Raw genomic sequence first — 72,089 nt, forward strand, 5'->3', positions numbered from 1 at the left:
ACTCACAAACCTTGGTCTCTTGACCTTCTTCCACGAAACCGTATGGTTGAGCCATGTAAATGCGCTCGTCAAGATTGCCATTCAGGAAGGCTGTCTTGAAATCCATGTGCCAGATCTCATAGTCGAGAGCTGCAACTATGGATAGGAGTATGCGGATGGATTTAAGCATCGCGACTGGCGAGAAGGTTTCTTCATAGTCAATCCCTTCTTGTTGGGCATAACCCTTTGCCACAAGTCGTGCTTTGAACGTCTCGACGTTCCCATCCGGACCCCTTTTCTTCTTGTATATCCAATTACACCCTACGAGTTTAATCCCTTCAGGAAGGTCTACAAATTTCAAGACTTTGTTGACATACATTGAGTGCATCTCAACTTTCATGGCGTCAAGCCAAAGGTTTGATTCAGAACAAGCCATCGCTTGGCTATAGGAAACAGGGTCATCCATGTCAGAGACAACTACGAGAGAGTCTCCATAGGACATGTACCTGTCAGGCTTTTGAGTAGCCCTCCCACTACGTCGAAGTACTATTTAACGAGATTATGATGAGTGAGGTTGTGTTTCAGTTGGGGTAAGAACAGTTCTTAAAGATGAGGTAGAAGCTTCCTCACCCAACTTTTCTTCAAGCACAATTTTGCTTCTAGGTTTTGCATCCTTCATAAAGTCCTCCTCAAGGAAACGAGCATTCGTGCTAACGAAAGTCTTATTGTCCTCGGGACTATAGAATGTGAAACCTTGGGTTTCCTTTGGATATCCAACGAACAGACACAATTTTGACCTACTAGCCAACTTGCTAGTCTTTTGCCTTAGCACGTGTGCGGGGCAACCCCAAATTTTGATGCGGCCAAGATTCACTTTACGGCCAGTCCATCGTTCATAAGGAGTACTAGGAACCGTTTTGGATGGAAGTTGGTTCAGAATGTAAGCGGCTGTTTCGAAGGCATATCCCAAAAGGAAAGAGGGAGTGATGAGTAATTCATCATTGATCTAACCATCTCCATAAGAGTTCGATTTCTTCTCTCTGACATTCCGTTTTGTTGAGGTGTGCCAGGTGCGGTAAGCTGAGAAGCAATACCTTCTTCTTTAAGAAAGTCATCGAACTCTCCAGACATATACTGACCACCTCGATCGGATCGAAGGGTTTTGATCTGTTTTCTAGTTTGCTTTTCCACTAAAGCCCTAAAGACCTTAAATACGTTAAAGGTCTCGGATTTGTGTTTGAGCAAATAGACAAAACCGTATCTTGAGTAATCGTCGGTGAATGTGACGAAGTATTCGCATCCACCCCGTGCCTGTTGACTGAGCGGACCACATACATAAGAATGTACTAGTTCTAGCAGCTCAGTGGCTCTTCGACCTTTATCGGAGAAAGTTCGCTTAGTCATTTTTCCTTCAATGCAAGATTAACAAGTAGGTAGTGAACCTATTGCAGAGGCTTGGAGCGGACCGTCCCTCACAAGTCTCTTAATCCTGTCTAGACTGATATGACCAAGTCGTATGTGACAGAGATACGTTGACTTTGTTAGATCAGAGGAATCAGAAAGTTTGATCTTCTTTGGCTCCCTAATTAGATCATTATCTATTTCGGTGTCTAAAAGAGAAGGTTGAGTGGGATAGATGTAGAAAAGAGCATTCTTCGTAAATGCATCAGTGACAAAAGAATTATCAGGAAACGAAATAAGAATTCCATTCATAATGAACTTTAAATAATAATCTTGCTCAACAAGACGCGCAACGGATATTAAGTTCTTCCCAAAGGTAGGAACAAAATAAACATTATTCAAGTTTTAAAGTGCGGTCTTCAAAAGACAGGGTCACAGATCCCACAGCCTTCGCAGACACCAGGCTCCCATCACCCCATTTGAAACATAACTCATCTTCCTCTAAGCTTTTGGTTTTCTTGAAACCATTCAAGGAACAACAAATATGGTTAGTAGCAGCGGAGTCAAGAATCCACATTCATACATTATCAGCTACTAAGCATGCTTCGGTAACTAGTACAATATTATGTTCTTTTGCTTTGAGATAGGCAGGACAGTTCTTTTTATTGGCCTTGTGAGGTCTCCTCTCAGTTCTAGAGGAGGAGGCTTTTTGCTTAGTAGCATGTGCCTCTCCTTGATTCCTCTTTCTCTTAGTGAGACCTACAGCAGTGTGAAGTTCCTTCAGAAGCTTAGTAACAGTGTACTCTAGCTTGTTTATGGAGTAGTTCATCTTGGAGGTATCAAGAGATGCGGGGAGAGTTTCTAAGATCATATCTATGATATTCTTCCCATCAATCTCAGACCCTAGGATTTCCATTTTATTAAGAAAACTAATGATCAGTATCATAAAGTCTCCAACAGGAGTCCTAGCCTTCATATGATAGTTCATAAACTGTCGGACTGCTTATTCCCTTGCTTGACGCCTTTGCCCTCCAAACATCTCATGAAGATTGTTGAGCATATCGGCGGCAGTCTCGATGTCACGATGTTGTTGTTACACCACATTGTTAATTGATGCTAACATATAGCATCTCGCAATCTCATCGGATCGAAGCCAGGCCGCTAAGGCGTCTTTGCCCTCTTGAGTCGAATCATCTTTCGTCAGAGGAGGACACGCGGTGGTGAGTACCCATTTGTGGTTGTTAATGGTAAGGATGATATCAAGGTTATGTTTCGAATCTACGTAGTGTTCGTTTTCGAGTTTGTTCGAGGAAAGGATGAAAAAGAGATAGTTGGGAGACGTATTGCCTATTAAAGTTGAAACAAGTTTATGATTAGTCTTTGGTTTAGGATTTAAGTTTCTTTAAGACTTGATAAAATCCAAAGGTGTTATAAACCAAACAATAATTTACTCCCTCAAGAGAAGGCCGCAAAAAATCTCCATTTATAAGTAAATGACACATCCTTTCGCAGAGCCTCAAGGGAGGATTACTAGGGATTGAGCCTAAGTGTGTAACCAACCACTTAGTCCAAAAGGTCAACTTTGAGAAACAATCCCCCAAGGGGAGGCCTTACCTTCATCGTCTCAGTCTCGAACGTAGCTCATCGCCTTAGAGTACTCCCATTTAAGAGAGGGTCGCAAGAGCGGCTCTTAATCTCACGTTAATTGCTTCTCTCATTAGTGTTGGGGATCGTGGGTTACAAACAACAAGTATAACCCTCCCACTTAGTTTTTGGAGTTGGAAACGGATTTCCTAGTTACAGAGCGACAGAGCGGACAAGTAGAAAAGAATCCTAGATTTTTCGTGTTCAGAGCAGTGTTAGTGCATAAAGGCACAAGGGATATACTTGAATCTTTTCCTATTTTCTATTCGGGGAAAGTGCATGAGGGAAGTGTGAACTTCAACTCACTCGAACACTTGGAAGTTTGATATTACACATCTTTTTATTTTTCGGCTTGTCTACAAGGAGACCTCCCACTCAAATTTTCAAGAGCATATAGATTTTGAACATATGTGATATAGACATAGTTTTGAAAACATTTTGAAAACTTATTTGATTTGGATGACAAAATATTTTCAAGTTTGAAAGTGAAAACGATTTTTCAAAATTCAAACTAGTTTTGTAAAAAACCACTTTCAATAAAACTTTCAAAAATAAAAACATTTTAATCTTTCACATCATGTTTATAATCTTATGAAAAACATTTTTGCTCAAGAAAATTTTCTGATTAGAGTTCTATAACTCATAGTAGTGGGGCTGAAAATCCGGATTTCTAAAAAACTGGACTTTCGGAACAGCCGCGCACCTCGGAGTAAAATCGCCATAACTGGCGGGTCCGATGTCCTTTTGACCTGAAACCAGTGGCATTGGAAAGAGGACAGACAGAGGTTTAATTTGATTCAAGAATCGTTAATTTGACAAGACAGAGTGTTATGCCACTTTTACTGCGGGTTTTACTCCAGCTCGAAGAAAAAGAAATAATAAAAGTTCGGTCTTTTTAGGTGCGAAAAAGAATCGAGTGTAACAAAACGTTTTAGGAAGTTGTGTAAAGGTTTTATTTGTGTTTTATTAGCAAGTTAATAACATGATGTAAAAGAAATAACAACAAGCATAAAACGATTCAAGTAAATAAAAGAAACTAATAAGACAAGAAAACTTGTCACAAAATTTACTCGAAATTTTCTCAAACTTTTAAAACACGTTTTTCAATATAAAAAATTAAAAACTTTTAGAACTGATTCTAATGTATTTTAAAAACATCCCAAACTCATAGAAAAACAACATGATATTTAATTTAAAGGCAAGAACAATAAATTAAAAAAATCTAAGATAACAATTCTAACTTGTCACAAAATTAGTAAACTTTCGAAAACGATTTTTAAGGTCATAATTTTAAATACATGTACATGCATATCTTTGACCATTGCTCTGATACCATTTGTTGGAATTGATCTACGGTTTAAGAAAAAGTTTAACGCTTCGATAAGCGGCGGAATTTTAAAAAATTTCTTTTAACTAGTAAAACGTTTTTACTAACCTAGACAAAGAGCAAGCATATGTAAATAAAACTAATATGAGCATTAAATATTACTAACCTTTTTAGAAGCTTGAACGTGTAGATGCTTTTGGAAAAGGTTGCAACGTTTGTCTCCCCTCGCAGCACGTCTCTCTTCCTTCCTCGACAACTCGAGCAACCACGAAAGTTTCTATCACTAAATCACTAGAGAGAAAAAGGAATTAGTGTGTGGGCACTTTTAAACACTACGACTTAAGAACGAGTCTTGAAGTCGAAGAGCTAAAGACTAGGTCAAATGAGGACCTAGGTGCCAAAACAAAAAACGAAATTGACTAGAGAAAGAGAGACAGGATTCGACAAAGTCTAGAGAGAGAGTCTCTCAAATCTCTAAAACTTGGATGATTGAAATGTGTGGAATGAGGCTCCTATGTATAGGAGAGGTCTCACCTTCAATAACATAGTTTCCTCTTCTATAGAATATCACATATTCATGAGCCAATTTCCCTTTTCCTTCATAGAGTCACACGGCCAAGACTTGCCAAGGAAGTTCTTCGATTTGTTTCCTCTTTTATTTTGCTTCTCCCTTGACCCTTATGGCCGAATTTCCCTTATGCCATGCATAGGAAATTTGTTTCCTCTTTTTCTTTTGGCAAATATCTTGATACATTTATGCACAAAATATTCTCTCTTTTCCCTTGGGTGGTAGGCGCCCATATTCACTCTAGAAGGGGCTTCCAGAAGCTCCTTCATTTGTTCATGACAACATGGAAAAAGGTCATTAAGAATTTTCAATAAAATTCTTATGAAATGAAATTAATCCACAAGTCCCAATGATCAAGTCATGGCCGAGTGTTATTGAGTCATCAAATGACCTTGTCAAAAAATTTATTTACATTCATTTCATCCTACGTCTCAAAAGACAAAAATACCATTTTGACAATTTTCGCAAAAGTTGTCTCGTTTTTGTTTTGACTTAGCTTCTAGTTTAACTATTCCTACTCGATGTGATTCGTGATAGTGACCTGATGGATCCAAATGAACAAAGCTTGAGCTAAACACTTGGACTCAAAAGTTCACAAACCTTTTCCAAGTTTAGCTTAATGTCAACTGACTCCACTAAAGAGTTAACACTGAAAATCTCTCGGTTCAAATGAATTTATTTTCTACCCAAGAATTCAACCAAATTATGATGAGCGGATCCACTGAATATTATCTATGTTTACACTTAATGAATATCATCAGGTAGTCCGGATTTACAAAATTACCATTTTACCCTTCTAGCTGTTATTTCCTCAACTCATGTGTCGCTTGTGAATAAGTTAGAAACAACGTATTGACGAGGAGCTAATAAGTCACATTGTTTCATCCAAAAAAAGTCAAGACTCAATTTGGACACTGGCCAGTTCATTTATTCACACTCCAAGGAACAAAGCATGAGGTGATATACATTGCATTTCAGCAATCTTGTACATGAATTCCATATCTATGAGAACATCACAAAGTTACTCATGACATTCTCACAACTTAGTATTTCACCAATAGGCCTTGTTCGGAATCACATAGTGAGTCCGAACTCAGACTTTCTCAAATGAGAATACGTAAGGTGTGAAATGGCATGTCTCATTTCAGGATTAAGGTAAGCACGATGCAATTCATACGTAGTGACTTCGAGACATAAGAGGTTAAATGGTTTGTTCTTATCTTGTCTCTAGAAGTACATTGGTCAATTCAGTACCTTCGAAAGATACCTAGAAGAACTATAGAGTCTCCAACTCTCAATGCCTCATAACCAGACATCATAGATTCTTCTAACAATCATACTGAGGTCAATAGTCCTTTGACCCTTAGATTGCAAATGTATCGTTTTAAGCAAACTACGAAGAGTTTGTTCATGCAAATCTACATTTGTCTCTTCGTAAGTTGTTAGGTTTGTTTATGGATTAAAGACTAATGTTTTATCATAAAGCTTCAAACAGACAAGGAGGAATGAATGAACGTTTCAACTTTTTATTAATGAATAAGCAATTACAAGCAAGAGTCTTCATGAGACTTTATTACATCAAATGTACAAAATAAAGGCTACAACTATTCTTGTGGGCACCATTGACAACAAACTCCCACTTGACTCAAAGAATATGTGTGTAGTCCTTCATGCCTAATCCCTCTCGATGTTGGTCGAAGACCTTGTTCGCTAGGGCCTTGGTGAATGGATCTGCCAGGTTCTCCACCGTTGAGATCTTCTTCACTTCCACATCTCCGTGCTGCACGATCTCTCGAATCAAATGGTATTTCTTCTCAATATGTTTAGAGCGCTTATGGCTTCGAGGTTCCTTTGAGTAAGTGACAGCCCCACTATTATCACAATAAAGGGTCATGGGCTCGTCGAGGTTTGGAACAACTTCCAAATACTTAAGGAATTTTCGAAGCCATACAGCCTCGTTGGATGCTTCAAAAGCAGCCACATATTCTGCTTCCATTGTGGAGTCAGCAATTCAAGATTGATTAATACTTCTCCACACGATAGCTTCAGACAAGGAAGAATGAATGAACGTTTCAACTTTTATTGATAAATAAGAAATTACAAGCAATAGTCTTCGTGAGACTATATTACATCAAATGTATATAAAAAGACACCACTACTCTTCTTGTGGGCACAATTGACAACACTAGCTAGTGATCTGCATATGGAAGAGGAGCATGGTCAAAATCCAAGTCACAACATCGAGAATGCGAGAAAAGAAAACATATCAACACATGATCATAACTCAAAACGAGATTTCACAAATATTATTCATATCTACATCAAGTCAAAAAGATATACACAACCTGCATTCATGCATCTACTATTTACATATCACATGGCAGCTATCGCTATATACACAAATCTACAGACTCCCAAAAAGAGACTAGCCTTCTCCGAGGCTTAGTCGGATGAGTTTCAAAAAGAAAAACATCACTCGTCAGAACAAAACAAAAATGGTACTCCTACTTTACTGCATGACTAACTACTCGCGTCATGTACGCTCATGCAGCCGGAGCGATCGGAGGCAGGTCCTCCTCCGGGTCGTCCTCCTCGAGATCCTCATCTGGATCCTCCTCTGGATCCTCATCAACATCGCCATTGCCCTCGTCTTTGTTAACCTCCTCATACTGCGGATTGACTCAAAATTGAGCAGACAAAACTAATGAGCCGCCTCCTCCCAGTGATCTCAATGTCTCTGATGCTCAAACGCCCTTCCAAGCACCACCTGGAACATCTGCCAATCACGACAGATGCTTAGAGTCGAAGCATACTGCGTCCAGCGGCTCAACGCAGGACCTCGAAGTAAGGTCACGGCTACACTCGTCCGGAACATATTTCCCATCACAACGACGTCCATCCACTCTATCGTGAGACCGATCCATCGGGTCCAAGTCAACGTACCTCTAAAACCGCTGTAAGTCGAAGCGGACGGAGGAATGTTCAACAGTGCCTCCTGATACGTGTAGATCCGTACCTATCAAAAGACAGATCAACGATTAGCACTAGCATGACACCACAATCCATACCGGAAACATATATCACAAGTCCACATAAAAGGCTAAACACGGGCAAAACCTATCACAACCCGTGACCTCTCATCGGCTTACAAGCCGCGACAGTGAGCAACGTCACAAATCATATAATCATCATATCAATATATTATATTAAACAGATAACGAAATAAATAAACATAGAATCATAACACTTATATTAAACATAATTTAAGTACAATAATATATAAGTATCAAAAGTGGTTGTGGTTATATGAAAAACGCGGGAAAATTTTTCGCTTTTCTCAATTCTAACTTTTAGTCTCCTAACAACTCTTTATATATACATATGAGCTCCTAGGTTTGCGTATATTTACATGAGATAGTTTTAGGAGTGTAGATTACGGAAGGGGTTCAACAAAAGATTATTATACAAAGAAGTTGATCCCGGGTGAGTTCCCATTAGCCCATAGGTCAAGAGATACACGTCCGGTCATCGTCTTCAGTTTCGTCATTCACATCGCCGCCTTGCCCTTCTCTACATTACCAAGATTCATAAAACTATAAGTAAATTGACTCAGTACGTGGGAGTCTAACTTGGAAAGTAAAGCGACTAATGCCATGTGATACCGTGTGACTTGCAAGCAAGCATATAAGAAAGCATGATGCAAATCTAACTAGTTCTAGAGCATGACTAATGTGTGCACACTCTAACTAGTACTTGTCGTCCGTAAGGTTATACACATCCCCCGCTATAACCTTCGGAATGACAAGAAACATGCCTTAGACTTTGAACAGCAGTCGTCCGGTGGCCTAAGAGTTTTATAGTTTGTCTGGGATCCACAAGTGCTACCATCTTCATCACGACGTCAGCGCGGTCGAGATTTTTCAGCAATGAGCTATCAATTCACGATTACCATCTTACTACAGCTCGGCGCACTTTGTGGGCCTCCGTTTGAGTCTCCAATCTACAATGCGCTCGCGTTTTGCGAAGTAGTCCCAAGGCACGCGGGGCACTCAGTGAGCCTCCGTCAGGGTCTCTAACCGACAGTAAGCACGCGTTTTGAGAAACATCCTCATTAGGTACGTGGCAATCAATGGGCCTTCGTTTGAGTACTCAACGCCATCCAAACCGATATGGTCCTTGTTGATGTCGATTTCAACAACCTCAAATTATAATATAGCCACTACCAGAAATATGGGATACAACTACAGTTTTTTTTTAACTTCAGTTTAGCCTTTTAATGTAGTCTTTTAAGATAGACTACGGTCACCTTTTTTTTTTGCCTATATTAGACTCTAGTCGAATATAAAACTATAGTTAATGGTCTTTTTTTATCTACAGTCAATATAAAGAAGTAGTGGTAATACCCAAAAAATTAAAAATTATCAAAATTTCACTACTTTAAAATGGAGGGAAGTTTCCCACTAAAATTTAACACCTTTCACTACAGCTAAATCTAAAGAAGTGGTGGTAGCACTAAAAAAATAAAAAAAATTCTAACATTTCACTATTTTGTTGATGTTGGAGGGAAATTTCCCACAATTTTTTTTGTTTTAAGCGGTACATCAAAATTCTAAAACTGACTAAGTAAAAAAAATAAATCATCTCTCTCATCTTCGTATATCACTCTCTCTCTCTCTCTCTCTCTCTTCGTAACCTTCAGATGCTCTCTCATCTCGTATCTTTCCAGAGTCACCCTTTCTCTAATATTTTTCTCGGATTTGTTAGTGAGCAATTTCTAGGGTTTGACGTCGGAGTGAGTTCAAGAGGCCAAAATTCTTATCTCCGTCGATAGGCTTCGTGTCTTCTTAGGTCGAAAAGCTCGACGGAGATTCGATAGACTTGGGACTTCGAGCTTGAGAGGTAAATCATTGCTTGCTGAAAGTATTGCAGAGGTAAATCATCACTCGTGTTTGTATTCTATTCTTTTTTTTCATCGGTAGAAATTAGGGGTTCCTTCCCCTCTGAGGGAGCCTAGGTCAGATTTGGGGCTTTAGCTTAGTGTTTTTTGATTGACGAATATTGAATATTGTTGCAATCCTCTGATTATTTTGGTCGAATCCTGGTTTTTCCTTTGTTTCATGGTCTCAGAAGAGTTCGACCTAGTTCACTTTGGGGCTTTGTCAATTTTCTTGCTCTATTTTTTGTTTGTGGGTTCGGAGCAAAGGATTATTACCTGTACTATTTAAATATCTGGGATTAATGTGATCTTGTGAGAGGTTTATATTGAACATATTATTTTGTTGGCTACATTGCATCTCTTTGAAATTATATATAAATATTACATATGAAATATATTACATCGATTTTTCAGGAGAGATATCCGTGCGATTGTTTTTGTGCGAAGATTTATCCGATTGAATGTATTTCGTTTCTGTAATTTCAGAAGAGATCGTCGTCGTCGGCTTTAGCTTCGAGCCGAGGGTTTAGCGCTGTCTCGGCTACGAAATGCGCGGCGTCCGATCCAGAACAGTTGAAGAGCGCGCGAGAGGACATCAAGGAGCTTCTCAAGACTACCTTCTGCCATCCTCTTTTGGTATAAATTAGTATATATGTGTTGCTGTATTCGATTTTTCTTACAACAGACCAAGACTAGTTAATCTGGTTATGCTATTTCGAATTAGGTCTTAGCACCATTTGCACTGATTAGGAAGTGTTCGTGTCACGAATTTGGCTAATTCGCTTCTTTCTTTCGTTTTAATCTATTTATTTATTCTGCAAGTTTTTTTTTTTTGCTGAAGATTGGAAATAGTGAACCACTGAAGCAAAATAAAAGCTCACCAGTTCGTTTGATAATGTTTTCCAGCACTTAATTGTTTTGTTTTAATGATTTTTCTGTTGGGAATTACTTATCCATGATTCTGAGAGTTATTATTTATTATATTCTGTGCGATAGGTTCGCCTGGGATGGCACAATGCAGGCACTTACAACAAGAACATTGAAGAGTGGCCACAGCGAGGTGGCACTAATGGAAGTTTGAGATTCGAGATCGAGCTCAAACACGCAGCTAATGCTGGTAAATGACTAGGAAAATGAAATTCATAATTGCGATGGTTGATAGTTTGCTTTTTGGAATAAGAATATCATTGGTAATTTCATGTCTTGTGAATGCTTTGAAGCTTCTTCAACCAATCAAAGAGAAGTATGCTAGTGTGACCTACGCCGACTTGTTCCAGCTGGCCAGCGCTACTGCAGTGGAGGTATTTTTATTTTAAGTTTTTCTTTTAACTTAAAACTGCAATCTGAGATTTTCAAATGCGTACAAATTTCAACTCATCAAGTGCTTTTGAGAATTCAGGAAGCTGGAGGTCCTAGACTGCCCATGAAATATGGAAGAATAGATGTGACAGGACCTGAACAGTGCCCGGAAGAAGGCCGGCTTCCCGGTGAGTGAAAAAACTTCTATTCGCTACTAATTCTTTTGTTGTGCCATGCTTGGTTTGTTACCATTGTCGGCTTTGTTTGTAAAATACTTGCTGTCCAATTTTTCACAGATGCCGGTCCTCCTTCCCCTGCACAGCATCTTCGAGATGTTTTCTATAGAATGGGCTTGAATGACAAGGTGAGCTTTTGAAGACTTAGCTTACGAATCTGAATTAGATGTCTTATTATATTCTGTTTTATCTTCAGGAAATTGTTGCACTGTCCGGTGCCCACACGCTTGGAAGGTCTAGACCCAATCGTAGTGGCTGGGGCAAGCCAGAGACTAAGTATACGGTATTGAAACATGCGTGCTCTTTTAGTTTCAGGAAAGAAAAAAAAAAAGAGATGCTACAGTTACCTGAATTATACACCTTGTTATCGTGCTTCTATAAGATTCTGCGACTTTTTTTTTTCCATTCAATATGTATAGAACTCATTGGGTACAATTTGGAATTTGTTTTGGAAATCATTATTAGGTGTTTTTTTGGATATTTATGTAAATGATATTTATTATTGATTTAATGAAATATGAGATTTTTTGGATATTATTATTGTATTTAATATAAATGTATTTCATTTTATATTTATTTAAATATATATTTTTTGGAAATAAGATGTAGTCTATATTGTTAAAATAGAATTTCATAGATATAAACTACAGTTAAAAAATGTAGTCTTCAAGAGAAAAGACTGGAGTCATAGGCAAAGAGATAAGACTCCAGTGCAATAGATGCCACAAAAACGCCGTAGTCTGTCTAATTGAATCAATTTAGACTACTTGTTAAAACTGTAGTGTTTTTTTCTTATGTAATTTTGTTTTATATAACTACAGCATAACGTTGTAGTATTTATAGATGAGACTAGTAAGACTTCATCTAAAAAATGTAGTTATATATTTTAACTACAGTCTTATAAAACATATACACTACGGCAAAAAACTGGAGTCATAATCAAAGAGATAAGACTCCAATGCAATAGATGACAGTCTGTAAATTGTAGTCGACTTAAAATGACAATGGCATTCGGCAGTAGTTAGAGGCCAAATTTCTGGTAGTGAGCATTTATATATTTGATTTATTATAAGTATGGGTTTCAGGAGACGTCGTATAAGAAGCAAAAAAGGAAATTTGAAAGAAATGAACCGGAATAAAATATAATTGCTCGAAGCTTTTATTTAAAACTGAATAAATTACAGACCGGAAGGAGATGAAGTGCTGAACTTAACAGAGATGAATTCAAAATAAGGTAATAAATAATCGAGAATAAATGGTTGCTTGCGTGTGTGAATTTTGACATATCAGCTTCTATTTATAGTCGAGGTTGGCCTGTAGAAGCGGACACGTGTTCGTCAGCTCGTCTCCATCACGTCGCTAGTCAAAGCTACCCCAGATCCGATCTTCGCGGCGAGGTCTTTCATCTGACCGAGACCACTTCTTCGTGCTGAGTCAACGCGGACGGCTCTTCCTGTGACGAACCGGGCTCTTTATTGGGCCTGGGCCGAGCTCCATGTGTCGAGCTCGGTCCAGACATATCCTTGGGAGCCGGGCTAAGTCTGTTGTTGGGCTTTGGTCGGTCCAAAGCCCAACTTAAATGGTTTTGTTATTTTTATTTTTTAGAAATTTGATTTCTGACCCCCACAATTAACCCCCGGGTATTTTGAAAAATGTTTCAATCATTTTTTAAAATACTTGAGCGAAATTTTCGACATCCCGAAAAATGGGGGGGAAAGATTCGAATTTTCGATTTTAGGCGCGATGCTTATTTCCTGAATATTTTGACACGTGGTGCGGGCGTAATCGTGCTTCGTCAGTCAAAATCGAAGAGTCGGGAATTACTGTTATATCAAAATATTCGATTTGATTCGCAATCATTAGATATTCTCGGAATTCGGTTTTAAAGTAAGTGGTTATAAATAAGAGTTATTCGAAGGGATGTCTCACTTCATTTATATTTCGAACGGCTTTGGCGAAAAAGGTAATCCCTCATTCTTTTCACCTTTCTGAAACACTTTATTCTCTCTCTCTCCTTTTTTTTTCTCAAACGCTCTTTGTTTTCTACGACTTCAGCCTTAAAGTTCTTCATTTCACCCGGCGATCTCAAGCTAAAGTTTATTTTCTGAGTACTTCGCCATTGGTTTTGTTAGTGAACCTAGACAAAGTTCCCCTCTTCAAACACTTCTCCCTCACCTTTTAGGCTTAAATTTTCATAAACTACGACGTCGGGGACTGAGATTCCGCAACCGGGACCCAATTCTTTGGGTAATGAGGACATCCTCATGCCTTCCGCTATCGGAAGCTCGGACCTCCTGAGCATTCGTAACAGATATCAAATAGCCCCCGAGATCGGGCTTCTTTTGCCTCCCCCTCTTGCTACAGGGGATACCGTAGTCGAAGGGTACTGTTGTATGTATGAAGTCTGGTTGGAATCCTGTGGACTTCGGTTCCCGATCCATCCCCTTCTTTTCGACTTCGTTGAGGCCCTGGGGCTAACTTTGCCCCAGATGTGTCCCAACTTTGTCCGAATGGTCATGGGTCTCTTGGTCGTGGCCCATGAGCAGAATGTTGACCTCGCTTTGACGGACATGGTCCGTCTTTGCGTTGTCAAGGCGAATTCGAAGCACGACCCCAAGTGCTTTTATCTTTCGAAGGCTGCGGGCCGGGGCGTGGTCTCCGGTCTCCCTTAGAAAGACAAGAACTGGGGACGGCGCTATTTTTACTTCGCCGTCAATGAGCAGTCCCTCGGGAGCCGAGCTCGTAACTTCTCGGCGAAGTGGGCGAGCTCTCCGAGTATGCGAATTTATCGTTCAAAAGTTGTTTTTTTTACCGTGTATTATTAAACTTGCTGTATGCAGAAAAGATCAAGGCTCCTTCGATCGCGGAGTTCGCAGTCAAGCTTGACCTGCTTCGCGAGGGTATCAACGATTGGCCAAGCTTCACCCCGGTGCGGTTCATCTCAGCCGGACTTTGGCCTCCCCCTCCTAGACACAGTAAACTCGACGCCGTTATCTGGTTTTGTTCGATGAGTTCATATTATAATTTTTTTTAGTCGCCGAGGAAACGATGAATGTCCCTCTGAGTGCTCGGGATGCGAGGCGTAGTAAGAAAGCCGCGGTGGCATCTTCTTCGGCTGCCGCGCCCTCAGGTCTTTCTCAGGATCCCGAGGTCGAGGTCACCGGGGAGCGCTCCCGAGCCGATATCCCAGTTGTGGATGTCGAAGCCGAGGCCGCCCCTGCGGGGGCCGGAGAGGTTCAAGGCGTCCCGGTGCCCCAATCTGCCTCCATTACGCCTGCTGGGTAGGAGGGCGCCTCGGCCGAGGCCAGTGCGGGGCCCAAGAAAAGGAAGACTCCCGCTGGCCGGAGCGAGAGTCGAGACGATGAAGAGGATGCCCCTTATGAGGGCGAGCTGAAGAGGAAGAAAAAGAAGAAAGGGGCAACGGGGACAGGGATCCGGATTCGGTGGTCACCCCTAGCGAGCCAGAGAATGCTCCCGAAGTCGGAGCGGAACAGGGTGAGAATACCCCGGCCGGCGACAGCGGCGCGGCGAGGACTCGGGGCGGCCTCGTGAGGACGCAAGGAGGTGATCCCGGTGCTTCTTCTTCGAGTCCGAATAAAAAGTATCTCGTCAATTTTCATTACAACCAGGATCATCTTCTTTGCGATGACTTTTATTCGTCCGCTGGACTCGTCAGGCAGATGACCATAGAAGGTCATGGACTGCCGAAGGTTCCCAAACTGACGGAGTCGGACTGGTACCGATGCATGGCATCGACCATTACCGGGGTAAGTTTATACTTCGTTTCTTCTATTACGATTTTCAATGGATGGCCGAACTAAAACACTTAATACTTTTCGTGTTGCTTTCTTTTCTTTTTGCAGCTGTGTACCCAGTTCAACCGGGGGGGTCTACCGGTATGAGAGGGCATCTCCGAAAGGCGAAAGCCTCTCTTGAGGAGCTCGACACGGTGAAGAAGGGGACAGAGTCCCTTCAAGCCGAGCTGAAAGAAGTTGGCGGAAAGGTAGCTTCCCTTGAAGAGGACGTTGCCGCCAAGGACGCGCTCTTGGCGAAGTACAAAGCCGCCCAGGGCGATCTGGTGGTGAAGGCGAAGGGCTTGGAGGCTGAGGTCACAAAGAAGGAGGCCGCAATCGAGAAGTGGGGCGTCCACTCGGTCGAGCTGAAGAAAAAGCTAGACGTGTCCGAAGCCAAGGTGAGGAACCGGGATCGAGATCTGGCTGCCGCTTTGGGCAAGCTGGCGAAGGTCCAAATATCGGTGAACGTCGAGAACGCTCGGGCAGTCCTATCGACGCATAAGGCGACCTCGATGCGATATCGGAAGCATATACTGAAGTATCGTGCTTAGAAGGAGAAAATGGACGAGGCCATCATCGTCCTGAGGAAGCTTGAGCAGTGTCGGGGCAACAGAGAGTTGATCTCGGAGGCTCTAAAGGGGGATATCTCCGACTGGTCGGAAGAACTTAAAGCCCCTGAGGGCGACAACGCTTAGTACGAGGCAGATTTTGCCGCTGTCGCCGTTCCCGAGGTCGAGGACATCCCTTTTACTCCTTACTCTGACCACTCTCTTCTCGAGGTCCAGCGCGACTCCGTCCCTGATGCTTCCACTGAGGTCCCCGAATCGGCGGTTCCTCCCTTTGATGAGCACGGGTCGATGATGGGGGTGGCGGACGAAGTTCTGAGCCCGATACCCGAGGTCGAGGAAGAGGTGCAGCGATTCACCCCGTCTCCTGAGCATCCCGAGATTTAAGTTCAGAGTTGTTTTCGTCATGGTCCCAATATTATTATTTTTTTTTTAATTTCCTCGCTTTGGGCCCGGTTGTTTTGGGCAAAACTTTAATCTATTCTGAGACAGTTATAGGGGGCTTTGGTACCCCTATTTATTTTGGATTGCTTAATGTTATTTTATTTACTTTATTCTCATGCAGCTTTCTTCTTGTCACTAATTGCCAAGTTTTTTAGTTCGCTCAATCGTTTTAAGAAATGTAGGAATGTGTGTGTGTTGTCCAAGTCATTCAAGTCGCCCCTTTCGTTTTGAGGGTCTTCATGGAACGTCACCTGGCCGAAGTCTCGATCGCTTCGGGCTTTATAAAATCTGTTAAGTCTTTTAGATCGCTGGGATCTAAAATGTTTCCCTTAAGATTTTAGGTCGAGGTCATATGGTGATGTTCTATACGCGGTTAAGTCTTTTAGACCACTACGGTGTCTAACACGTTTCCCCTAGGTCGGAATCGCGGTGCCATACGTTTTAATAGTTGCTAAGTTTTTCAGATAACCAGGATCTAAAACGTTTCCCTTAGGCTGGAGTGAACAAATGAATCTTGTTCGGGCGAGGTCATCTCTGGCGAGGTGCATCCTCTGATTCAGATGTCACGTGAAATGATGAGGTGAGACTTCAGATCTCGCCTTGGTTGTGAGGTATTTACGCCGTGGTCGTAGGACGAGGCGTGGGCTTCGGACCATTTTGCTGCTCTTTTGTAGTTGTTACCCGACGGGCGAGGAAGGTTGTTTTTATTTTTGGGACTGTGCCTTTGCATAGAAAGGCTGCCTACGTACCCTTATGCAGGGATCAAGTCAGTCGTAGTTCGATTCTTGCACTTAGCAGTAATATTTTTTTCAAAAAATTGGCTACGTAAGCCACCTAAACTATATGAATTGTAAATTAGCCAACCTTTGGTAAATACTTTGTAAATAGCCAACTTGCATATGTGGCAGCCTATTAACTACCTAAAATATATGTTTGGTTGTGTTAAATAAGTCTTGTATTAATCTGTTAATAAGTTTACTTGGCTATTTACAAGAAATTACCCAAAGGTGGGCTATATCTCAATCCACTATATCCAGGTGGCTATATAACTTAATAACCCTAGTTTTTTATGTTGATCACCTTCCATGATCGCAAAATGGGGATACCACCGAGTGTCTCGAGCTCGTAGACCCCGGGGTGTGCTATTTTTGTGACCCTGTAAGGGCCCTCCCAGTTTGCACCGAGTTTTCCCGCGTTTGCTTCGGCAGTATTTTGGAACACTTTTCGGAGAACCAAGTCTCCTATGTCGAATCTTCTTGCGTTGACTCCCTTATTGTAGAATCTGGCAATGGATTGCCTATAGAGGGACATTCGTGCCAGGGCCGCATCCCGCCTTTCTTCCACAAAGTCCAAGGAGTCGCATAATGATTCGTTGTTTTTCGACTCGTCCTTAGGTGCGTGTGTCACCCTAAGGGTTTGCACCTGGTGCTCGACCGCGATGACCGACTCGACCCCGTGAACTAAGGAGAACGGGGTTGTCGGTCGTCGGGGACTGGTTCGATATGCCTAGAGCACGCCAGGCAGCTCTTCTGCCCATCGCCCTTTCTTGGCGTCGAGCCTCTTTCGTATTGAGTCTACTATAGTTTTGTTTGTTGCCTCCGCGTGTCCATTTCCTTGGGGATACCGAGGTGTCGACATCCTCAATTATATGTTATTGCGGAAGCAGAAAGTTCTAAATTTTTTTTATATGAATTGTGACCTGTTGTCTGTTACGATCTCGTGGGGGGTTCCATGCCGACAGATTATATTCTTCCAGATGAATGCGGTTACGTCGACGTCCTTTACCAGGACGAAAGCGCCTGCTTCGACCCATTTTGAGAAATAATCTGTTAAGATCAGTAAGAATCTTAATCCGCCAGGAGCGGACGGCATTGGTCCCACGATGTCCATTGACCATTTCATGAATGGGTATGGAGACGAGATGGAGGACAACTCTTCGGCAGGTCTTTTTATGTTGGGAGCGTGGCGTTGGCATTGGTCGCAGCGGCGCGAATGTGCCTCGCAATCTGCCAGCATGGTCGGCCAAAAGAAGCCTTGCCTTTTTATTTTGAGGGCAAGTGCTCTACCCCCTGTGTGGCTTCCGCACTCTCCCTCGTGTACATCTTCCAGGATTCGTTTTGACTCGTCCGTGCTAACGAACTTAATGTATGGTCCTGCGAAGCTTCTTTTATATAGATTTCTGTCTATTACATAGAATCTTGCGCTCCTTAGTATTAGCTTTCGTTTTGCCATCCTATCGGACGGGACCGTACCAGTCGTGATGTAACGTATGATTTCATCTCTCCAATCCCCCCCTTCTATAGTTATTACTGCCGTGACAGTGATGGCTATGGGATGTTGTTTGATTGTCTCAACTGGTATTACCCTTTTGAGGTCCGGGTCCGAAGTAGATGCCAATGTAGCTAGTGCGTCTGCAGAGGTGTTTTCGCCCCTGGGGATTCGCGTTAGGGAAAATTGTTTGAATTGCGCCGCAAGGTCTTTCACGACCTTTGAATAGGCTTCCATCCGCTCATCCCTTATTTCGTACTCGTCGGAGTATTGGTTTGCTACAAGCTGCGAGTCGCAGTAAGCCTGCATTTGCTTTGCTCCCACGGCTGTGACCAATCTTAGTCCGGCTATCAGCACCTCGTATTCGGCTTCGTTGTTGGATGCAACGAAGTCGAGTCTGAATGATTGTTCGATGACCTCGTCGTCGGGCGATGTCAGGTGTATTCCTACCCTGCCCCTTGCTTTGATGATGCGCCATCCACTTTCAGTGTCCAAGTGCCATCATCTTTGGTCACGGCTAGGTCCTCTCTCGGGAGTTCGATGAGGAAATCCGCAAAAACTTGAGATTTAGTGCAAGTCCTGATTCGGTACTCAATGTCGTACTCGCTTAGTTCTACTGCCCATTTGGTCAATCTCCCTGACTGGTTGGGGCTGTACAGAAAACTTCTTAGCGGTTGGGTCGTCATCACTATTATGGAATGGGACTGGAAATACGGCCGAAGTTTTCGCGCTGCGGAAACTACGGCTAGTGCCAATTTCTCCATTATAGGATATCGAGTTTCGGCGTCGACTAATGACTTGCTTACATAGAATATGGGTCGTTGGTCGCCTTGCTCTTCCCTAACGAGCACTCCACTAACCGCTGCCTGGGAGACGGCAATGTATAAGTAGAGAGGTTCCCCTGTCACAGGTTTTGCTAAAATCGGGGGTGTCTCTAGGTACGCTTTAAGTTCTTTGAATGCCTCCTCACATTTTTCGCTCCACTCGAGTTTCTTATTTCCTTTCAGGAGTCGATAGAACGGGAGGCAATTATCGGTAGATCGAGAGATGAAGCGATTGACGGCGGCGATGCGGCCTGTTAGTCGCTGCACTTCTCGCCTATTACGGGGTGAGGGCATTTCCCTCAGGGCGTTTAGTTGGTCTGGATTTGCCTCAATTCCACGTTGGGTGACCAGATACCCAAGAAATTTTCCAGACGATACCCCGAAGGAACACTTGGCGGGGTTTAACTTCATTTGGTATTCGTTCAATACCTCGAAGCATTCCTGCAAGTGCCCTACGTGATCACATTCTCTTAGGGACTTGACGAGCATGTCATCAATGTACACCTCCATGGTTTTTCCTATTTTTTCTTTGAACATTTCGTTGACTAGCCTTTGATAGGTTGCGCCAGAGTTTTTTAGTCCAAATGGCATGACCTTGTAGCAATAGGTGCCTCGGTCAGTTATGAAAGCCGTTTTCTCTTGATCGTCCGGGTGCATTAGGATCTGGTTATGTCCAGAGAATGCGTCCATGAACGAAAGCATTTTGTGTCCCGCGGCTGCCTCTACCAGCTGGTCGATGCATGGCAAGGGGAAGCTGTCTTTGGGGCATGCTTTATTCAAATCAGTGAAGTCGATGCATACCCTCCATTTTCCATTTTTCTTTTTTACGACGACGGTATTTTCCAACCAGTCCGGATATTTGACTTTGCGGATTGAGTTAGCCTTTAGGAGTCTTTCGACTTCGTCGTTAACTATTGATGCTCTGTCGGGACCAAGTTTACGCCTTTTCTGCGTAACGTCGATGCTAATCCCTGGCATATCTTCCGCGGTCCAAGCAAAGGTAGATTTGTTCCGTTTTAGGAAACAAATCAGTTCTTGTTGTATTCCCCCTTTTAGCTCGGCTCTGATTCCCACGCACTTGGAGGGGTCGAGACCGTCGAGTTATATTTGTACCGTCATTTCAGTGCTCGGGGAGTCCCGTTCTTCTAGTTTAGAGCCTTCATTTTTTGTGGACTCTAAGTTCGTTAATTGCTATTGCTTCTCACTAGATTCTTTAACATTTTGCTTGTGGTTAGTGAGGTAGCAGCTTCGGGAGGTCGCCTGATTACCTCTTATCTCGCCTACTCCTTCAAGCGTGGGGAACCGGATACACCGATGAAAGGTAGAGGGAACGGCCCTCATTCGATGTATCCACGGTTGCCCTAAGATAATATTGTAAGGGGAGAGGCATTCCAGGACCTGGAATTCGACTATCTTATTTATAGCATTGGTTTTAACGGGCAGTTTGATGGTTCCTATTGAGGGAGTGGTCGACCCGTTGAAGCCCGTTAATTGGGTCTGCTCCATCTCGATCTCTGATTCTTCGATCCCCATGCTCTTAAGGGTATCTTTGAAGATTAGATCTACGGAGCTTTCCCCATTGATTAGGACTCGAGCGACCTCACAGTTGGACACGTCGATTGTTATTACGAGCGCATCGTCATGCTGGTCCGCTGTCCCGGCGGCTTCTCTCTCGGAGAATGAGATTCGGACATCTTGGTCTTCTTCGATCTTGACGGTCTTGTTCGTCAGCTGACGCTGATGAGCCTTAATTGAATTGACTGAGCTTTTGCAAAACTTCGATCCACCCATTATGAAGTCGACTCGGTGTTTTGCCGCGATCGGCGGGGATTCTGGCTCCCCTTCTTCGATGGGCCTAGATCTTTTTGGCGAGGGATTGCCTCTGCCGCGGTTATTAAAAACCTTCTTCTTGGGCGGGGAACCCAGGTCGACATTTTTCAGTTCCCCCTTTGCAGACTTTTCGGCCAGTACTTTGCGCATAGTTTCGCAATTTATTGTGGCATGGTCGGTGGCTTGGTGGAATTCGGAGAACGCGTTTGGATCCCTGGTCCATTTTTTTGCTTGGGGACCTCCCTCCTTGCTTTCTTCTCCTATATTGAAAACGAAACCTGGAGGGGCGTGCTGCTTCCTGGTTTGCGTTCCGACCTCTTGAGGACTGGGCCTGCAAAGATTGTTCCCAGCGCTTACGGGGCGTACCCATATGTTAGCGTGGGGTTTCTTTTCGGCTGCACGCTGTTTTGCCAAGAAGGCGAACTCCTCCTCGGCTTTGGCGTAGTTCGCGGCTTTGTGGATTGCGTCTTCTAGCGACAGGGGCCGGTTCACAGTCATTTCCAACTTGAACCTCGATTCATGCCATAGTCCGTTCCTCAGGGAGGTTATGGCTGATTCGGGGTTAACATTGGAAATTTTCGGGAGCACATCCTTATAGCGGACCATATAATCCTTTAAGGATTCATTTTCCTTCTGTTGAACCCCCCATAGGTCAGCTATCGTGAGTTCGTCTTCAATGAACATCGAATAATGTTTTAGGAAGGCTGCCGACAGTTTGGCGAAGCTATCGATGGAGTTCGGCTCGAGTCTGGAGAAGCATTCCAAGGCAGCTCCAAACAAGCTTTCAGCGAACAACGGGCATTACCCTGCCTCTTGTTCTCTCTCTGTTAGCATGGCTCGTCCCATCGCAATCCTGAAAGACAGGATGCAAGCTTTCGGGTTCGAGGTCCCGTTATACAGTGGGAGCCGAACTTTCCCGGCATCCCCAATAAAGACGTCGGTTATATTTTTTGCGAAATGGGTTCTTCCCGTTTCGGCGACAAGTCGGTCTATCTCTGGGGTCGAGCTGGTCGCACTGTGGAATTTTGAGCGAACAACCTTTAGCTCGGCTGTTACCGACTCTTTGAATTTTTCGAATTCCGTCGTGCTGGGTTCGCCTTCTTGAAAATGGCGAAGTCCCGTGCGCACTGGTGTGACCGTAGTAGCTTCGCCCCGGTTAGTGTGCGTCTGGTTCTGCCCGCCAAAATATTGGGGGGTGAACATCTGGAAAGTCGTTGCAGGGCGAGGTCCGAAATCAGTCGGGAAAGATCCTTGAGGTGCACCCGCTGGCGGGGGTGGGGGCAGTCCCTCCAGATCGATCGCGGCTTCTGTAGGGACCTCTTCTGTTCCCCCTCCGGGCTGTGAACTTGAACCCGGAGGTAGGTCCGTGCCCTGAGGGACTTGCATCCCGGAGAAGTCCAAACGGATTCCGGGAGGAAGAGACCGGCTCGTTTGCGCAGCTGACGCCGCGTTGCGAGCGGAATCTAAGGCAGTCACTTGGCCGGATCCCGGCTGTTGACCCGGAGTATTTTGAGGGGTCCAGAGAGAGTCCAGCCGGGCGTTGAGGCTCCGGTTGGTTTCCTCTTGACTTTCAATTTTTTTTTTGTTCATCATATCCAGGATTACACTGATCCCCGGATGGATTGCCTCTCCCGATTCATAGTGAGTTGGGGTGGAAGACATGACTTTGTTTTTCTGGCGAATCTACTTCTTTCGAGGTTAGTCTCGCTGGTGGTTCCCACAGACGGCGCCAAATTGTTGATGTCGATTTCAACAACCTCAAATTATAATATAGCGTTTATATATTTGATTTATTATAAGTATGGGTTTCACGAGACGTCGTATAAGAAGCAAAAAAGGAAATTCGAAAGAAATGAACCAGAATAAAATATAATTGCTCGAAGCTTTTATTTATAACTGAATAAATTACAGATCGGAAGGAGACGAAGTGTTGAACTTAACAGAGATGAATTCAAAATAAGGTAATAAATAATCGAGAATAACTGGTTGCTTGCGTGTGTGAATTTTGACATATCAGCTTCTATTTATAGTCGAGGTTGGCCTGTAGAAGCGGACACGTGTTCGTCAGCTCGTCTCCATCACGTCGCTAGTCAAAGCTACCCCAGATCCAATCTTCGCGGCGAGGTCTTTCATCTGACCGAGACCACTTCTTCGTGCTGAGTCAACGCGGACGGCTCTTCCTGTGACGAACCGAGCTCTTTATTGGGCCTGGGCCGAGCTCCATGTGTCGAGCTGGGTCCAGACATATCCTTGGGAGCCGGGCTAAGTCAATTGTTGGGCTTTGGTCGGTCCAAAGCCCAACTTAAATGGTTTTGTTATTTTTATTTTTTAGAAATTTGATTTCTGACTCCCACAGTCCTCAAGACAAGTCAACGACTTGCGGGTACCGCTGATAAAATTTCATTATGATTTGGGTACTCGTTAGCACTCAGAGTACACATCAATGCTACTTATAGGAGAGCGACTCAGGATAAACCCTTAAAGAGATTTCATTCCCCTTTTACGCTCATTAGTGTTTTAAGTTGAAGACTTGGGACGTGACTCCCAATACTTATACCCTCGATTTGAATCCGAGAGTTAAACTCTTGTCTCCCCCATGCTAATGTGTCAGGCGCAAAATTTAAGGGATGATTATATCACATAGTAGAGGATGGGTTACACAAGTCTATGTTTGAACTTATCAGGGGAACCCGTGCAAGTTTTCAAGAAAAGCGGCCGAAGCCTTAATCTTTGAGATTATTCGTTTTTATGGATTTTCCTACTCTTGTTTAGTAACACGTCACAATGCATGTAAACAGAGTTATTCCCTTGGTATGTAGTTGACTTAGGTCTCCACACTTACCTGTAATAGTTCATCGAAAAACTTGTTGACTTGAGGAGTTTCTTCGATATGCACACTTCTCGAGACTATCTAACATGTCCTAGAGCGTCGAGAGAACTAGAATACGAAGTTGAAACTTCATTAGTTATTCGATTCAGAAATGTTGAAGAATTTAAGGTTCATTATCAGGATCGTTGCGAGTCGGTTCGGGGTTCGAGAATTTAATTTACTTATTTCCCGGTTTTTCAGAAATTAAACTTATTTAAGACCCGTACGTGTTAGTATCGAAAGGATAGTACGAAATAAAATCCAATCATTATTTTAACGAGTCTTAAATAAACTAAATAAATAATCCGAAGTCTGACAAACCGAGAAAATCGAAATTAATTAACCAAAAATTAAATTCCCGAACATCTTTTAATTAAATAATTAAGAATTATTTAAAATAAATCTAAATCATTAGATATACGATCTAACTCGAGAGTATTGAACGCTATAAAGCGATTCAGGAACTCACGAGTTAGATCGGGATCTAGTCTTTTTATGAATTCTCTAACTTCCGGTTTCGATGCGTCCAATTCCACTGACTTTAGCTTGTCCGACTCGATCCACGTATAAGCTGCGAAATTCAACATAGATATCAAGTCAACCAATAATTTCAACTCAGACTCGAATCTAAAAATTTGAATTCTCGATCTTTTACTAAGGCCCGAGAGATTTTCAAAGTTCCGACAAACAAAACCAATTCTCAAACAAATCAAATCATTTCCAAATCGAAAATGAAACGAAACAACCAAACCAAACCAATCAAACCAGACCAAATCATTTCCAAATCCAGAACCGAACTAAACGAACATCAATCTCAAATCATAACAACCAATTTCATGTCAATTCTCAAATCAAACCAATCAAACCAGACCAAATCATTTCCAAATCCAGAACCGAACAAACCGAATATCAAAAATCAATCTCAAACCACAATAACTAATTCAAACCAATTCATACCTCAATTCTCATATCCTAAGCAAAACGGTTAGCGTAATCATAGGTCGACCAAGTTCGAACAAATAAATGGCTCGACTCAAAGTCCGGCCGGAACCAACACACACATCAAATCAGCCAAAATCAACATATCCGACCAGATTTCAGTCTCAAACCGAGATAACAATCAGCCAACAAACACATTCAAAAAGTCTCGCCCAAACGAACAATGAGAGAAAATCTATCAAACAACGAATCATCACCGAATCACAAATCCAAACTAGAATTTTTCCGACTCGACCAACAATAACATTAACTGTTTCAGAATTTAAAACAACATCACAAACACACACACACGGCAAGAATTTCACACGGCAAAAACAGTACTTCATCACCTAATAATTCCAATCTAAAAACAAATAGAAGGAATCAATTTTACTCACAAATCCGAGCATAAAACCAATCCAAAAATCATCAACTCAATCTCAGAATCACAAAGCCCCAATTCCATTTTCATAAACCCTAAATTTTGGATTTCATGACTAAGTGAGAAATTTCTTACCTCAACTTGAGGAATCGAGCTACCAAGGCCAAATCTTATCTCCTTGCCCCGTCCGAGACGCTCGCCGAAGCTCCTGGAACACGCGGCCAAGAAGAACCAAGAAAGGGGTTTCAAACCCTAGAAGGAATTCAAAGGAATTCGGAGAGAAATTGGAGGAATTAAATCCAATTCTTACATGCAATAGCTTCACCGAGGTCCACTTCTTCTTCTCCGGTGGCCAGATTCGCGCGCGCGGTCTGTTGTGCGCCGGGGCTTGCTCGCGATTTTCCTGGTTCGTGGCATGGCTGGGTGAATAGGTGTTGTGGTCGGGGTCGCGGAGCTGATGGCGACAAAGAAGAAGAAGATCGGTGTTTTTTTCCTGGTTCTTTTCTTTTGCAGGTCGGGCGCGCGAGAAGATGAAAGAAGGAGGAGGAAGAAGTTGAAGGAGGGGATAAGGAAGAGAGCGAAAGTTCAACCTGACCCCACCTTCAATATTTCTTTTGTAACTTCAAACTGACCCCACCTTCAATATTTCTTTCAAATGGGTCCTGAATATTGTTACAATTATATCCTTTATCACATAATTATTAAATTAAATCTGTAACCGATCGGATTTTAATTATATGATTAAACCGAGAATTTTCTCGTTCGTTGTCGATTAATTTAAATATATTTAAGGTTTTTCGGAAATAATTCTCGTCCTTAAGAATTTATTTCTTAAATTAAGCTCTAGAATATTTCTTCATAAAATAATTTATTATTCGAGACGAAATCGATAAATCATTTATTTATTCCGAAATTTTCTATTACCTTAAAATATTTTAAATTAATTCAATAAACCTATATGATCATAATTCACTCAAGAATTTAATAATAGCAAACGGAAGCTCGTTTATTAAACGTAAGTCACTACAAGATATACCACTTTTAGCGACGAAACTATTAGCGACGACTAAATCGTCGCTAATAAATCGTCGCTAATCACCCTTTTAGTGACGATAATATCGTCGCTGATTTTTTGGTGCCAAAAATATTAAAGTTTGGCGGCAAAGATAATTAGCGACGAATTTATCGTCGCTAATTTATTTTTGTCGTCGCTAAGTTCGCGGGAAAATAATTAGCGACGATTTTATTGTCGCTAATTATTTGTGAATTCATTTAGCGACGATAGTGTCGTCGCTAATAATGTAGAATTAATTTCGAATTCTAAATAGGGAAAAGTCCCTCCAATTTAATTAAAACGAAAACATTTAGCAAAGAATTTCTCGTCGCTAAATGATTTCGAATTTTAACAAATTTTAAAGAGGGAAAAATCCCTCCCATTTAATTAAAACGAAATGATTTAGCGACGATTTAATCGTCGCTAAATACGTGAAATTTACTATTAGTGACGAATAAATCAATTAGCGACGATGTTAAATCAATTAGCGACGATTTTATCGTCGCTAAATGTCTTTAAATACCAGATCGCGACCCAGTTCCCTCATTCGCTCCCAAACCCTAAAATCCCCATTTTTCTCTCTGGTTTCTCCTCCTCCGCCGTGTGCCTCCTCCGCCGTGTGCCGCCGTGTTGGAATTGATCTAGGGTTTAAGAAAAAGATTAAACGCTTCGGGAAGCGGCGGAATTTTAAAAATTTCTTTTCAAGTAAAAACAGTTTTTACTAACCTAGACAAAGAGCAAGTACATGTAATTAAAAACTATTATGAGTATAGAAGTTTACTAACCTTTCTTGAAGCTTGAACTTTGAAGAAGCTTTTGGAAAGTTTCAACGCTCGTCTCCCCTCGCAGCACGTCTCTCTTTCTTTCCTCGGCACCTCGAGCAACCACGAAAGTTTCTATCACTAAATCACTCGAAATAAAGGAATTAGTGAGTGGGCACTTTTAAACACTACGACTTAAGAACGAGTCTCGAAGTCGCAGAGCTAAACTCTAGGTCAAGTGAGGACCTAGGTGCCGAAGTAAAAAATCGAAAATGAACTAGAGAGAGAGAGGATTTCGGCCACAAGTTCTAGAGAGAGAGTCTCTCAAATCTCTTAAACTTGGATGAATGAATTGCGAGGAAATGAGGCTCCTATTTATAGGAGAGGTCTCACCTTCAATAAGGTAGTTTCCTCTTCTATAGAATATCACATATTCATGAGCCAATTTCCTCTTTTTCCCTTTGAGACACTCGGCCAACACAAGGCTTCTAGAAGCCTTGATTTGTTTCCAATTTTGTTCATGGCTTGCCTTTTCTCTCAACATGGCCGATTCCCTTATGCATGCATATGCAAATTTGTTTCCTCTTTTTCTTTTGGCAAGTATCTAAATACATTTATGCACAAAATAAACTCTCTTTCCTTAGGTATGTTGGGCGCCCAACATGTCTCTAGAAGGAGCTTCTAGAAGCTTCATCATTTATTCATGAGAACATGAAAAAGGCCCATTAAGAATTTTCAATAAAATTCTTATGAAATGAAATTAATTCACAAGGCCCAATGATCAAGTCATGGCCGAGTGACATTAAGTCATCAAATGAACTTGTCAAAAAATTTATTGACATTCATTTCATCCTATGTCTCAAAAGACAAAAATACCCTTTTGACAATTTTCGTTCTTGTTTTGACTTAGCTTCCAGTTTAACTATTCCTATCGATGTGATTCGTGACAGTGACCTCATGGACCCAAATGAACAAAGCTTGAGCTAAACACTTGGACTCAAAAGTTCACAAACCTTTTCCAAGTTTAGCTTAATGCCAACTGACTCCACTAAAGAGTTGACACTGAAAATCTCTCTGTTCAAATGAATTTATTTTCTACTCAAGAATTCACCAAATTATAATGAGCGGATCCACTGAATATTATCTATGTTTACCCTTCATGAATGTCATCAGCTAGTCGGGATTTACTAAGGTGTGAAATGGCATGTCTCATTTCAGGATTAAGGTAAGCATGATGCAATTCATACATAGTGACTTCGAGACATAAGAGGTTAAATGGTTTGTTCTTATCTTGTCTCTAGAAGTGCACTGGTCAATTCAGTACCTTCGGAAGATACCTAGAAGAACTATAGAGTCTCCAACTCTCAATCCCTCATAACCAGACATCATAGATTCTTCTAACAATCGTACTGAGGTCAATAGTCCTTTGACCCTAAGATTGCGAATATATCGTTTTAAGCAAACTACGAAGAGTTTGTTCATGCAAATCTACATTTGTCTCTTCGTAAGTTGTTAAGTTTGTTTATGGACTAAGAGACTAAGGTTTTATCATAAAGCTTCAAACAAGGAAGATTGAATGAACGTTTCAACTTTATTAATGAATGAATAGGCAATTACAAGCAAGAGTCTTCATGAGACTTTATTACATCAAATGTACAAAATAAAGATTACAACTCTTCTTGTGGGCACCATTGACAACAAACTCCCACTTGACTCAAAGAAGATGTGTGTAGTCTTTCATGCCTAATCCCTCACGATGTTGGTCGAAGACCTTGTTCGCTAGGGCCTTGGTGAATGGATCTGCGAGGTTGTCCACCGTTGAGATCTTCTTCACTTCCACGTCTCCGCGCTGCACGATCTCTCGAATCAAATGGTATTTCCTCTCAATATGCTTAGAGCGCTTATGGCTTCTAGGTTCCTTTAAGTTAGCGAAAGCCCCACTATTATCACAATAAAGGGTCATGGGCTCGTCGACGTTTGGAAAAACTTCCAAATACTTAAGGAATATTCTAAGCCATACAGCCTCTTTGGATGCTTCACAAGCAGCCACATATTCTGCTTCCATTGTGGAGTCAGGAATGCAAGATTGCTTAATACTTCTCCACACAACAGCTCCACCATTAAGGATGAACACAGATCGCAAAGTGGATTTCCTGGAATCCTTATCCGCTTGAAAATCGGAGTCAGTATATCCCGTCATAGTCAGGTCAGTACCTGAGTATGTAAGCATCAAATTCCTAGTTCTTCGAAGATACTTAAGAACATGCTTAACAGCAATCCAGTGCTCGGGTCCAGGGTTAGATTGGAAACGGCTAACTACGCCAACGGCAAAACAGATGTCAGATCTAGTGCAAAGCATAGCATACATGAGGCTTCCTACGGCAGAGGCGTAAGGAATTTTCCTCATGTCTTCAATCTCTTGTGCAGTCTTGGGAGACTGGTCCTTAGAGAGTGAAACTCCATGCCTAAAGGGTGTTTGGCCCTTCTTGGAGTCTTGCATCGAGAAGCGATCCATTATCTTATCAATATAAGATGCTTGAGAGAGCGACAAGGTCCGGTTTTTCCTATCTCGAAAGATTTGGATCCCCAGAATGTATGCGGCTTCTCCTAGATCCTTCATATCGAATTGCATTGCCAGCCAGACCTTAACCTCAGATAACTTACCCACGTCATTACCAATGAGTAGTATATCATCGACATATAGTACCAGAAACACAACTTTGCCTTCGTGTATTAACTTGTAAACACAAGGCTCATCTATTGACTGTTCAAAGCCGAAGCTCTTCACAGTTTCATCGAATCTAATATTCCATGACCTAGATGCTTGCTTTAGTCGATAAATGGATTTAAGCAACTCACAAACCTTGGTCTCTTGACCTTTATCCACGAAACCGTCTGGTTGAGCCATGTAAATGCGCTCGTCAAGATTGCCATTCAGAAAGGCTGTCTTGGCACCCATTTGCCAGAACTCATAGTCGAGAGCTGCAACTATGGATAGGAGTATGCGGATGGATTTAAGCATCGCGACTGGTGAGAAGGTTTCTTCATATTCAATCCCTTCTTGTTGGGTATAACCCTTTTCCACAAGTCGTGCTTTGAACGTCTCGACGTTCCCATCAGGACCCCTTTTCTTCTTGTATATCCACTTACACCCTACGGATTTAATCCCTTCAGGAAGTTCTACAAGTTTCCTGACTTTGTTGACATACATCGAGTGCATTTCAACTTTCATGGCGTCAAGCCAAAGGTTTGATTCAGAACAAGCCATCGCTTTGCTATAGGAAACAGGATCATCCATGTCAGAGACGGCTACAAGAGAGTCTCCATAAAACATGTACCTGTCAGGCTTTTGAGTAGCCCTCCCACTACGTCTAAGTACTACTTGACGAGATTCTGATGAGTTAGGTTGTGTTTCAGTTGGGGTAAGAACAGTTCTTACAGATGAGGTAGAAGCTTCCTCACTCAACTTTTCTTCAAGCACAATTTTGCTTCTAGGTTTTGCATCTTTCATAAAGTCCTCCTCAAGGAAATGAGCATTCGTGCTAACGAAAGTCTTATCGTCCTCGGGACTATAGAAAGTAAAACCTTTGGTTTCCTTTGGATATGCCACAAACAGGCACAATTCTGACCTACTAGCCAACTTGCTAGTCTTTTGCCTCAGCACATGTGCAGGGCAACCCCAAATTCGGATGTGGCCCAAACTTACTTTACGGCCAGTCCATCGTTCATAAGGAGTACCAGGAACCGTTTTAGACAGAACGTGGTTCAGAATGTAAGCGGCTGTTTCGAGGGCATATCCCCAAAAGGAAAGAGGGAGTGATGAGTAACTCATCATTGATCTAACCATCTCCATAAGAGTTCGGTTTCTTCTCTCTGACACTCTGTTTTGTTGAGGTGTGCCAGGTGCGGTAAGCTGAGAAGCGATACCTTCTTCTTTAAGAAAGTCATCGAACTCTCCAGACATATACTCACCACCTCGATCAGATCGAAGGGTTTTGATCACTTTGCCAGTTTGCTTTTCCACTAAAGCCCTAAAGACCTTAAATACGTTAAAGGTCTCGGATTTGTGTTTGAGCAAATAGACAAAACCATATCGCGAGTAATCATCGGTGAAGGTAACGAAGTATTCGTATCCTCCACGTGCCTGTTGGCTGAGCGGACCACATACATCAGAATGTATTATTTCCAGCAACTCAGTGGCTCTTCGACCCTTATCGGAGAAAGGTCGCTTAGTCATTTTTCCTTCTATGCAGGATTCACAAGTAGGTAGTGAACCTATTGCAGAGTCTTGGAGTGGACCATCCCTCACAAGTCTCTTAATCCTATCTAGACTGATATGACCAAGTCTCAAGTGCCAGAGGTATGTTGATTTTGTTAGATCGGAGGATTCAGAAAGTTTGATCCTCTTTGGCTCCCTAATTAGATCATTATCTATTTCGGTGTCTAAAAGAGAAGGTTTAGTGGGATAGATGTAGAAAAGAGCATTCTTCATACATGCATCAGTGATAAAAGAATTATCAGGAAACGAAATACGAATTCCATTCTTAATGAACTTTAAACAATAATCTTGCTCACGAAGACGAGCAACGGATATTAAGTTCTTCCCAAAGGTAGGAACAAAATAAACATTATTCAAGTTTAAAGTGCGGTCTTCAAAAGACAGCGTCACGGATCCCACAGCCTTCGCGGACACCAGGCTCCCATCACCCCATTTGAAACAGAACTCGCCTTCCTCTAAGCTTTTGGTTTTCTTGAAACCATTCAAGGAACAACAAATATAGTTAGTAGCAGCGGAGTCAAGAATCCACGTTGATACATTATCAGCTACTAAGCATGCTTCGGTAACTAGTACAATACTATGTTCCTTTGCTTTGAGATAGGCAGGACAGTTCTTTTTATCGGCTTTGTAAGGTCTGTTCTTAGTTCTAGAGGAGGAGGCTTTTTGCTTAGTAGCATGTGCCTCTCCTTGATTCCTCTTTCTCTTAGTGAGACCTACAACAGTGTGAAGTTCCATCATAAGCTTGGTAACAATGTACTATAGCTTGTTTATGGAGTAGTTCTTCTTGGAGGTATCAAGAGATGCGGGGAGAGTATCTAAGATCATATCTATGATATTCTTCCCATCAATCTCAGATCCTAGGATTTCCATTTTACTCAGATGACTAATGATCAATATCATAAAGTCTCGAACAGGAGTCCTAGCCTTCATGTGACAGTTCATAAACTGTCGGACTGCTTGTTGCCTTGTTTGACGCCCTTGCCCTCTAAACATCTCAAGGAGATTGTATAGCATTTCGGCGGCAGTCTCGATGTTACGATATTGCTCTTTCAGCATATTGTTCATAGATGCCAAGATATAGCACCTCACAATCTCATCGGATCGAAGCCAGGCCGCTACGGCGTCATTATCCTCTTGAGTTGAATCATTATTCGTCAGAGGAGGACACGGGGTAGTGAGTACCCATTTGTGCTTGGTAAGGATTATGTCGAGGTTATGTTTCGAATCTACGCAGTTTTTGTTTTCGAGTTTGTTCTAGGAAAGAATGAACGAGAGAAGGTTGAGAGACATATTGCCTATAAAAGTTGAAACAAGTTTATGATTAGTCTTTGGTTTAGGATTTAAGTTTTATTAAGACTTTTATAAAATCCAAAGGTGTTACAAACCAAATGATAATTTACTCCCTCAAGACAAGGCCGCAAAAAATCTCCTTTTATAAGTAAATGACACATCATTAATGCTAAGCCAAGATGTCAATACATCTATTTTGACTAGCCACCTTGTAAATTGGTTTGATCACTCACATCCTTTCGCAGAGCCTCAAGGGAGGATTACTAGGGATTGAGCCTAAGTGTGCAACCAACCACTTAGTCCAAAAGGTCAACTTCGAAAAACAATCCCCCAAGGGGAGGCCTTGCCATCATCGTCTCACTCTCGGACGTAGCTCATTGAGCAATGATCGAAGCAATAACGCCTTGGAGTACTCCCATTTAAGTGAGGGTCGCAAGAGAGGCTCTTAGTCCCACGTTAATTGCTTCTTTAATTAGTGTTGGGGATCGCGGGTTACAAACAACAAGTATAACCCTCCCACTTAGTTTTTGGAGTTGGTTCATCGACTCTTATAAGTTCGGAAACAAATTTCCTAGTTAGAGAGCGATAGAGCGGACAACTAGAAGAAAATCCTAGATCGACATGTTCAGAGTAGTATTAGTGCATAAAGGCACAAGGTACATACTCGATCTTTTCCTATTTTCTATTTCGGGAAAGTGCGTGAGGGAAGTGTGAACTTCAACTCACTCGAACACTTGAAAGTCTGAGATTACACATCTTTTATTTTTCGGCTTGTCTACGAAGAGACCTCCCACTCAAATTTTCAAGAGCATATAGATTTTGAACATATGTGATATAGATATAGTTTTGAAAACATTTTGAAAACTTATTTGATTTGGATGACAAAATATTTTCAAGTTTGAAAGTGAAAACGGTTTTTCAAAATTCAAATTAGTTTTGTAAAAATTCAATTTCAATTAAACTTTCAAAAATCAAAACATTTTAATCTTTACACATCATGTTTATAATCATATGAAAAATATTTTTGCTCATGAAAATTTTCTCATTAGAGTTCTATAACTCATGGTAGTGGGGTTTGAAAATCCGGATTTCTAAAAAACTGGGGTTTCAGACAGCCGCGCACCTCGGAGTAAAATCGCCATATCTGGCGGCTCCGATGTTCTTTTGAGCCGAAACAGGTGGCATTGGATAGAGGACAGACAGAGCTTTAATTTTATTCAAGAATAATTAAATTTCGATTTCTGAGCACAGAGTTATGCCACTTTTAATGCGGGTTTACTCCAGCTCAAAGAAAAATAAATAATTAAACCTTGGTCCTTTTTAGGTGCGAAAAAGAATCGAGTGTAACGGAACGTTTTATGAAGGTTGTTAAAGCTTTTATTTGTGTTTTATTAGCAAGGTAATAACAAGGCATAAAATAAATAACAACAAGCATAAAACGATTCAAGTAAAAATAAGAAACTAGCAAGATAATAAAACTAGTCACAAAATTTTACTCGAAATTTCTCAAACCTTTAAAACACGTTTTTCAATATAAAAAATTAAAAAAACTTTTAGAACTGATTCTAATGTGTTTTAAAACATCCCAAACTCAAAGAAAATCAACATGATTTTTAATTTAAAGGCATGAGCAATAAATTAAAAAAAATCTAAGATAACAATTCTAACTTGTCACAAAATTAGTAAACTTTTGAAAACGATTTTCAAGCTCATAATTTTAAAAACATGTACATGCATCTCTTTGACCATAGCTCTGATACCATTTGTTGGAATTGATCTAGGGTTTAAGAAAAAGATTAAACGCTTCGGGAAGCGGCGGAATTTTAAAAATTTCTTTTCAAGTAAAAACAGTTTTTACTAACCTAGACAAAGAGAAAGTACATGTAATTAAAAACTATTATGAGTATAGAAGTTTACTAACCTTTCTTGAAGCTTGAACTTTGAAGAAGCTTTTGGAAAGTTTCAACGCTCGTCTCCCCTCGCAGCACGTCTCTCTTTCTTTCCTCGGCACCTCGAGCAACCACGAAAGTTTCTATCACTAAATCACTCGAAATCCCTTATGCATGCATATGCAAATTTGTTTCCTCTTTTTCTTTTGACAAGTATCTAAATACATTTATGCACAAAATAAACTCTCTTTCCTTAGGTATTTTGGGCGCCCAACATGTCTCTAGAAGGAGCTTCTAGAAGCTTCTTCATTTATTCATGAGAACATGAAAAAGGCCCATTAAGAATTTTCAATAAAATTCTTATGAAATGAAATTAATTCACAAGGCCCAATGATCAAGTCATGGCCGAGTGACATTAAGTCATCAAATGAACTTGTCAAAAAATTTATTGACATTCATTTCATCCTATGTCTCAAAAGACAAAAATACCCTTTTGACAATTTTCGTTCTTGTTTTGACTTAGCTTCCAGTTTAACTATTCCTATCGATGTGATTCGTGACAGTGACCTCATGGACCCAAATGAACAAAGCTTGAGCTAAACACTTGGACTCAAAAGTTCACAAACCTTTTCCAAGTTTAGCTTAATGCCAACTGACTCCACTAAAGAGTTGACACTGAAAATCTCTCGGTTCAAATGAATTTATTTTCTACTCAAGAATTCACCAAATTATAATGAGCGGATCCACTGAATATTATCTATGTTTACCCTTCATGAATGTCATCAGCTAGTCGGGATTTACTAAATTACCATTTTACCCTTCTAGCTGTTATTTCCTCAACTCATTTGTCGCTTGTGAATAAGTTAGAAACAATGTATTGACGAGGAGCTAACAAGTCACATTGTTTCATCCAAAAGAGTCAGGACTCAATTTGGACACTGGCCAGTTCATTTATTCACACTCCAAGGAACAAAGCATGAGGTGACATACATTGCATTTCAGCAATCTTGTACATGAATTCCATATCTACGAGAAGTTCACAAAGTTACTCATGACATTCTCACAACTTAGTACTTCACCAATAGGCCCTGTTCGGAATCACATAGTGAGTCCGAACTCTGACTTTCTCAAATGAGAATACTAAGGTGTGAAATGGCATGTCTCATTTCAGGATTAAGGTAAGCATGATGCAATTCATACATAGTGACTTCGAGACATAAGAGGTTAAATGGTTTGTTCTTATCTTGTCTCTAGAAGTGCACTGGTCAATTCAGTATCTTCGGAAGATACCTAGAAGAACTATAGAGTCTCCAACTCTCAATGCCTCATAACCAGACATCATAGATTCTTCTAACAATCGTACTGAGGTCAATAGTCCTTTGACCCTAAGATTGCGAATATATCGTTTTAAGCAAACTACGAAGAGTTTGTTCATGCAAATCTACATTTGTCTCTTCGTAAGTTGTTAAGTTTGTTTATGGACTAAAAGACTAAGGTTTTATCATAAAGCTTCAAACAAGGAAGATTGAATGAACGTTTCAACTTTATTAATGAATGAATAGGCAATTACAAGCAAGAGTCTTCATGAGACTTTATTACATCAAATGTACAAAATAAATATTACAACTCTTCTTGTGGGCACCATTGACAACACACCAACGCCGACGCAGTCGACGCCATGTGCCTCCCCGGTAAGTCTCTCTCCTCACTTCTCTCTCTCTCTCCTAATTTCTCTCTCCTGTCTGTAGCTCCTTCGCCGCTCCGCCGCCGACGTCGTCGCCGCTCCACCACCGACGCCGTCCTCGTCCTCGTCCGCCCCGGTCCGGCAGCTCTTCCCCGCTTCCCGCGCGCGCGCCGTAATCTGTTGTCACGGTAAGTTTTTTTTTTATAACTTTATATATATATTGTTGTCGCTGTTTTTCGGACAACTATTTAGGAGCCCAAAGTGGTTAGGCCCAAGGCCAGACCAAGTGGTCTCACTTCGACTCGAGCGTGTCGGACTCGGTATCCCGAGTCTTCCCTTAGCTGTGGATGTCCCTTGAGTTCGTCAAAGTACCTAAAAAGGAGTAAAGAACGGTTGAACTAGGAAGGGAAAAAAGAGGGGGTGCCTCTGTTTACCTCTCCGACGCTCAACATTAGTAGGATTGAGGTGGAGTATAGAGGTTTTAGAGGTGATGAGAGGCCAAAGATGAGCGAAACGAGTGAAGTACGAGTTCGACAGCGTTTCGGGACTCAAAATTGGATTACATTTGGGAGAGGGCGGACCTCTCTATTTATAGACAACCAGGGGGTGTTTGGAGAACCCCTTGGCCGAGAGAGCTTCTTGGGTCGGCCATTGGCCGAGTGAAGTGCATGGCCGGCTGAAGGTTCACTCGGCCAATGGCCGAGTGAACTGCTTGGGAGGTTCACTCGGCCATTGGCCGAGTGAACTACATGGCCGGCTGAAGGTTCACTCGGCCAATGGCAGAGTGAACAGCTTGGGAGGTTCACTCGGCCATTGGCCGAGTAAACTGCATTGCCGGCTGAAAGTTCACTTGGCCAATGAGCGAGTGAACTGCTTGGGAGGTTCACTCGGCCATTGGCCGAGTGAACTGCATGGCCGGCTGAATGTTCACTCAACCATTGGCCGAGTGAACTGCATGGCCGGCTGAGCATATGACCGGCCATGGGCCGACCGACCCTTGGACCGGCCATTGGCCGACTGAGCATATGGCCGGCCATGGGCCGGCTGAGCATATGGCCGGCCTTGGGCCGGCTGAGCATATGGCCGGCCATGGGCCGGCAGACTCTTGGGCCGGCCATTGGCCGGCTGAGCATATGGCCTGCCATTCGCCGGCTGACCCTTGGGCCTGCCATTGGCCGGCTAACCCTTGGGCCGGCCCTTGGCCGGCTGAACCTTGGCCGGCCAATTTCTGAGGCAAGGTTTCGCCGCCCGAGGCCTCGCGCCGGTCACGTGGGTCGAAGTGACGCCCTTGTCCTCGTCGGTCCGAGACGGGCCGACAACATTAGCCCCCCGAGTTTCCGGTCGAGCGTGGGTCGAGTGGAAACTCAATACTTTAGCCGATGAGCGAACCCGGGATAAACGCTCTCGACTTGGACGACCTTTGTGCGTCGCGAGGGACGGCTTTTGTGCTTCACGAGGCACGGCCTTTGTGCGTCGCGAGGGACGGCTTTTGTTCGTCACGAGGGACGGCCTTTGTGCGTCGCGAGGGACGGCTTTTGTGCGTCACGAGGGACGGCCTTTGTGCGTCGCGAGGGATGACTTTTACGCGTGTCTTATGTTCTCGACATACTATCGTAGTCGATTCGCACGGTTTTGTCGGTGCGCGTCTTATTTTCTCGACCTACCAGTGAAGGCCTAATCGATTTGCGCGGCTCGGGCCTCAGGGGGCCTCGGTGTCACATTTATGTGACCGGGTTTTCCGTGGACGCTGTCTAGACCAGTTATGTCTGCCGGGCGCAGGCCTTTGAAACCCATTTGTGACTCACTGCCTATTGGCGCACGAGCTGGGCGGTGAGCGCGGTGCCACATTTGTGTGGTCAGGTTTCCGACGCTGGCTAGACCAGATACGTCCGGCGGACGCAAGCCTTTGAAACCCATTTGTGACTCGATGCCTTTCGGCTCACGAGCTGGGCGGCGAGCGCGATATCACATTTGTGTGGCCGAGTTTCCCGTGGACGCTGGCTAGACCAGATACGTCCGGCGGACGCAAGCCTTTGAAACTCATTTGTGACTCGCTGCCTTTCGGCTCACGAGCTGGGCGGCGAGCGCGATGCCGAATTTGTGTGGCCGGGTTTCCCGTGGACGCTGGCTAGACCAGATACGTCTGGCGGACGCAAGCCATTGAAACTCATTTGTGACTCGCTGCCTTTCGGCTCACGAGCTGGGCGGCGAGTGCGGTGCCACATTTATGCGGTTATACCATCTCATGAGCATGGCACCATTGGGCGCGTGCGTCATGTGACAGGCGGGGTTAGGTGCAGACTTGATCTCCCGGCGAGTGTGGCACCTTAGTGCACTGGTCGCATTTTCGAGTTGGGTCTCTTGGGTCGAGCCTTGTGCCTTTGTGAGTGCGGCGCCCTGGTGCGCGTTTCACGTTTGGGTACTTAGGTGGCCCATCCTTACTTGGTACTCGACTCGAGGAGTGAACTCGACCCGAGGAGACATGTAGAGTCGACACGAGGAGTAGCTAGTCGACTCCTGGATTCCGTACTTGACTTTGGGAGTGAATTCAACTCGAGGAGACATGCAGAGTCGGCACGAGGAGTAGCTTGTCGACTCGTGGACTCGGTATTCGACTCGAGGAGTGAACTCAATTCGAGGAGAAACGTAGAGTCGGCACGAGGAGTAGCTTGTCGACTCGTGGACTCGATACTCGACTCGAGGAGTGAACTTAACTCGAGGCGACATGTAGAGTCGGCACGAGGAGTAGCTTGTCGACTCGTGGACTCGATACTCGACTCGAAGAGTGAACTCAACTCGAGGTGACACGTAGAGTCGGCACGAGGAGTAGCTTGTCGACTCGTGGACTCGGGACTCGACTCGAGGAGTGAACTCAACTCGAGGAGAAATGTAGAGTCGGCACGAGGAGTAGCTTTTCGACTCGTGGACTCGTGACTCGACTCGAGGAGAAACGTAGAGTCGGCACGAGGAGTAGCTTGTCGACTCATGGACTCGGTGTTGTCAATGGTGCCCACAAGAAGAGTTGTAATCTTTATTTTGTACATTCGATGTAATAAAGTCTCATGAAGACTCTTGCTTGTAATTGCTTATTCATTAATAAAAAGTTGAAACGTTCATTCATTCTTCCGTGTCTGTTTGAAGCTTTATGATAAAACATTAGTCTTTAGTCCATAAACAAACAAGACAAATGTAGATTTTCATGAACAAACTCTTCGTAGTTTGCTTAAAAAGATATATTCGCAATCTAAGGGTCAAAGGACTATTGACCCCAGTATGATTGTTAGAAGAATCTATGATGTCTGGTTATGAGGCATTGAGAGTTGGAGACTCTATAGTTCTTCTAGGTATCTTCCGAAGGTACTGAATTGACCAGTGCACTTCTAGAGACAAGATAAGAACAAACCATTTAACCTCTTATGCCTCGAAGTCACTACGTATGAATTGCATCGTGCTTACCTTAATCCTGAAATGAGACATGTCATTTCACACCTTAGTATTTTCATTTGAGAAAGTCAGAGTTCGGACTCACTATGTGATTCCGAACAAGGCCTATTGGTGAAGTACTAAGTTGTGAGAATGTCATGAGTAACTTTGTGAAGTTCTCATAGATATGGAATTCGTGTACAAGATTGCTGAAATGCAATGTATATCACCTCATGCTTTGTTCCTTGGAGTGTGAATAAATGAACTGGGCAGTGTCCAAATTGAGTCCTGACTCTTTTGGATGAAACAATGTGACTTGTTAGCTCCTCGTCAATACATTGTTTCTAACTTATTCACAAGCGACAAAGGAGTTGAGGAAATAACAGCTAGAAGGGTAAAATGGTAATTTTGTAAATCCCGACTAGCTGATGATATTTATGAAGGGTAAACACTGATAATAATCTGTGGATCCACTCATCATAATTAGGTTGAATTCTTGAGTAGAAAATAAATTCATTTGAACCGAGAGATTTTCAGTGTCAACTCTTTAGGGGAGTCAGTTGACATTAAGCTAAACTTGGAAAAGGTTTGTGAACTTTTGAGTCCATGTATTTAGCTCAAGCTTTGTTCATTTGGAACCATGAGGTCACTGTCACAAATCATATCGAGTAGGAATAGTTAAACTAGAAGCTAAGTCAAAACAAGAACGAGACAAGTTTTACTAAAATTGTCAAAAGGGTAAATTTGTCTTTTTGGACATAGCATGAAATGAATGTCAATAAATTTTTTGACATGGTCATATGATGGCTTAGATCACTTGGCCATGATGTGTTCATTGGGCCTTGTGGATTAATTTCATTTCATAGAATTTTACTTGAAAATTCTCAATGGGTTTTTCTTATGTTGTCATGAACAAGTAAAGAAAAATCTAGAAAGGCTTTCTAGAAGCCCTTTGGCCGTCCAACCCAAGAGAATGGGAGACTAATTTCGTGCAGCCTAATAGAGAAAAAGAGAGTTTATTTTGTGCATTAATGTATGAAGATACTTGCCAAAAGAAAAAGAGGAAACAAATTTCCTCTAGAAGGAAAGTGCATTTTCGGCCAACTAGGAGAGAACAAATGAGGAAACAAATCCAAGGACTTGCATGACATGTCATGAACGTCCAACATGGGTAGAAAAGAGGAAATAAGATTTGCTCATGCCTCCCCTATAAATAGAGACCTCATTCCTCTCATTCTAGTCATTCCACATAAGTTTGAGATTGAGAGACTCTCCCTCTAGACCTTGTGGCCGACTCCTCTCTCACTCTCTAGTCAATTTCGTTTTTGTTTTGGCACCTAGGTCCACATTTGACCTAGTGTTTTAGCTCTTCGACTCTAAGACTTGTTCTTGAGTTGTAGTGTTTAAAAGTGCCCACACACTAATTCCTTTTTCTCTCGAGTGATTTAGTGATAGAAACTTTCGTGGTTGCTCGAGTTGCTGAGGAAGGAAGAGAGACGTGCTGCGAGGAGAGACGAACGTTGCAACATTTTCCAAAAGCTTCTCAACGTTCAAGCACCTAAAAGGTTAGTAAACTTCTATGCTCATAATAGTTTTATTTATATGTACTTGCTCTTTGTCTAGGTTAGTAAAAACTGTTTTACTTGTAAAAGAAAATTTTTAAAATTTCGCCGCTTAACGAAGCGTTAAACTTTTTTTTAAAACCCTAGATCAATTCCAACACTCGGTACTCGACTCGAGGAGTGAACTCAACTCGAGGAGAAACGTAGAGTCGGCACGAGGAGTAGCTTGTCGACTCGTGGACTCGGGACTCGACTCGAGGAGTGAACTCAACTCGAGGAGAAACGTAGAGTCGGCACGAGGAGTAGCTTGTCGACTCGTGGACTCGGGACTCGACTCGAGGAGTGAACTCAAGTCGAGGAGAAACGTAGAGTCGGCACGAGGAGTAGCTTGTCGACTCGTGGACTCGGTCTCGACTCGACGAGTGAACTCGACTCGAGGAGAAACGTAGAGTCGGCACGAGGAGTAGCTTGTCAACTCGTGGGCTCGGTATTCGACTCGAGGAGTGAACTTAACTCGAGGCGACATGTAGAGTCGGCACGAGGAGTAGCTTGTCGACTCGTGGACTCGATACTCGACTCGAGGAGTGAACTCAACTCGAGGTGACACGTAGAGTCGGCACGAGGAGTAGCTTGTCGACTCGTGGACTCGGTATTCGACTAGAGGAGTGAACTCAACTCGAGGCGACATGTAGAGTCGGCACGAGGAGTAGCTTGTCGACTCGTAGACTCGATACTCGACTCGAGGAGTGAACTCAACTCGAGGTGACGTGTATACCATCTCTCTTTGGGACCTCCGGCCTAACCATCGGGCCCTCGAGATTTCGTTATACTTTTATTATTATTTTGTTTTTTGTTTTTGAGTTGTTGAGTTGGTTGGGTATTGATCCTTGTTAGCCCCCCAAGTTTCTTGCGTTTGTGAGACGAAGACCAAGAAACTCTTGCATTGGAGGTATACAATAGTGTGTGTTGCCATGTGTAGGATAACTCTTTATTGCAATAAGGGGGTCGTTACAGGTTGTCATGGCACTTGGCCTTCTTTGGAAAAAGAAAATTGCATAATTGAAGTGAAGCGATTACAAAGTCGAGGGAGTTCGGGCGTGAGTTTAAGGGTCGAAGCTGCGACAATCATGGCTTGCTAGCAGATGCGACGAATTCCTTGAAGTCCCCACCTCGAATTAGGGAATCAATTCGCTTCCTAAGTTGGTCGCATTCAATTGTCGTGTGCCCGTGATCATGGTGATATTCGCACCATTTGTTCTTGTCTCGCGTTGCGGGGTCCTTCTTCATCGGGGGCGGGGATCCCAGCTTCTCTCTGTGTAAGCTCAGGATCCTGTCGGGTGCCGCGTTGAGAGGGACGAAGGATTGCTTCGGGGCTAGAGAAGGGTGGTCATTGGGGACTTGACCATTTCTACGCCTCTTCTTTCGCGAGCCGGGACCGGCGGCCGGTGCCGTGAGTGCAGTGGCGCGCTTTTTGTTGGATGCATGGTTAGCAACTTTGGGTGGTTGGTGTCCCAAGGCAGCCTCTCTCGCGGTCTCGCGTCGGGCGTTGAGTTTCTCTCTCAAGTCGCATCCACGGGATTCCCTTCGGGAATCGAGAAGGTCTCTCAAGTCTCCGTCGACCGTCCCTATCACCCTCGGCAAGGATACGTCGTTTAAGTGACGTCCTCGACAGACGCCACGGCCATTGACGTCGTCATCCCCCGGGGTTTTTGGATGCGGATGGTGAGCTTGGAGCGTCCCTTTCGGGACCTAGAGGTCGAGCGTCCCCGAGTATTACTCGACACTTGACGCTTTGACGTGGTCGCCCGAGGGTGTCCCCTCGAGGGCGCGTGCGCGTGCTCATTAGAAAGTTGACGTCTAGACGCGGTCGCCCGAGGGTGTCCCCTTGGAAGCGTGCGCGTGCGTCCCTTTTCGTGAATAGCGTGGTGGAGGTTCGTCTCGTTGGTTCTCGACTTCGCCACGTAACCGGGGTCTTTCTCGTCATGGTCGACGTAGTTGTTGGAGTCGAGGAGGTCGGCGATGAGCACGTCGGTGACGCTGGGGCGGTCTAGGAGCTCGGCGAGGCTTCGAGCCGTGTCCTCTCGGACTGCGGCCTCGGGGTCATTCGTCGGGTCTCGGGGCTGGCTCTCATTATCATGAGGTTGCCCTTCGAGATGGTGTGCAGAGCTTTGGAGGTCGTGCCTCGAGCTAGTCGCTCGGGCACCCACGGAGGTGGCGGGGACACGACTCATCTCTCGAGAGTCGTAGAAGTAGCAGGAAAGAGGAATGGAAGGGAGAGCGTCGCCAAGGTCGGGAGGTCCCCTCCTTCTAGCGCCAAAATGTTGTCGCTGTTTTTCGGACAACTATTTAGGAGCCCAAAGTGGTTAGACCCAAGGCCAGACCAAGTGGTCTCACTTCGGCTCGAGCGTGTCGGACTCGGTATCCCGAGTCTTCCCTTAGCTGTGGATGTCCCTTGAGTTCGTCAAAGTACCTAAAAAGGAGTAAAGAACGGTTGAACTAGGAAAGGAAAACAGAGGGGGTGCCTCTGTTTACCTCTCCGACGCTCAACATTAGTAGGATTGAGGTGGAGTATAGAGGTTTTAGAGGTGATGAGAGGCCAAAGATGAGCGAAACGAGTGAAGTACGAGTTCGACAGCGTTTCGGGACTCAAAATTGGATTACCTTTGGGAGAGGGCGGACCTCTCTATTTATAGGCGACCAGGGGGTGTTTGGAGAACCCCTTGGTCGAGTGAGCTTCTTGGGTCGGCCATTGGCCGAGTGAACTTCTTGGAGGGTTCACTTGGCCATTGACCGAGTGAAGTGCATGGCCGGCTGAAGGTTTACTCGGCCAATGGCCGAGTGAACTGCTTGGGAAGTTCACTCGGCCATTGGCCGAGTGAACTGCATGGCCGGCTGAAGGTTCACTAGGCCAATGGCCGAGTGAATTGCTTGGGAGGTTCACTCGGCCATTGGCCGAGTGAACTGCATTGCTGGCTGAAGGTTCACTCGGCCAATGGCCGAGTGAACTGCTTTGGAGGTTCACTCGGCCATTGGCCGAGTGAACTGCATGGCCGGCTGAAGGTTCACTCGGCCATTGGCCGAGTGAACTGCCTGTGAGTGTCCAGTTTGTAATGAGAGCCGGTGGCTGAAGAAAGACGGTGGAAAAAAAGTAGCGTATAAAGTGTTGCGCTACTTTCCACTGAAAGATCGACTTAAGCGATTGTACGCGAGTCGGCACACATCTCTAGAGATGCAATATAAAAAATTAAAAACTTTTAGAACTGATTCTAATGTGATTTAAAAACATCCCAAACTCATAGAAAATCAACATGCTTTTTAATTTAAAGGCATAAGCAATAAATTAAAAAAAAAAACTAAGATTACAATTCTAACTTGTCACAAAATTAGTAAACTTTCGAAAACGATTTTCAAGCTCATAATTTTAAAAACATGTACATGCTAATCTTTGACCATAGCTCTGATACCATTTTTTGGAATTGATCTAGGGTTTAAGAAAAAGATTAAACGCTTCGGGAAGCGGCAGAATTTTAAAAAATTTCTTTTCAAGTAAAAACAGTTTTTACTAACCTAGACAAAGAAGCAAGTACATGTAATTAAAAACAATATGAGCTAAGAGTTTTCTAACCTTTCTTGAAGCTTGAACTTTGAAGAAGCTTTTGGAAAGTTTGCAACGCTCGTCTCCCCTCGCAGCACGTCTCTCTTTCTTTCTTCAGCACCTCGAGCAACCACGAAAGTTTCTATCACTAAATCACTCGAAAAGAAGGAATCAGTGAGTGGACACTTTTAAACACTACGACTTAAGAACGAGTCTCGAAGTCGCAGAGCTAAACACTAGGTCGAGTGAGGACCTAGGTGCCAAGACAAGAAAAAATCGAAAATAAACTAGAGAGAGGGAGAGAGGATTTTCGGCCACAATAGAATATCACATATTCATGAGCTAATTTCCCTATTTCCTTTATTGAGTCACACGGCCAAACTAGGCTTCAATAAGCCTTGGATTTGTTTCTTATTTTGTTCCATGTCTTTGACTCTCTCTTGCTTGGCCGATTACCCTAGTGCATCTACATGCAAATTTGTTTCCTCTTTTTCTTTTGGCAAGTATCTAAATATATTTATGCACAAAATAAACTCTCTTTCCTTGGGTATTATGGGCGCCTATTCTCATCTAGAAGGAGATTCTAGAAGCTTCTTCATTTGTTCATGACAACATGAGATAAGCCCATTAAGAATTTTCAATAAAATTCTTATGAAATGAAATTAATTCACAAGGCCCAATAATCAAGTTATGGCCGAGTGACATTAAGTCATCAAATGAACTTGTCAAAAAATTTATTGACATTCATTTCATCATATGTCTCAAAAGACAAAAATACCCTTTTGACTATTTTCGTTCTTGTTTTGACTTAGCTTCCAGTTTAACTATTCCTATCGATGTGATTCGTGACAGTGACCTCATGGACCCAAATGAACAAAGCTTGAGCTAAACACTTGGACTCAAAAGTTCACAAACCTTTTCCAAGTTTAGCTTAATGCCAACTGACTCCACTAAAGAGCTGACACTGAAAATCTCTCGGTTCAAATGAATTTGTTTACTACTCAAGAATTCGACCTAATTATGATGAGCGGATCCACTGAATATTATCTATGTTTACCCTTCATGAATGTCATCAGCTAGTCGGGATTTACTAAATTACCATTTTACCCTTCTAGCTGTTATTTCCTCAACTCCTTTGTCGCTTGTGAATAAGTTAGAAACAATGTATTGACGAGGAGCTAACAAGTCACATTATTTCATCCAAAAGAGTCAGGACTCAATTTGGACACTGGCCAGTTCATTTATTCACACTCCAAGGAACAAAGCATGAGGTGACATACATTGCATTTCAGCAATCTTGTACATGAATTCCATATCTATGAGAACTTCACAAAGTTACTCATGACATACTCACAACTTAGTACTTCACCAATAGGCCTTGTTCGGAATCACATAGTGAGTCCGAACTTTGACTTTCTCAAATGAGAATACTAAGGTGTGAAATGGCATGTCTCATTTCAGGATTAAGGTAAGCATGATGCAATTCATACATAGTGACTTCGAGACACAAGAGGTTAAATGGTTTGTTCTTATATTGTCTCTAGAAGTGCACCGGTCAATTCAGTACCTTCGGAAGATACCTAGAAGAACTATAGAGTCCAAAACTCTCAATGCCTCATAACCAGACATCATAGATTCTTCTAACAATCATACTGAGGTCAATAGTCCTTTGACCCTAAGATTGCGAATATATCGTTTTAAGCAAACTACGAAGAGTTTGTTCATGCAAATCTACATTTGTCTCTTCGTAAGTTGTTAAGTTTGTTTATGGACTAAAAGACTAAGGTTTTATCATAAAGCTTCAAACAAAGAAAGAATGAATGAACGTTTCAACTTTATTAATGAATAGGCAATTACAAGCAAGAGTCTTCATGAGACTTTATTACATCAAATGTACAAAATAAAGACTACAACTCTTCTTGTGGGCACCATTGACAACAAACTCCCACATGACTCAAAGAAGACCTTGTTCGCTAGGGCCTTGGTGAATGGATCTGCGAGGTTGTCCACTGTTGAGATCTTCTTCACTTCCACGTCTCCGCGCTGCACGATCTCTCGAATCAAATGGTATTTCCTCTCAATATGCTTAGAGCGCTTATGGCTTCTAGGTTCCTTTGAGTTAGCGAAAGCCCCACTATTATCACAATAAAGGGTCATGGGCTCGTCGACGTTTGGAACAACTTCCAAATACTTAAGGAATATTCTAAGCCATACAGCCTCTTTGGATGCTTCACAAGCAGCCACATATTCTGCTTCCACTGTGGAGTCAGCAATGCAAGATTGCTTAATACTTCTCCACACAACAGCTCCACCATTAAGGATGAACACAGATCCCGAAGTGGATTTTCTGGAATCCTTATCCGCTTGAAAATCGGAGTCGGTATATCCCGTCATAGTCAGGTCAGTACCTGAGTATGTAAGCATCAAGTTCCTAGTTCTTCGAAGATACTTAAGAACATGCTTAACAGCAATCCAGTGCTCGGGTCCAGGGTTGGATTGGAAACGACTAACTACGCCAACGACGAAACAGATGTCAGATCTAGTGCAAAGCATAGCATACATGAGGCTTCCTACAGCAGAGGCGTAAGGAATTTTCCTCATGTCTTTAATCTCTTGTGCAGTCTTGGGAGACTGGTCCTTAGAGAGTGAAACTCCATGCCTAAAGGGTGTTTGGCCCTTCTTGGAGTCTTGCATCGAGAAGCGAACCATTATCTTATCAATATAAGATGCTTGAGAGAGCGACAGGGTCCGGTTTTTCCTATCTCGAAAGATTTGGATCCCCAGAATGTACGCGGCTTCTCTTAGATCCTTCATATCGAATTGCTTTGCCAGCCAGACCTTAACCTCAGATAACTTACCCACGTCATTACCAATGAGTAGTATATCATTGACATATAGTACCAGAAACACAACTTTGCCTTCGTGTATTAACTTGTAAACACAAGGCTCATCTATTGACTGTTCAAAGCCGAAGCTCTTCACAGTTTCATCGAATCTAATATTCCATGACCTAGATGCTTGCTTTAATCCATAAATGGACTTAAGCAACTCACAAACCTTGGTCTCTTGACCTTTATCCACGAAACCGTCTGGTTGAGCCATGTAAATGCGCTCGTCAAGATTGCCATTCTGAAAGGCTGTCTTGACATCCATTTGCCAGAACTCATAGTCGAGAGCTGCATCTATGGATAGGAGTATGCGGATGGATTTAAGCATCGTGACTGGCGAGAAGGTTTCTTCATAGTCAATCCCTTCTTGTTGGGTATAACCTTTCGCCACAAGTCGTGCTTTGAACGTCTCGACGTTCCCATCAGGACCCCTTTTCTTCTTGTATATCCACTTACACCCTACGGGTTTAATCCCTTCAGGAAGGTCTACAAGTTTCCAGACATTGTTGACATACATCGAGTGCATTTCAACTTTTATGGCGTCAAGCCAAAGGTTTGATTAAGAACAAGCCATCGCTTGGCTATAGGAAACAGGATCATCCTTGTCAGAGACGGCTACAAGAGAGTCTCCATAAGACATGTACCTGTCAGGCTTTCGAGTAGCCCTCCCACTACGTCTAAGTACTACTTGACGAGATTCTGATGAGTTAGGTTGTGTTTCAGTTGGGGTAAGAACAGTTCATACAGATGAGGTAGATGCTTCCTCACCCAACTTTTCTTCAAGCACAATTTTGCTTCTAGGTTTCGCATCCTTCATGAAGTCCTCCTCAAGGAAACGAGCATTCGTGCTAACGAAAGTCTTATCGTCCTCGGGACTATAGAAAATGAAACCTTTGGTTTCCTTTGGATATCCCACAAACAGGAACAATTCTGACCTACTAGCCAACTTGCTAGTCTTTTGCCTTAGCACATGTGCAGGGCAACCCCAAATTCGGATGTGGCCCAAACTTACTTTACGGCCAGTCCATCTTTCATAAGGAGTACCAGGAACCGTTTTAGACGGAACTTGGTTCAGAATGTAAGCGGCTGTTTCGAGGGCATATCCCCAAAAGGAAAGAGGGAGTGATGAGTAACTCATCATTGATCTAACCATCTCCATAAGAGTTCGGTTTCTTCTCTCTGACACTCCGTTTTGTTGAGGTGTGCCAGGTGCGGTAAGCTGAGAAGCGATACCTTCTTCTTTAAGAAAGTCATCGAACTCTCCAGTCATATACTCACCACCTCGATCAGATCGAAGGGTTTTGATCACTTTGCCAGTTTGCTTTTTCCACTAAAGCCCTAAAGACCTTAAATACGTTAAAGGTCTCGGATTTGTGTTTGAGCAAATAGACAAACCCATATCGTGAGTAATCATCGGTGAAGGTAACGAAGTATTCGTATCCTCCACGTGCCTGTTGGCTGAGCGGACCACATACATCAGAATGTACTAGTTCCAGCAGCTCAGTGGCTCTTCGACCCTTATCGGAGAAAGGTCGCTTAGTCATTTTTCCTTCTATGCAGGATTCACAAGTAGGTAGTGAACCTATTGCAGAGGCTTGGAGTGGACCATCCCTCACAAGTCTCTTAGTCCTATCTAGACTGATATGACCAAGTCTGAAGTGCCATAGGTATGTTGATTTTGTTAGATCGGAGGATTCAGAAAGTTTCATCCTCTTTGGCTCCCTAATTAGATCATTATCTATTTTGGTGTCTAAAAGAGAAGGTTTAGTGGGATAGATGTAGAAAAGAGCATTCTTCATACATGCATCAGTGACAAAAGAATTATCAGGAAACGAAATACGAATTCCATTCTTAATGAACTTTAAACAATAATCTTGCTCACGAAGACGAGCAACGGATATTAAGTTCTTCCCAAAGGTAGGAACAAAATAAACATTATTCAAGTTTAAAGTGCGGTCTTCAAAAGACAGCGTCACGGATCCCACAGCCTTCGCGGACACCAGGCTCCCATCACCCCATTTGAAACAGAACTCGCCTTCCTCTAAGCTTTTGGTTTTCTTGAAACCATTCAAGGAACAACAAATATGGTTAGTAGCAGCGGAGTCAAGAATCTACGTTGATACATTATCAGCTACTAAGCATGCTTCGGTAACTAGTACAATACTATGTTCCTTTGCTATGAGATAGGCAGGACAGTTCCTTTTATCGGCTTTGTAAGGTCTGTTCTTAGTTCCAGAGGCGGAGGCTTTTTGCTCAGTAGCATGTGCCTCTCCTTGATTCCTCTTTCTCTTAGTGAGACCTACAGCAGTGTGAAGTCCCTTCATAAGCTTGGTAACAGTGTACTCTAGCTTGTTTATGAAGTAGTTCATCTTGGAGGTATCAAGAGATGCGGGGAGAGTTTCTAAGATCATATCTATGATATTCTTCCCATCAATCTCAGATCCTAGGATTTCCATTTTATTCAGAAAACTAATGATCAGTATCATGAAGTCTCCAACAGGAGTCCTAGCCTGCATATGACCGTTCATAAACTGTCTGACTGCTTGTAGCCTTGTTTGACGCCTTTGCCCTCCAAACATCTCAAGGAGATTGTAGAGCATGTCAGCGGCAGTCTCGACGTCACGATGTTGTTCTTTCAGCATATTGTTCATAGATGCCAAGATATAGCATCTCACAATCTCATCGGATCGAAGCCTGGCCGCTAAGGCGTCATTGTCCTATTGAGTTGAATCATCATTCGTCAGAGGAGGACACGGGGTGGTGAGTACCCATTTGTGCTTGTTAACGGTAGGTATTATGTCGAGGTTACGTTTCGAATCTACGTAGTTTTCGTTTTCGAGTTTGATCGAGGAAAGAAAGATAGAGAGATGGTTGAGAGACATATTGCCTATATAAGTTGAAACAAGTTTATGATTAGTCTTTGGTTTAGGATTTAAGTTTTATTAAGACTTTTATAAAATCCAAAGGTGTTATAAACCAAACGATAATTTACTCCCTCAAGAGAAGGCCGCAAAAAATCTCCTTTTATAAGTAAATGACACATCATTAATGCTAAGCCAAGATGTCAATACATCTATTTTGACTAGCCACCTTGTAAATTGGTTTGATCACTCACATCCTTTCGCAGGGCCTCGAGGGAGGATTACTAGGGATTGAGCCTAAGTGTGCAACCAACCACTTAGTCCAAAAGATCAGCTTTGAAAAACAATCCCCCAAGGGGAGGCCTTGTCATCATTGCATCACTCTCGGACGTAGCTCATTGAGCAATGAACAGAGCAAAGCGCCCTTGAGTACTCTCATTAAAGAGAGGGCCACGAGGGTGACTCTTAGTCCGGCGACACTTGCACTTTTCATTAGTGTTGGGGATCGTGGGTTACAAACAACAAGTATAACCCTCCCACTTAGTTTTTGGAGTTGGTTCATCGACTCTTATAAGTTCGGAAACAGATTTCCTAGTTAGAGAGCGACAGAGCGGACAACTAGAAGAGAATCCTAGATCGACATGTTCAGAGTAGTATTAGTGCATAAAGGCACAAGGTACATACTCGATCTTTTCCTATTTTCTATTTCGGGAAAGTGCATGAGGGAAGTGTGAACTTCAACTCACTCGAACACTTGAAAGTTTGAGATTACACATCTTTTTATTTTTCGGCTTGTCTACAAAGAGTCCTCCCACTCAAATTTTCAAGAGCATATAGATTTTGAACATATGTGATATAGATATAGTTTTGAAAACATTTTGAAAACTTATTTGATTTGGGTGACAAAATATTTTCAAGTTTGAAAGTGAAAACGGTTTTTCAAAATTCAAACAAGTTTTGTAAAAATTCAATTTCAATTAAACTTTCAAAAATAAAAACATTTTAATCTTACACATCATGTTTATAATCATATGAAAAACATTTTTTCTCAAGAAAATTTTCTCATTAGAGTTCTATAACTCATGGTAGTGGGGTTTGAAAATCCGGATTTCTAAAAAACTGGAGTTTCAGACAGCCGCGCACCTCGGAGTAAAATCGCCATATCTGGCGGCTCCGATGTCCTTTTGAGCCGAAATCGGTGGCATTGGATAGAGGACAGACAGAGCTTTAATTTGATTCCAGAATCATTAAATTTAGATTTCTGAGCAGAGACGTATGCCACTTTTAATGCGGGTTTACTCCAGCTCGAAGAAAAAGAAATAATTAAAGCTTGGTCCTTTTTTTTAGGTGCGAAAAAGAATCGAGTGTAACGGAACGTTTTATGAAGGTTGTTAAAGCTTTTATTTGTGTTTTATTAGCAGGGTAATAAGATAGAATAAACGAAATAACAACAAGCATAAAACGATTCAAGTAAAAATAAGAAACTAGCAAGATATCAAAACTAGTCACAAAATTTTACTCGAAATTTCTCAAACCTTTAAAACACGTTTTTCAATATAAAAAATTAAAAACTTTTAGAACTGATTCTAATGTGATTTAAAAACATCCCAAACTCATAGAAAATCAACATGCTTTTTAATTTAAAGGCATAAGCAATAAATTAAAAAAAAAAACTAAGATTACAATTCTAACTTGTCACAAAATTAGTAAACTTTCGAAAACGATTTTCAAGCTCATAATTTTAAAAACATGTACATGCTAATCTTTGACCATAGCTCTGATACCATTTGTTGGAATTGATCTAGGGTTTAAGAAAAAGATTAAACGCTTCGGGAAGCGGCGGAATTTTAAAAAATTTCTTTTCAAGTAAAAACAGTTTTTACTAACCTAGACAAAGAAGCAAGTACATGTAATTAAAAACAATATGAGCTAAGAGTTTTCTAACCTTTCTTGAAGCCTGAACTTTGAAGAAGCTTTTGGAAAGTTTGCAACGCTCGTCTCCCCTCGCAGCACGTCTCTCTTGTTGTCAATGGTGCCCACAAGAAGAGTTGTAGTCTTTATTTTGAACATTTGATGTAATAAAGTCTCATGAAGACTCTTGCTTGTAATTGCCTATTCATTCATTAATAAAGTTGAAACGTTCATTCAATCTTCCTTGTCTGAAGCTTTATGATAAAACCATAGTCTTTTAGTCCATAAACAAACTAAACAACTTACGAAGAGACAAATGTAGATTTGCATGAACAAACTCTTCGTAGTTTGCTTAAAACGATATATTCGCAATCTTAGGGTCAAAGGACTATTGACCTCAGTATGATTGTTAGAAGAATCTATGATGTCTGGTTATGAGGCATTGAGAGTTGGGGACTCTATAGTTCTTCTAGGTATCTTCCGAAGGTACTGAATTGACCAGTGCACTTCTAGAGACAATATAAGAACAAACCATTTAACCTCTTATGTCTCGAAGTCACTATGTATGAATTACATCATGCTTACCTTAATCCTGAAATGAGACATGCCATTTCACACCTTAGTATTCTCATTTGAGAAAGTCAGAGTTCGGACTCACTATGTCATTCCGAACAGGGCCTATTGGTGAAGTACTAAGTTGTGAGTATGTCATGAGTAACTTTGTGAAGTTCTCATAGATATGGAATTCATGTACAAGATTGCTGAAATGCAATGTATGTCACCTCATGCTTTGTTCCTTGGAGTGTGAATAAATGAACTGGCCAGTGTCCAAATTGAGTCCTGACTCTTTTGGATGAAACAATGTGACTTGTTAGCTTCTCGTCAATACATTGTTTCTAACTTATTCACAAGCGACAAAGGAGTTGAGGAAATAACAGCTAGAAGGGTAAAATGGTAATTTAGTAAATCCCGACTAGCTGATGACATTCATGAAGGGTAGCATAGATAATATTCAGTGGATCCGCTCATTATAATTAGGTCGAATTCTTGAGTAGAAAACAAATTCATTTGAACCGAGAGATTTTCAGTGTCAGCTCTTTAGTGGAGTCAGCTGGCATTAAGCTAAACTTGGAAAAGGTTTGTGAACTTTTGAGTCCAAGTGTTTAGCTAAAGCTTTGTTCATTTGGGTCCATGAGGTCACTGTCACGAATCACATCGATAGGAATAGTTAAACTGGAAGCTAAGTCAAAACAAGAACGAAAATAGTGAAAAGGGTATTTTTGTCTTTTGAGACAAACGATGAAATGAATGTCAATAAATTTTTGACAAGGTCATTTTATGACATGTTTCACTCGGCCATGACTTGATCATTGGGCCTTGTGAATTAATTTCATTTCATAAGAATTTTATTGAAAATTCTAAATGGGCTTTATCTTATGTTGTCATGAACAAGTGAAGAAAATTCTAGAAGCCTTTTCTAGAAGCCATAGGCGCCCAACACTACCCAAAGAGAAAGGGAAATTATTTTGTGCATAAATGTATTTAGATACTTGCCAAAAGAAAAAGAGGAAACAAATTGCATAAGGATGCATATAGAATTTCGGCCATAAGAGTAAAAGGCAAGCCAAGGAACAAAAAAGGAAACAAATCCTAGCCTTCTAGAAGGCTGCCTTGGGCGCCTAAGAGGAATGGGAAATAAGGGTTATTTTGCTCATGAATATGTGATATTCTATAGAAGAGGAAACTACCTTATTGAAGGTGAGACCTCTCCTATAAATAGGAGCCTCATTTCCTCACAATTCAATCATCCAAGTTTAAGAGATTTGAGAGACTCTCTCTCTAGAACTTGTGGCCGAAAATCCTCTCTCTCTCTCTCTAGTTTATTTTCGATTTTTCTTGTCTTGGCACCTAGGTCCTCACTCGACCTAGTGTTTAGCTCTGCGACTTCGAGACTTGTTCTTAAGTCGTAGTGTTTAAAAGTGCCCACTCACTGATTCCTTCTTTTCGAGTGATTTAGTGATAGAAACTATCGTGGTTGCTCGAGTTCCCGAGGAAAGAAAAAGGAGACGTGCTGCGAGGGGAGACGAGCGTAGCAACTTTCCAAAAGCTTCTACAAGGTTCAAGCTTCAAGAAAGGTTAGTAACTTTTATAGCTCATATTAGTTTTTATTTACATGCACATGCTCTTGTCTAGGTTAGTAAAAACTAGTTTTACTTTAAAAGAAAATTTTTAAAATTCCGCCGCTTAACGAAGCGTTAAACTTTTTCTCAAACCCTAGATCGATTCCAACAAATGGTATCAGAGCTATGGTCAAAGGAATGCATGTGCATGGTTTTAAATTATGAGCTTGAAAATCGTTTTCGAAAGTTTACTAATTTTGTGACAAGTTAGAATTGTAATCTTAGATTTTTTTTTAATTTATTGCTCATGCCTTTAAATTAAAAACCATGTTGATTTTCTATGAGTTTGGGATGATGTTAAAACACATTAGAATCAGTTCTAAAAGTTTTTAATTTTTTATATTGAAAAACGTGTTTTAAAGGTTTGAGAATTTTCGAGTAAATTTTGTGACTAGTTTTATTTTCTTGCTAGTTTCGTTTATTTACTTGAATCGTTTTATGCATGTTGTTATTTCTTTTATTCTATGTTATTACCCTGCTAATAAAACACAAATAAAAGCTTTAAACAATATCTTAAAACGTTCTGTTACACTCGATTCTTTTTCGCACCTAAAAGGACGAAGCTTTAATTTATTTCTTTTTCTTCGAGCTGGAATGTAAACCCGCATTAAAAGCGGCATAACTCTCTGCTCAGAAATCGAAATTTAATGATTCTTAAATCAAATTAAAGCTCTGTCTGTCCTCTGTCCAATGCCACCGGTTTCGGCTGAAAAGGACATCGGAGCCGCCAGATATGGCGATTTTACTCCGAGGTGCGCGGCTGTCTGAAACTCCAGTTTTTTAGAAATCCGGATTTTCAAACCCCACTACCATGAGTTATAGAACTCTAATGAGAAAATTTTCTTGAGCAAAAATGTTTTTCATATGATTATAAACATGATGTGTAAAGATTAAAATTTTTTATTTTTGAAAGATTAATTGAAATTGAATTTTTACAAAACTAGTTTGAATTTTGAAAAACCGTTTTCACTTTCAAACTTGAAAATATTTTGTCATCCAAATCAAATAAGTTTTCAAAATGTTTTCAAAACTATATCTATATCACATATGTTCAAAATCTATATGCTCTTGAAATTTTGAGTGGGAGGTCTCTTTGTAGACAAGCCGAAAAATAAAAAGATGTGTAATCTCAAACTTTCAAGTGTTCGAGTGAGTTGAAGTTCACACTTCCCTCACGCACTTTCCCGAAATAGAAAATAGGAAAAGATCGAGTATGTCCCTTGTGCCTTTATGCACTAATACTGCTCTGAACATGTCGATCTAGGATTCTCTTCTAGTTGTCCGCTCTGTCGCTCTCTAACTAGGAAATTTGTTTCCGAACTTATAAGAGTCGATGAACCAACTCCAAAAACTAAGTGGGAGGGTTATATTCGTTGTTTGTAACCCACGATCCCCAACACTAATGAAAGATGCAATAACGTGGGACTAAGAGCCGCTCTTGCGACCCTCACTTAAATGTGAGTACTCCAAGGCGTTATTGCTTCGATCATTGCTCAATGAGCTACGTCCGAGAGTGATGCAATGATGGCAAGGCCTCCCCTTGGGGGATTGTTTTTCAAAGCTGATCTTTTGGACTAAGTGGTTGGTTGCACACTTAGGCTCAATCCCTAGTATCCTTCCTTAAGGCTCTGCGAAACTATATGAGTGATCAAACCAATTTACAAGGTGGCTAGTCAAAATAGATGTACTGACATCTTGGCTTAGCATTAATGATGTGTCATTTACTTATAAATGGAGATTTTTTGCGGCCTTCTCTTGAGGGAGTAAATTATCGTTTGGTTTATAACACCTTTGGATTTTACAAAAGTCTTAATAAAACTTAAATCCTAAACCAAAGACTAATCATAAACTTGTTTCAACTCATATAGGCAATATGTCTCTCAAACATCTCTCAATCTTTCTTTCCTCGAATAAACTCGAAAACGAAAACTACGTAGATTCGAAACGTAACCTCGACATAATACCTACCGTTAACAAGCACAAATGGGTACTCACCACCCCGTGTCCTCCTCTGACGAATAATGATTCAACTCAAGAGGACAATGACGCCTTAGCGGCCTGGCTTCGATCCGATGAGATTGTGAGGTGCTATATCTTGGCATCTATGAACAATGTGCTGAAAGAGCAACATCGTGACATCGAGACTGCCGCTGACATGCTCTATAATCTCCTTGAGATGTTTGGAGGGCAAAGGCGTCAGACAAGGCTACAAGCAGTCCGACAGTTTATGAACTGTCGCATGAAGGCTAGGACTCCTGTTAGGGACCATATGATGCTGATCATTAGTTACCTAAATGAAATGGAAATCCTAGGATCTGAGATTAATGGGAAGAATATCATAGATATGATCTTAGAAACTCTCCCCGAGTCTCTTGATACCTTCATGCTGAACTACTCCATTACAAAGCTAAAGTACACTGTTACCGAGCTTATAAAGGAGCTTCACACTGCTGTAGGTCTCAATAAGAGAAAGAGGAATCAAGGAGAGGCACATGCTACTGAGCAAAAGGCCTCCGCCTCTGGAACTAAGAAGAGACCTCACAAGGCCGATAAAGAGAACTGTCCCGCCTATCTCAAAGCAAAGGAACATAGTATTGTACTAGTTACCGAAGCATGCTTAGTAGCTGATAATGTATCAACGTGGATTCTTGACTCCGCTGCTACTAACCATATTTGTTGTTCCTTGAATGGTTTCAAGAAAACCAAAAGCTTAGAGGAAGGCGAGTTCTGTTTCAAATGGGGTGATGGGAGCCTGGTGTCTACTAAGGCTGTGGGATCCGTGACGCTGTCTTTTGGAGACCGCACTTTAAACTTGAATAATGTTTATTTTGTTCCTACCTTTGGGAAGAACTTAATATCCGTTGCTCGTCTTCTAGAGCAAGATTATTGTTTAAAGTTCATTAAGAATGGAATTCGTATTTCGTTTCCTGATAATTCTTTTGTCACTGATGCATGTATGAAGAATGCTCTTTTCTACATCTATCCCACTAAACTTTCTCTTTTAGACACCGAAATAGATGACGATCTAATTAGGGAGCCAAAGAGGATCAAACTTTCTGAATCCTCCGATCTAACAAAATCAACATACCTCTGGCACTTAAGACTTGGTCATATCAGTCTAGATAGGATTAAGAGACTTGTGAGGGATGGTCCACTCCAAGCCTCTGCAATAGGCTCACTACCTACTTGTGAATCCTGTATAGAAGGAAAAATGACTAAGCGACCTTTCTCCGATAAGGGTCGAAGAGCCACTGAGTTGCTGGAACTAATACATTCTGATGTATGTGGTCCGCTCAACCAACAGGCACGTGGAGGATACGAATACTTCGTTACCTTCACTGATGATTACTCAAGATATGGGTTTGTCTATTTGCTTAAACACAAATCCGAGACCTTTAACGTATTTAAGGTCTTTAGGGCTTTAGTGGAAAAGCAAACTGGCAAAGTGATCAAAACCCATCGATCTGATCGAGGTGGTGAGTATATGTCTGGAGAGTTCGATGACTTTCTTAAAGAAGAAGGTATGGCTTCTCAGCTTACCGCACCTGGCACACCTCAACAAAACGGAGTGTCAGAGAGAAGAAACCGAACTCTTATGGAGATGGTTAGATCAATGATGAGTTACTCATCACTCCCGCTTTCCTTTTGGGGATATGCCCTCGAAACAGCCGCCTACATTCTGAACCAAGTTCCGTCCAAAACGGTTCCTGGTACTCCTTATGAACGATGGACTGGCCGTAAAGTGAATCTTGGCCGCATCCGAATTTGGGGTTGCCCTGCACACGTGCTGAGGCAAAAGACTAGCAAGTTGGCTAGTAGGTCAGAATTGTGCCTGTTTGTAGGATATCCGAAGGAAACCAAAGGTTTTACTTTCTATAGTCCCGAGGACGATAAGACTTTCGTTAGCACGAATGCTCGTTTCCTTGAGGAGGACTTTATGAAGGATGCGAAACCTAGAAGCAAAATTGTGCTTGAAGAAAAGTTGGGTGAGGAAGCATCTACCTCATCTGTATGAACTGTTCTTACCCCAACTGAAACACAACCTAACTCATCAGAATCTCGTCAAGTAGTACTTAGACGTAGTGGGAGGGCTACTCAAAAGCCTGACAGGTACATGTCTTATGGAGACTCTCTTGTAGCCGTCTCCGACATGGATGACCCTGTTTCCTATAGCCAAGCGATGGCTTGTTCTGAATCAAACCTTTGGATTGACGCCATGAAAGTTGAAATGCACTCGATGTATGTCAACAAAGTCTGGAAACTTGTAGACCTTCCTGAAGGGATTAAACCCGTAGGGTGTAAGTGGATATACAAGAAGAAAAGGGGTCCTGATGGGAACGTCGAGACGTTCAAAGCACGACTTGTGGCAAAGGGTTATACCCAACAAGAAGGGATTGACTATGAAGAAACCTTCTCGCCAGTCGCGATGCTTAAATCCATCCGCATACTCCTATCCATAGCTGCAGCTCTCGACTATGAGATCTGGCAAATGGATGTCAAGACAGCCTTTCTGAATGGCAATTTTGACGAGCGCATTTACATGGCTCAACCAGACGGTTTCGTGGATAAAGGTCAAGAGACCAAGGTTTGTGAGTTGCTTAAATCCATTTATGGACTAAAGCAAGCATCTAGGTCATGGAATATTAGATTCGATGAAACTGTAAAGAGCTTCGGCTTTGAACAGTCAATAGATGAGCCTTGTGTTTACAAGTTAATACACGAAGGCAAAGTTGTGTTTCTGGTACTATATGTCGATGATATACTACTCATTGGTAATGACGTAGGTAAGTTATCTGAGGTTAAGGTCTGGCTAGCAAAGCAATTTGATATGAAGGATCTAGGAGAAGCCGCGTACATTCTGGGGATCCAAATCTTTCGAGATAGGAAAAACCGGACCCTGTCGCTCTCTCAAGCATCTTATATTGATAAGGTGATGGATCGCTTCTCGATGCAAGACTGCAAGAGGGGTCAAACACCCTTTAGGCATGGAGTTTCACTCTCTAAGGACCAGTCTCCCAAGACTGCACAAGAGATTGAAGACATGAGGAAAATTCCTTACGTCTCTGCCGTAGGAAGCCTTATGTATGCTATGCTTTGCACTAGACCTGACATCTGTTTCGCCGTTGGCGTAGTTAGCCGTTTCCAATCCAACCCTGGACCCGAGCACTGGATTGCTGTTAAGCATGTTCTTAAGTATCTTAGAAGAACTAGGAACTTGATGCTTACATACTCAGGTACTGACCTGACTATGACGGGATATACCGACTCCGATTTTCAAGCGGATAAGGATTCCAGGAAATCCACTTCGGGATCTGTGTTCATCCTTAATGGTGGAGCTGTTGTGTGGAGAAGTATTAAGCAATCTTGCATTGCTGACTCCACAATGGAAGCAGAATATGTGGCTGCTTGTGAAGCATCCAAAGAGGCTGTATGGCTTAGAAAATTCCTTAAGTATTTGGAAGTTGTTCCAAACGTCGACGAGCCCATGACCCTTTATTGTGATAATAGTGGGGCTGTCGCTAACTCAAAGGAACCTAGAAGCCATAAGCGCTCTAAGCATATTGAGAGGAAATACCATTTGATTCGAGAGATCGCGCAACGCGGAGACGTGTAGGTGAAGTAGATCTCTGGAAGATCTATTCACCAAGGCCCTAGCGAACAAGGTCTTCGACCAACATCGTGAGGGATTAGGCATGAAGGACTACACACACCTTCTTTGAGTCAAGTGGGAGTTTGTTGTCAATGGTGCCCACAAGAAGAGTTGTAGTCTTTATTTTGAACATTTGATGTAATAAAGTCTCATGAAGACTCTTGCTTGTAATTGCCTATTCATTCATTAATAAAGTTGAAACGTTCATTCAATCTTCCTTGTCTGAAGCTTTATGATAAAACCATAGTCTTTTAGTCCATAAACAAACTAAACAACTTACGAAGAGACAAATGTAGATTTGCATGAACAAACTCTTCATAGTTTGCTTAAAACGATATATTCGCAATCTTAGGGTCAAAGGACTATTGACCTCAGTATGATTGTTAGAAGAATCTATGATGTCTGGTTATGAGGCATTGAGAGTTGGGGACTCTATAGTTCTTCTAGGTATCTTCCGAAGGTACTGAATTGACCAGTGCACTTCTAGAGACAATATAAGAACAAACCATTTAACCTCTTATGTCTCGAAGTCAGTATGTATGAATTGCATCATGCTTACCTTAATCCTGAAATGAGACATGCCATTTCACACCTTAGTATTCTCATTTGAGAAAGTCAGAGTTCGGACTCACTATGTCATTCCGAACAGGGCCTATTGGTGAAGTACTAAGTTGTGAGTATGTCATGAGTAACTTTGTGAAGTTCTCATAGATATGGAATTCATGTACAAGATTGCTGAAATGCAATGTATGTCACCTCATGCTTTGTTCCTTGGAGTGTGAATAAATGAACTGGCCAGTGTCCAAATTGAGTCCTGACTCTTTTGGATGAAACAATGTGACTTGTTAGCTCCTCGTCAATACATTGTTTCTAACTTATTCACAAGCGACAAAGGAGTTGAGGAAATAACAGCTAGAAGGGTAAAATGGTAATTTAGTAAATCCCGACTAGCTGATGACATTCATGAAGGGTAGCATAGATAATATTCAGTGGATCCGCTCATTATAATTAGGTCGAATTCTTGAGTAGAAAACAAATTCATTTGAACCGAGAGATTTTCAGTGTCAGCTCTTTAGTGGAGTCAGCTGGCATTAAGCTAAACTTGGAAAAGGTTTGTGAACTTTTGAGTCCAAGTGTTTAGCTAAAGCTTTGTTCATTTGGGTCCATGAGGTCACTGTCACGAATCACATCGATAGGAATAGTTAAACTGGAAGCTAAGTCAAAACAAGAACGAAAATAGTGAAAAGGGTATTTTTGTCTTTTGAGACAAACGATGAAATGAATGTCAATAAATTTTTGACAAGGTCATTTTATGACATGTTTCACTCGGCCATGACTTGATCATTGGGCCTTGTGAATTAATTTCATTTCATAAGAATTTTATTGAAAATTCTAAATGGGCTTTATCTTATGTTGTCATGAACAAGTGAAGAAAATTCTAGAAGCCTTTTCTAGAAGCCATAGGCGCCCAACACTACCCAAAGAGAAAGGGAAATTATTTTGTGCATAAATGTATTTAGATACTTGCCAAAAGAAAAAGAGGAAACAAATTGCATAAGGATGCATATAGAATTTCGGCCATAAGAGTAAAAGGCAAGCCAAGGAACAAAAAAGGAAACAAATCCTAGCCTTCTAGAAGGCTGCCTTGGGCGCCTAAGAGGAATGGGAAATAAGGGTTATTTTGCTCATGAATATGTGATATTCTATAGAAGAGGAAACTACCTTATTGAAGGTGAGACCTCTCCTATAAATAGGAGCCTCATTTCCTCACAATTCAATCATCCAAGTTTAAGAGATTTGAGAGACTCTCTCTCTAGAACTTGTGGCCGAAAATCCTCTCTCTCTCTCTCTAGTTTATTTTCGATTTTTCTTGTCTTGGCACCTAGGTCCTCACTCGACCTAGTGTTTAGCTCTGCGACTTCGAGACTTGTTCTTAAGTCGTAGTGTTTAAAAGTGCCCACTCACTGATTCCTTCTTTTCGAGTGATTTAGTGATAGAAACTATCGTGGTTGCTCGAGTTCCCGAGGAAAGAAAAAGGAGACGTGCTGCGAGGGGAGACGAGCGTAGCAACTTTCCAAAAGCTTCTACAAGGTTCAAGCTTCAAGAAAGGTTAGTAACTTTTATAGCTCATATTAGTTTTTATTTACATGCACATGCTCTTGTCTAGGTTAGTAAAAACTAGTTTTACTTTAAAAGAAAATTTTTAAAATTCCGCCGCTTAACGAAGCGTTAAACTTTTTCTCAAACCCTAGATCGATTCCAACAAATGGTATCAGAGCTATGGTCAAAGGAATGCATGTGCATGGTTTTAAATTATGAGCTTGAAAATCGTTTTCGAAAGTTTACTAATTTTGTGACAAGTTAGAATTGTAATCTTAGATTTTTTTTTAATTTATTGCTCATGCCTTTAAATTAAAAACCATGTTGATTTTCTATGAGTTTGGGATGATGTTAAAACACATTAGAATCAGTTCTAAAAGTTTTTAATTTTTTATATTGAAAAACGTGTTTTAAAGGTTTGAGAATTTTCGAGTAAATTTTGTGACTAGTTTTATTTTCTTGCTAGTTTCGTTTATTTACTTGAATCGTTTTATGCATGTTGTTATTTCTTTTATTCTATGTTATTACCCTGCTAATAAAACACAAATAAAAGCTTTAAACAATATCTTAAAACGTTCCGTTACACTCGATTCTTTTTCGCACCTAAAAGGACGAAGCTTTAATTTATTTCTTTTTCTTCGAGCTGGAATGTAAACCCGCATTAAAAGCGGCATAACTCTCTGCTCAGAAATCGAAATTTAATGATTCTTAAATCAAATTAAAGCTCTGTCTGTCCTCTGTCCAATGCCACCGGTTTCGGCTGAAAAGGACATCGGAGCCGCCAGATATGGCGATTTTACTCCGAGGTGCGCGGCTGTCTGAAACTCCAGTTTTTTAGAAATCCGGATTTTCAAACCCCACTACCATGAGTTATAGAACTCTAATGAGAAAATTTTCTTGAGCAAAAATGTTTTTCATATGATTATAAACATGATGTGTAAAGATTAAAATTTTTTATTTTTGAAAGATTAATTGAAATTGAATTTTTACAAAACTAGTTTGAATTTTGAAAAACCGTTTTCACTTTCAAACTTGAAAATATTTTGTCATCCAAATCAAATAAGTTTTCAAAATGTTTTCAAAACTATATCTATATCACATATGTTCAAAATCTATATGCTCTTGAAATTTTGAGTGGGAGGTCTCTTTGTAGACAAGCCGAAAAATAAAAAGATGTGTAATCTCAAACTTTCAAGTGTTCGAGTGAGTTGAAGTTCACACTTCCCTCACGCACTTTCCCGAAATAGAAAATAGGAAAAGATCGAGTATGTCCCTTGTGCCTTTATGCACTAATACTGCTCTGAACATGTCGATCTAGGATTCTCTTCTAGTTGTCCGCTCTGTCGCTCTCTAACTAGGAAATTTGTTTCCGAACTTATAAGAGTCGATCAACCAACTCCAAAAACTAAGTGGGAGGGTTATATTCGTTGTTTGTAACCCACGATCCCCAACACTAATGAAAGATGCAATAACGTGGGACTAAGAGCCGCTCTTGCGACCCTCACTTAAATGTGAGTACTCCAAGGCGTTATTGCTTCGATCATTGCTCAATGAGCTACGTCCGAGAGTGATGCAATGATGGCAAGGCCTCCCCTTGGGGGATTGTTTTTCAAAGCTGATCTTTTGGACTAAGTGGTTGGTTGCACACTTAGGCTCAATCCCTAGTATCCTTCCTTAAGGCTCTGCGAAAGGATATGAGTGATCAAACCAATTTACAAGGTGGCTAGTCAAAATAGATGTACTGACATCTTGGCTTAGCATTAATGATGTGTCATTTACTTATAAATGGAGATTTTTTGCGGCCTTCTCTTGAGGGAGTAAATTATCGTTTGGTTTATAACACCTTTGGATTTTACAAAAGTCTTAATAAAACTTAAATCCTAAACCAAAGACTAATCATAAACTTGTTTCAACTCATATAGGCAATATGTCTCTCAAACATCTCTCAATCTTTCTTTCCTCGAATAAACTCGAAAACGAAAACTACGTAGATTCGAAACGTAACCTCGACATAATACCTACCGTTAACAAGCACAAATGGGTACTCACCACCCCGTGTCCTCCTCTGACGAATAATGATTCAACTCAAGAGGACAATGACGCCTTAGCGGCCTGGCTTCGATCCGATGAGATTGTGAGGTGCTATATCTTGGCATCTATGAACAATGTGCTGAAAGAGCAACATCGTGACATCGAGACTGCCGCTGACATGCTCTATAATCTCCTTGAGATGTTTGGAGGGCAAAGGCGTCAGACAAGGCTACAAGCAGTCCGACAGTTTATGAACTGTCGCATGAAGGCTAGGACTCCTGTTAGGGACCATATGATGCTGATCATTAGTTACCTAAATGAAATGGAAATCCTAGGATCTGAGATTAATGGGAAGAATATCATAGATATGATCTTAGAAACTCTCCCCGAGTCTCTTGATACCTTCATGCTGAACTACTCCATTACAAAGCTAAAGTACACTGTTACCGAGCTTATAAAGGAGCTTCACACTGCTGTAGGTCTCAATAAGAGAAAGAGGAATCAAGGAGAGGCACATGCTACTGAGCAAAAGGCCTCCGCCTCTGGAACTAAGAAGAGACCTCACAAGGCCGATAAAGAGAACTGTCCCGCCTATCTCAAAGCAAAGGAACATAGTATTGTACTAGTTACCGAAGCATGCTTAGTAGCTGATAATGTATCAACGTGGATTCTTGACTATGTGATATTCTATAGAAGAGGAAACTACCTTATTGAAGGTGAGACCTCTCCTATAAATAGGAGCCTCATTTCCTCACAATTCAATCATCCAAGTTTAAGAGATTTGAGAGACTCTCTCTCTAGAACTTGTGGCCGAAAATCCTCTCTCTCTCTCTCTAGTTTATTTTCGATTTTTCTTGTCTTGGCACCTAGGTCCTCACTCGACCTAGTGTTTAGCTCTGCGACTTCGAGACTTGTTCTTAAGTCGTAGTGTTTAAAAGTGCCCACTCACTGATTCCTTCTTTTCGAGTGATTTAGTGATAGAAACTATCGTGGTTGCTCGAGTTCCCGAGGAAAGAAAAAGGAGACGTGCTGCGAGGGGAGACGAGCGTAGCAACTTTCCAAAAGCTTCTACAAGGTTCAAGCTTCAAGAAAGGTTAGTAACTTTTATAGCTCATATTAGTTTTTATTTACATGCACATGCTCTTGTCTAGGTTAGTAAAAACTAGTTTTACTTTAAAAGAAAATTTTTAAAATTCCGCCGCTTAACGAAGCGTTAAACTTTTTCTCAAACCCTAGATCGATTCCAACATCTGTTTCTTTCTTCGGCACCTCGAGCAACCACGAAAGTTTCTATCACTAAATCACTCGAAAAGAAGGAATTAGTGAGTGGGCACTTTTAAACACTACGACTTAAGAACGAGTCTCGAAGTCGCAGAACTAAACACTAGGTCGAGTGAGGACCTAGGTGCCAAGACAAGAAAAAATCGAAAATAAACTAGAGAGAGGGAGAGAGGATTTTCGGCCACAAGTTCTAGAGAGAGAGTCTCTCAAATCTCTTAAACTTGGATGAAAAGAAATGTGAGGAAATGAGGCTCCTATTTATAGGAGAGGTCTCACCTTCAATTAGGTAGTTTCCTCTTCTATAGAATATCACATATTCATGAGCTAATTTCCCTATTTCCTTTATTGAGTCACACGGCCAAACTAGGCTTCAATAAGCCTTGGATTTGTTTCCTATTTTGTTCCATGCCTTTGACTCTCTCTTGCTTGGCCGATAACCCTAGTGCATCTACATGCAAATTTGTTTCCTCTTTTTCTTTTGGCAAGTATCTAAATACATTTATGCACAAAATAAACTCTCTTTCCTTGGGTATTATGGGAGCCTATTCTCATCTAGAAGGAGCTTCTAGAAGCTTCTTCATTTGTTCATGACAACATGAGAAAAGCCCATTAAGAATTTTCAATAAAATTCTTATGAAATGAAATTAATTCACAAGGCCCAATAATCAAGTTATGGCCGAGTGACATTAAGTCATCAAATGAACTTGTCAAAAAATTTATTGACATTCATTTCATCATATGTCTCAAAAGACAAAAATACCCTTTTGACTATTTTCGTTCTTGTTTTGACTTAGCTTCAAGTTTAACTATTCCTATCGATGTGATTCGTGATAGTGACCTCATGGACCCAAATGAACAAAGCTTGAGCTAAACACTTGGACTCAAAAGTTCACAAACCTTTTCCAAGTTTAGCTTAATGCCAACTGACTCCACTAAAGAGCTGACACTGAAAATCTCTCGGTTCAAATGAATTTGTTTTCTACTCAAGAATTCGACCTAATTATGATGAGCGGATCCACTGAATATTATCTATGTTTACCCTTCATGAATGTCATCAGCTAGTCGGGATTTACTAAATTACCATTTTACCCTTCTAGCTGTTATTTCCTCAACTCCTTTGTCGCTTGTGAATAAGTTAGAAACAATGTATTGACGAGGAGCTAACAAGTCACATTGTTTCATCCAAAAGAGTCAGGACTCAATTTGGACACTGGCCAGTTCATTTATTCACACTCCAAGGAACAAAGCATGAGGTGACATACATTGCATTTCAGCAATCTTGTACATGAATTCCATATCTATGAGAACTTCACAAAGTTACTCATGACAGACTCACAACTTAGTACTTCACCAATAGGCCTTGTTCGGAATCACATAGTGAGTCCGAACTTTGACTTTCTCAAATGAGAATACTAAGGTGTGAAATGGCATGTCTCATTTCAGGATTAAGGTAAGCATGATGCAATTCATACATAGTGACTTCGAGACACAAGAGGTTAAATGGTTTGTTCTTATATTGTCTCTAGAAGTGCACTGGTCAATTCAGTACCTTCGGAAGATACCTAGAAGAACTATAGAGTCCCAAACTCTCAATGCCTCATAACCAGAGATCATAGATTCTTCTAACAATCATACTGAGGTCAATAGTCCTTTGACCCTAAGATTGCGAATATATCGTTTTAAGCAAACTACGAAGAGTTTGTTCATGCAAATCTACATTTGTCTCTTCGTAAGTTGTTAAGTTTGTTTATGGACTAAAAGACTAAGGTTTTATCATAAAGCTTCAAACAAAGAAAGAATGAATGAACGTTTCAACTTTATTAATGAATAGGCAATTACAAGCAAGAGTCTTCATGAGACTTTATTACATCAAATGTACAAAATAAAGACTACAACTCTTCTTGTGGGCACCATTGACAACAGCGTCTAACTTCGAAGGTGTCGAACAGGAGTTATCGGTGTTTCGGTCATCAAGTTGTCGGCCTTACGGGAAGATGACCATGATACGCTTAGATGAGAATATACGATTGCTCGCTGAGTGGTACATTTTACGAAATTGTCCCAAAATTGACGATTTCATGAGGTAAATGAGTGAAATAAATGAACTTGAATTATTTATACGAAGTGATGTATTAAATGAACATGAATTTTATTTCAGTGAACACATAGATCTCATGGAATTAGAAGGTCGGCCAGACGTTGAAGAAGCGCATCGACTTGAGTTCCCAAAATGGTTTTGGGAAAAAGGTATTTGACTAATTAACTCAAAGAATATGATTAAACTCGCTTCGACACTAACTGACTCGTTAATGGTTATATGTAGGTATTTCGCATGAGCCAAGACGGATTATTCGTATCCTCCGAATTATATGCATTGGCATTGGGACCACATTTCGCACCACAGACGTATCCGTGTTGTGTAGTGAACATAGTTAAATTTATTTCCCGTCAACGTGATAGCAGAAGAACGACTCAGAATAGCGGGGTATGTGTACCAAGTGAAGGAGGTCACGACTTCTACGGTCAAGTAGAAAACGTCATTGTCTTGACGTATCAGAACAATTGTCGTGTCGTCTTATTTCAATGTCGTTGGTTCGGTGACCAAGATCCGAGGAAAAGGACACGCAACGACAATAACTTGACAAGCGTGTATGTGGCAAAAGAATGGTACAAAGACGAGCCATTTATTTTGGCAACTCAGGCGAAACAAGTTTTCTACTTGGAAGATAACTTGAATGTTCCTGATTGGTGAATCGTCGAAGAGTGTAATCATCGAAATGTGTGGGATCTTCCTGATATTGACCTCATTCTTGGTCAATCTTCGTCTTCAGTTCAGTTGTCAGTAGAACCGTCAGATTTAGATTCACTATCGACGCGTCATCAGTCTGTGATACCAGTGCCCGTGAGCAACGACGCAGTGAACTTGTTGGAAAATATTGAAGAAGAAGAATTTATCGATGACGAAGAAACTGAGGACGAAGATTTGATGGAAGAAGATAATTTGTCAGACGACGATGATTGATAGTATATAACGTTTTTCATTTACTTACTAAATTAACTGATTTAAATCATTACGAATGCATAACTAAATAAATTTTGTTTTGAATTTCAGATGGCTGCGGCTACAGGAGCTGGAGGCAGCGGAGGCGGGGATGACTTCTTAGCCCGTCTCCCGAATTATTGCCAGTCGGCGCCCGTACGTAATGGCGTCGAAGAAGAAGACGAGGATATCGAACCGGCCGTGCGTGGGCCGACGGTCGTGTTGGAATCGATCTAGGGTTTGAGAAAATGATTAACGGTTCGGTAAGCGGCGGAATTTTAAAAATTTTCTTTTACAAGTAAAAACAGTTTTTACTAACCTAGACAAGTGCAAGTACATGTAATTAAAAACCAATATGAGCTAGAAGTTTACTAACCTTTCTTGAAGCTTGAACTTTGAAGAAGCTTGTGGAAAGTTTGCAACGCTCGTCTCCCCTCGCAGCACGTCTCTCTTTCTTTCCTCGGCACCTCGAGCAACCACGAAAGTTTCTATCACTAAATCACTCGAAAAGAAGGAATCAGTGAGTGGGCACTTTTAAACACTACGACTTAAGAACGAGTCTCGAAGTCGCAGAGCTAAACACTAGGTCGAGTGAGGACCTAGGTGCCAAGACAAGAAAAAATCGAAAATAAACTAGAGAGAGAGAGAGAGGATTTTCGGCCAACAATGTCTAGAGAGAGAGTCTCTCAATCTCTAACTTATGTTGAATGAATAAAATGAAGGGAATGAGGGTCCTATTTATAGGAGAGGGGTTGGCCTTGGAAAGAAGTAGTTTCCTCTTATTTTCCAAGCCTTTATGAGCAATCTTTTATTACCCATACCTATCAAAATAGGCGCCCATCTCATACAATCCACAAGGGATTAGATTCCTCTTCTGTTTCCCTTCTTGGTTGCCTTGGCCGATTCTCCTTGTTTCCTCATAGAGGAAATTTGTTTCATCTTTTTCTTTTGGCAAGTATCTTGATACATTTATGCACAAAATATTCTCTTTCTCTGGGGTATTTTGGGCGCCCATCTCTCATCTAGAAGGAGCTTCTAGAAGCTTCTTCATTTGTTCATGACAACATGAGAAAAGCCCATTAAGAATTTTCAATAAAATTCTTATGAAATGAAATTAATCCACAAGGCCCAATAAACAAGTTATGGCCGAGTGACATTAAGTCATCAAATGAACTTGTCAAAAAATTTATTGACATTCATTTCATCCTTTGTCTCAAAAGACAAAAATACCCTTTTAACTATTTTCGTTCTTGTTTTGACTTAGCTTCCAGTTTAACTATTCCTATCAATGTGATTCGTGACAGTGACCTCATGGACCCAAATGAACAAAGCTTGAGCTAAACACTTGGACTCAAAAGTTCAGAAACCTTTTCCAAGTTTAGCTTAATGCCAACTGACTCCACTAAAGAGCTAACACTGAAAATCTCTCGGTTCAAATGAATTTATTTTCAACTCAAGAATTCGACCTAATTATGATGAGCGGATCCACTGAATATTATCTATGTTTACTCTTCATGAATGTCATCAGCTAGTCGGGATTTACTAAATTACCATTTTACCCTTCTAGCTGTTATTTCCTCAACTCCTTTGTCGCTTGTGAATAAGTTAGAAACAATGTATTGACGAGGAGCTAACAAGTCACATTGTTTCATCCAAAAGAGTCAGGACTCAATTTGGACACTGGCCAGTTCATTTATTCACACTCCAAGGAACAAAGCATGAGGTGACATACATTGCATTTCAGCAATCTTGTACATGAATTCCATATCTATGAGAACTTCACAAAGTTACTCATGACAGACTCACAACTTAGTACTTCACCAATAGGCCTTGTTCGGAATCACATAGTGAGTCCGAACTTTGACTTTCTCAAATGAGAATACTAAGGTGTGAAATGGCATGTCTCATTTCAGGATTAAGGTAAGCATGATGCAATTCATACATAGTGACTTCGAGACATAAGAGGTTAAATGGTTTGTTCTTATATTGTCTCTAGAAGTGCACTGGTCAATTCAGTACCTTCGGAAGATACCTAGAAGAACTATAGAGTCCCCAACTCTGAATGCCTCATAACCAAACATCATAGATTCTTCTAACAATCATACTGAGGTCAATAGTCCTTTGACCCTAAGATTGCGAATATATCGTTTTAAGCAAACTACGAAGAGTTTGTTCATGCAAATCTACATTTGTCTCTTCATAAGTTGTTAAGTTTGTTTATGGACTAAAAGACTAAGGTTTTATCATAAAGCTTCAAACAAAGAAAGAGTGAATGAACGTTTCAACTTTATTAATGAATGAATAGACAATTACAAGCAAGAGTCTTCATGAGACTTTATTACATCAAATGTACAAAATAAAGATTACAACTCTTCTTGTGGGCACCATTGACAACAGGTCGGGCTTCGATCTGAGCGTGCACGGCGCCCCGGGGTGAAGGAAGTGGTTATTTATAACGAGGAGTTTCATTCGTTCTTGCAGCCAGAGCACGAGATGGATCCGGATCTCGCGATGTTCGAAAACACGCTCGGGTTGGTCGTCCGAGACAAGATCTCGCCTACGGTCCGAAGGTGGACGAATGCGAACGTGGGGCCGGCGAAGGAGGCCGAGATCCAAGCAGCGATTCGAGACAAGTACGACATTCGAGTCGATGGTGATGCAACCGGGAAGAAGAAGGCGATTGTCGATGCGGCAATCATTCGAGACGCGAAGACTCGTCTTCGCGATTGGAGGCATACCTTGCGGTCATGGTTCGACATCGACTGCAAGAGCAGCGTACAGGTGGCGCGGTCGCTGAAACCGAGGACCGTTAAGCTCGACACCGAATGGGAGACACTGATACAACGATATACGAGCGATGAGTTTAAGTTAATCAAATCATTTACGTTAAATATGTGTTTACCCTTTTATTAAACGATTTGTTATTTACGTGTACGTTTACTTATATTACAGGCCATACAAGCGAAGAACAAAGCGAATCGCGCGAAGAAGAAGATGAAGACTCGACAAGGGACGATTGGGTTCTCGATCCACCGCATGAAGAACGTAAGTTTTATGTTTATGTGATACATCAAATCGTTAAAATTATCTAACACTTGAAGTTTTGTTTACATGCAGAAGAGCGCCGAGACAGGCGCTTTCGAGAGCTTGTTTGCGAACTGCAAGCGCCAACATCAGTCCGACAAGTCCGAATGGCTGACTCCTGAAGCTCCGCACGTTATGTAAGTTTACATTTATTTTTCTTATTTTTCGATTAATATATACT

General features: G+C 41.6%; 2 protein-coding genes and 1 long non-coding RNA gene across 3 annotated transcripts; 1 reads left to right on the forward strand and 2 right to left on the reverse strand.

The window, feature by feature from the left end:
• Positions 1–11,006: 11,006 nt before the first annotated feature.
• LOC149402315 (putative L-ascorbate peroxidase 6, chloroplastic/mitochondrial) lies at positions 11,007–13,451 on the forward strand. Its single transcript, XM_089608316.1, has 5 exons — positions 11,007–11,156; positions 11,255–11,342; positions 11,451–11,518; positions 11,587–11,673; positions 13,446–13,451. The coding sequence occupies exons 1-5, from the start codon at positions 11,007–11,009 to the stop codon at positions 13,449–13,451; spliced, it is 399 nt and encodes a 132-aa protein (XP_089464442.1).
• A 7,026-nt stretch (positions 13,452–20,477) lies between these two features.
• LOC149402316 (uncharacterized) lies at positions 20,478–21,800 on the reverse strand. The gene has a single exon (XM_089608317.1). The coding sequence runs from the start codon at positions 21,798–21,800 to the stop codon at positions 20,478–20,480; it is 1,323 nt and encodes a 440-aa protein (XP_089464443.1).
• A 2,440-nt stretch (positions 21,801–24,240) lies between these two features.
• Positions 24,241–25,906, reverse strand: LOC149402317 (uncharacterized). The gene is made up of 3 exons (XR_016296193.1): positions 25,656–25,906; positions 25,481–25,553; positions 24,241–24,556 (listed from the first exon to the last, which is right to left on the reverse strand). It is a non-coding gene; the product is annotated as an uncharacterized LOC149402317 (long non-coding RNA).
• Between the last annotated feature and the right edge of the window lie 46,183 nt (positions 25,907–72,089).

Source organism: Urtica dioica, chromosome 3, assembly GCF_054948205.1.
Source record: "Urtica dioica subsp. dioica isolate 48M chromosome 3, U.dioica_male_clone48M_v1_H2, whole genome shotgun sequence".
Classification (NCBI taxonomy): domain Eukaryota; kingdom Viridiplantae; phylum Streptophyta; class Magnoliopsida; order Rosales; family Urticaceae; genus Urtica; species Urtica dioica.

Excerpts from the sequence above, each read along its gene's own strand:
- LOC149402315 (XM_089608316.1), top strand. The coding sequence starts at position 11,007 with ATGGTTGATAGTTTGCTTTTTGGAATAAGAATATCATTGGTAATTTCA. Across the intron at positions 11,343-11,450 it reads GGAAGAAGGCCGGCTTCCCG|ATGCCGGTCCTCCTTCCCCT; the intron begins GTGAGTGAAAAA and ends AATTTTTCACAG. Across the intron at positions 11,519-11,586 it reads GAATGGGCTTGAATGACAAG|GAAATTGTTGCACTGTCCGG; the intron begins GTGAGCTTTTGA and ends TTTTATCTTCAG.
- LOC149402316 (XM_089608317.1), bottom strand. The coding sequence starts at position 21,800 with ATGTTCATTGAAGACGAACTCACGATAGCTGACCTATGGGGGGTTCAA.